Raw genomic sequence first — 54616 nt, forward strand, 5'->3', positions numbered from 1 at the left:
AGTGAGGATTTTTTTCAGCTGGATGATGTAAAGGAGAGGAGAATCCATTTCCCCCAATTAATAAGCTAGAAAGAAACCAGTTTTGAGCAGGTCACCATTTGGAACTTTGGGTTTTGAAAGTCTTGAGGAAGTCTTTCAGGAGAAAAGGTACAAGAACACTCAAGTATTTCAGCGGTGCTCTCTTCAGCGACCCTACCTAATATGTCTATTAAGTACAAGCATGCAAATATAGGGCAATCCACAGGCACATAGGATCCAGGTTAAAAACAGTTAAGATAGCTGTGATGAGTGGCACCAACGACTTTTGGATGACTTAACACTCAAAAATGTTTGCTTTCCGAATTACCTAATCAAAATCCTGAAGCAAGTTCCTGCTAGTCTTCGTCACACTGCTAAACACTAAAAGTAGGCATATTTCCCCCCCATTATTTTAGCTGAGCTCAAAGAAGTTTGTTGTGTTGTTTTGTTGGGTATTTTTTTACAGTATTTAGTAAGAAAAAAAAATTAAAGTATTTCCCCTTTTTAAATTTACACAGACGTTTAATTAGCTTTATTTACAGAGCATGTTGGGGTTTTTTGTTGGTTTGTGGTTTGTTTTGTTTTTTTTTTTTTTTGTTTGCCTTTTTCTTTTTTTTCAGTCTCCAATAGTGCCTAGATAGCATCATCAGGCAACAGTGCCAGTTTTAAAAGAGAATCTATAGAGAATCCTAGAAACAACAGATGGTGATGCTCCTCCAGAAGGGACAAGCTGGACTATTGAAGCAGCTCTCTCTACATGGCTCAGTTACTCAGGAGTAATTCTGTTGCAGTCTCTACATCCCATGATTTCGAAGACAAGGCCACTATTACTGCATTCTGCAACGAGAAAACAAAGGCAACAGTATTGTTAGTGTGTGAAGCTGCAGCTCCAGGATGTGGAGGGTTCACAAGTTAATCAGAACACATTAGTTTACCATTTGTTAAATCCCAACTCATCATTGATAGGAAGCTCTTCACAATGAGGGTGGTAAAATACTGGAACAGGTTGCCCAGGGGTGTGGTTGAGGCCCCATCCCTGGAGACATTCCAGACCAGACTTGATGTGCCCCTGGGCAGCCTGATCTAGTTGGAGGTATCCATGCTGACTGCAGAGGGGTTGGGACAAGGTGACCTTTGAGGGTCCCTTCCAACCCAAAGCAATCTATGAGAAATTGTTTCCAAAAAAGCAGGGGTAGCTCACAAGGTATTTTAAAACTCCAATTCTTAAAAATAATATTCAAACCAGAGTGATTGGAGCAAAACTAGAAGTGGGTAGATTCAGACTGGATGTTAGGAAGAAGTTCTTCACCATGAGAGTGGTGAGACACTGGAACAGGTTGCACAGGGAGGTGGTGGAAGCCTCATCCCTGGGAGTTTTTAAGGCCAGGCTGGATGGAACTGGGTGATCCTTGGGGTCCCTTCCAACCCTGAGACCTACCACAGGTCACACGGAAGCAGTGAGTCTACTTCAGTATACTGACGACTCCCTGTATTTATACACACAGGAATGTGCCCCTGCTGTCAAATAGATTGAAGTTATAAATACTTACCCTATCAAAGCCCATAGCACAAAGGTTTTCTATTTTTTTGGTGTATTCTGGACTAGAAACTGGTGCTCCAGCATACACATGTGCCCAAAGCCGAGCTGTCTGTTTAAACATTTCTGGATTTTGTTTGTACTACACAAAAGAGAGAGGAGGGGGGAGAAGGGGAAAGTTAAATCAACTCAGCAAATCAACTGCAAAGCAACATGATATGGCAGGTTCCAAGTCTTCATTCTTTCTACAATATCTTAACAGCATTTCACACTGACCCTGCTGCTGGTTTTGAAGTGAAATTTGGAGGTGAGGATTACACAAAGAGCAAACTTGAACAAGCAGCTGCTTTAATGCATTTGCCTTTAGTCTGAATCCTGCCTTTTAGGTATTTTGTGTGGACCATCAGGTGCTGCTTCCCACTGCACTGATAAGAGTAAAGCTATATTTAGCACAGCTACAGAACATTTCTATTCAGTGTGTCAGAGCACAGCTGATCCCCACGTTAACATCTCCTGAGTGTACATACTGAATCTCACTCTAATCTAGTTCTCTAATCACTTAAAAATACGCCTGCTTTTATACACTGCAAGCTTTTCAGTCAGGGCTGACATTTCACTACCAGGCTTCCTCCTGAGAATAAAAGATATTGATAGCTTTTGTGACAAAAGAGGGGCTGAAAAAATGGGTGAGCATGTGCCAAACCCAGGAAACTGCACATCTTTTCATGCAAGCTATTAGCTAACAGAAAAAAAAAAACAAAAAAAAAACAAACCAACCCACAAATACTATTCTGCCCCAATCTCACCATTAACAAGCTTTCTAATAAACAAACAGAGTGGGCCTTATCACAGAGAGTTCTCAGCTTGCACCAAGAACTCCAAAGCTGGGAAAGTGGGTCAGCTGTCAGACACTGTAGTCAGAAAAGCCAAGATGAGTTTCCTGCAATACCAAGTTTAAGATTTCTGTACTTAACAAAAAAACACTTTCCCTTAACCATTACACTTTCAAGAAGTGTAGGTATTCCCATCTTTTAGAGAGATATAATAAATTTTAGTACAAAATAACACAACAGGATATTGGGAAATATATTAATCAAACACTTAGATGCATTTTAAGGACAGAAAGATGGCTGATTGTCATTCTAAGCGTTTTCTTCATCCCTGGAAGCAATCATTAAGCCTATAAAGCACTGTCAGAGTGAACACAATACCCTTCACTGCTGTACATTTCATTTTAGTTGCTCTCCTACAGCAACACACACCCACTGCACTGCATTGTGTGCTTTGTACAACTCCCACTCTGCTTCACGTGAAGCCATTTGTATATTTACTAGCTGATCATTAAGGGCATTAAAACAAATCTGGGAGAGAATCTAGTGCTGGAAATAACTCACTGTTATAAATACAGTGGTCTGTAACAAATTTCTTTGGTTGTAATGACTAGAAACAGGAAGGATTAAATCAAGCATGAGCAGCATCTTGAATTACTATATTCTTTTGCTCTTAAGAGATCTTTTCCCAATTTCTTTTTTTTACCTTTTTTACTATTTTTGAGTAAGCCAAGCCTAGAAAGCAACTAGCTAAGTGTGAAGGGTTAAGTCATAACTGCTTTTTATTCAGAACTAGTTTTCAGTGTTCTATAAATAAAATTTCTTTACTTAGATCACCATAACTAATCTCACTTCTCACTGAATTGAGAAAAGCCTGAAGGCACCTTTTACTGAATCCTCTGTATCAGAAATCTCAGGCAGTTAATGTTGCTTAAAAAACCCCCAGCAACTAGATGAAACAGTTTTTTGACACCAGACAGCTGGTGTTTGCAAACACTGCCAAACAGTCCTCCCTGTGATTCAGCTCAGGAGCTTGTAGAACACTGCCATGTACCTGGATAGCTCAGCAGTCTCTCTCACATAGTTCAAGAAATTAACGTAATGAGCATGAAGAATAACCAATTCCTTGTGAATCTGTGTGTTGGAGAAAAACCAACTCAAACCAAGAAAGACCCCACTACCAAATACACCACTTGAAGGAACTGGGTTGTTTGCTACCATATCTCTCAAAGAGGTTATAATCACTTTGTCCTTCCATACACATGGCTTGAAAGCCAAGGCCAAACCCCGTGCAATTTTCATGGAGGTATTTGCAGGGAACAGAAGAAACGAATCTTCCTTGCATCAGCCATGCCACAGTCCTGGACACAATCCCACAAACACCTGAAAAGCAGCTTGAAAAACTGCTCTTCAGAATCTAGGAAGTTCCATGCAGTGTTTGTGCATGAGGAAAGGAAAAAAAAGGAAAAAAAAAAAAAGGAAAAAAAAAGAAGAAGGAAACAAACACAACCCCAAAATGCAAACAACTGAGTCCAGCTCAAGTGCAGCTTTGAGGCTGCTATGATTCCCACACAAAATCCTACCACTGAAGTCAGAAAGGGGAACACCATCCTTGCTCTCTGTAAAAAGGAAGAGGTGGTGTTTATTAAAGAGAGAGGGTGACAGCAAGGGCATGCATCCAGCAAGAAAAGCCAGCACAGGGACATGCCTGGTGGCCTTGCTGGCTTTTGCAATTCTCCTTGGATGAAGCAATCCAGTCTGACAGAACTGTTGAGGAGCATTTGCTCAGAGCAGCTTTACAGCACTGCAGAACCACAAGCAAGCCTTCTGCACTTAGTAAAGCAGTAGCCAACAGCTCTCCCCGACCCAGCAGTGCAATGGGCTACTTCTCAGCTCCCTGCTTCCCTCCAAATCCTGACAGATTTGATAAGACTCCTAATCTATCATCCTGCACAGATTTCAAAGGGAAGGAAGGCACACTGTCCCCCTGTCCTGGAGGGTCCTGACTTACAGGAGATATAGATGATATTGATGATGGCAGAACTTTCTGTTTGCTTTGTTCTTTTGTCACTGAAATACACTCTTACTGTCAGTCACTGGGGAAGCCAGGCCATGTCTCTGTGTGTGTGTGTGTCTCTCTCTCCCCCCACCCACCCCAAGTGAAAAAAGAAACCAACACACAGATACTGCTAAGTTATAGAATGACTGTTCCTATCCTTCCTCAACACTTTAAGCAGAGCTATGTCAGCCTTGGTATGGCCTAAGATCCAACTGACATTTTAGTGCTACTGCTTTTTATAAGCTATTGCTACTGTCTGAAAAAGAGCAGACCTTGTTGATTACAGAATTCTACTGATAGTAATTTAACTGGTGACTGAAATAGTTATCCCAAGGTCCTCCAAGAGTAAAATATATTGGCTGCTTCACCCAGATAAATTGCTCCTCGGGATTAAATGCAACAGGAATTCATCTATTCATAAAATGTTGACATTAAATGAAGAAAACACTCAACAATATTCATATTAATCTAGAAGAGGAGGTAGATACCAAGCCAAATCCAATGAACAACATCAAGCAAAAACTCATTTTAAACATTACTTTCCTTAGAATTTAAAAAGGCAAGTTACATGGGAATTCATTTACCTATGCTGTTACCTCCTGGTATTTCTGACAAGCTAAATAAAGAACAAAACTAACAAAATAAATCTCCTGACACTGTAAAGTAATTGCTGCTTACTCTGGAACCCAAAGTGAAAAGAGCACAAAACTTTGAAGTACCTCACATTTATTGGCAGTTTTCCAATAAATTCTTTAATCTTTATCTCCCCCAAAAGCCTGGGGCCTAATCTGAGTTAGCAAAGGGTACAAAATTGTTACAAATGCAGTCAACTGAGTATCTTACCTGGTTTGCCACTACTGCATCCTGTGGATCATCTGGTTCTGCAGCTGCCAACAACGCTTGCAGTGATAACAACACTGTTCTTAGAGTCATTGCTGCTGCCCTAAAAGGAAACATTGGAAAATTACTTTTCCAGGTCCCATGCCTGTACTCACTTTTGCTGCTGCACTGGTGTCAGAGAAGATGTAAGAGTACAGGCACAGATCCTAAGGCCAAAAACTGTGATATTCAACTGCTGCAGCTCAGAGGTATGAGAAGACCATTCTATACATGCATTCAAAATGGGGCTTTAAACATGGGCTTTCTTATTAACAATGCTTCCTTAAGCTTCTGGAAAATACAGTCCTTCACCTACATGTTTGACCATGCCCACTTAAAAGAATTAATGGAGAAAAAGCCTATTTGAGGTTTGTCTTGTCCTTCCTTCCCACCAGGCAACAGCACCTTGTGCGAGGGTACTGAACTGACAGGCCCTGTGTGCTCCCTCTGCTGGCACTCTGCAGAGCCAAGGAGCACACACAGAACAGTGACCTGGATTGGAAATACTTCCAACAGGTAAGGAATCCTCTGCAGGAGGGATCTTTGGCATTGCATCAGCATTAATATGGCATTTTTCAATGGAGTTTAACAACTTACACAGTGAACTACTGCTGTAATCATAACAAAAAGTTTGGCTGTTACAGAATGGGAGAGGAGAAGGCTCTGGGAAGACCTTAGAGCTGCATTTCAATACCTGACAGGGCTCAACAGGAAAGCTGGGGAAGGACTGTTTAGAAAAACTTGTAGTGATAGGATGAGGGGCAGGGGTTTGAAACTAGAGCAGGGTGGATGATTTAAGCTGGACATCAGGAGAAAGTTCTTTACAATGAGAGTGGTAAAATACTGGAACAGGTTGCCTTGAGATGTGGTTGAGGCCCCATCCCTGGAGACATTCAAGTTCAGACTTGATGTGGCCCTGGGCAGCCTGATCTAGTTGGAGGTGTCCCTGCTGACTGCAGAGGGGTTGGACAAGGTGACCTTTGAGGGTCCCTTCCAACCCAATGCAATCTGTGCATCTGCTTCAATCTCAGCTTCCTCTCATTTCAACCTGACAACTGCTGGAAGCAGGAAAACTTTCTGGAGTCAGGATGTACTGTAAAGTCACTCTTTTGCCCCTGTTGCAGGTAGCATAGGTCTAGAGTCAGAACTTCAAAGGTCCTACGTTCTCAGCATTTATCTTGACCTCAAAGTATATTGAAGTCTCTGCTTCTAAATAATTTAGTAAGGGAAAACCAATTGTCTTCAGAAATATCAATAAACAAAAGTAGAACGAAGAAATTGTTACACGTTTTAAATCTGTCACATTTAAAACACAGTTTAATTAGATTTTGATCATGAATATCATCTCTGCTCTAGCATTTCAGCTCACAGCCTGGAAAACATGTAAGGACCCCACAGAACCTGCTTAAGTTCAGTATTTCAGCTGATTTGAAGAGTTTAAGCAGACTCTTAATTGTTGCGGTGAAGGCACAGGCAGATGTTCAAGCCAATACACAAATCTGCTTACTGTCCTTAAGTACTAGTAGGAAGGTAAGTAGATCTTAGATTTGAGCAAAATGGTTATGGCACATGAAATGCCAGAGGGAAGCTGTGAAACACAGGCATCTGATGTCTTACAGCAAACTGTTCAGTTTTCAATCATCAAAAAAGAATTTCTTCTGTTCACAAGACTGAAAGTCAGTGCAGAGAGTCTGTTAGAGTGGGTGGAAAGACTTTTGCCCTGATGGTCCAGATACAAAGGGAAGTTAAAATCTATTTCTGGTCTCAGATTCCAGACATTTCTTAGTTCTGAGGCACTGTCTTGAGGTACCCTAGCAGAGTATACCCTGAACACAGAAGTGGTGCTGGTAAAACACTGGGGATACATCTGTGACACCAAATACTATGCTCATGTAGAGCTGATGTTTCCTGCTGTCACTATCCATTCAAACGTGGCATTCCTCTTCCCTAACTCTTTCTACTTTTCAATGATTTTTTTTTCCTAGAAAATTCCTTTTTTTTTTAGCTTGATAATCAGCACTGAGCTTTCACAGTGCAGTGTTCTATATGGAAACTCAAGTGAGAAGCATCTCAAGTGACAGAGATTTTAATTAGCACATATTGTCTCATTCCAACTGCCACATAAGCTTGAAGTCCCTCGAGCTGAAGTTAGCAGATTTAAATCTTAAAAAGAATCTCATGCTTTTACATCTGAATTCTGACAAATCACAAAACCTTCACACCATACAACTCTGCTTTTCCAAACCTATTCCTTCGTTAACTTATTTCCCCCCACAATTTCAGATTCTCTTCCAGTTTTTAAGTATTTTGGGTTCCAAGCTGAATGCTTCATCCAAGACAAAGAATGTTCCTTTAAAGTGCAAAGAAAGCTAAGGATTAACTAGTAAGATTATATTTAATCAGATAATAGTTACTGCAACACATTCAGTTGAGTGAGGAGAGCCACTGAACAAACTCAAGAGCATAAAGAATCTTGATTTTTCCACACCTAAATCACACATACAAAGCTTCAGTGAAAGAATATAGAAATATTTTTGCTTGTGTACCTATGTTATTTTGTTCATTTCCTGTTCTTTGTGCTCTCTACTCATTTATACTGTCTTGAAAGGCATTTCATGTACACAACAATGAGGTAATTCATAGAATGGCTTAGGTTGGAAGGGACCTTAGAGAGCATCTACCCCAACCTCCCTGCCATGGGCAGGGATGCCTCTAAACTAGATTCAGCTACTCAAGGCCTCATCCAGCCTGGCTTGAACACCTCCAGGGAAGTATCCACAACCTCCCTGGGCAGCCTATTGCAGAGTCTCACCATCCTTGTACTGAAGGATTTCTTCTCAAGATCCAGTCTAAACCTACTCTCCCTCAGTGTCAAACCACTCCCCCTTGTCCTGTCACTAGACACCCTTAGGAAAAGTCTCTCTCCTTCCCTTCAGGTACTAGAAGGCAGCCATAAGGTCCCCCCAGAGTCTTCTCCAGGCTGAACAACCCCAGCTCCCACAGCCTATCCTCACAGTAGAGGTGCTCCAGCCCTTGGATCATCTTTGTGGCCCCACTCACAGTGATCTCTGCCTGAATTAAACCAGTGTAATGCAACATGTTTACTATCCTAGTGTCACAGAATCTCAAGTGTTCTAGGCCTTACCATGCTTGAATGGAATTAACCAGTTTGATTTTTATGCAGTAAATTTCAGGAACTGCCACATCCACCACACATGCTCTAAAGCCTAAAATTTATTTCCCCAGGGAAGTTATTGTATCATGCCATTTAGTGTCCTTTTCAAGACAGACTCAACGTCAAGTATCTATCAGCTGTAACTGACAGTAGTTATTTCACCAAATAAAAGCTGTTCTGCACTTTACAGAAATCTTTCTACTTTAGAGCCACCTGAAAGCACTGCCATTATTTAAAAGTAGAGAAGATGACATGAAAGGGGTCATGGCCTTTTCTGCCACTTTTATATGCAATTTGCTTCCATTTACACTGCACCTTCCAGGAATGGAACATAATTTGGGGAGCAGGGGACATTACCAAGGACCAGAGGTGCTATGGACTCCTAGAGCACAAGTTCTGTGCTGGCTCCAGCTGTCTCTGGCTTTCGAGACTGCCAGGCCCCTTCTATCCCTGCTCCTCTATGATGTTTGTAGATTTTTATATAAAGCATACTGGGACTTGAACTTCTGTTGTGATATTCCCATTTCAAAATGAGTAATAAAAATAAACACCTCATCTATTTGGATACACAGATGGATGCATGCTCAGAGAACTCAAGCTCTAAAATACTAAGTCTACAGACAAAACTAGTTTAGCTACATATGTAGAAAAGGTTTAAAAATGTAGTTTGAAACTTATTTTCAAATCTCATGACTTGAAATGGCTTTCATATCTCATGCCTAAGATGGTGAAGTCTTTACTGGATGCAAATATCTAAAGAAGTATCTTTGAATCACAGAAGAAAACCTTTAGAACTTCAGCTGCTGTTTGGATTTTAAAAAAGGAAAGTGGAGTTTGTGATGAAAGCTAAAGAAAATCTGGTGCATTGTGTGTAACTATTGTATACTCAGGTAACATTTTCTACCTTTAGGACACCAACTAACTTTCCTGATCAAAGAAATTGGCAAAGTCTTTTTTTTTTTTATTTTCTACATAGCTTCATCTTAACTTTTCAGACATAAATTAAGATTCCCAGAAGAAACTGGAAGGACAGCTAAAAATAGCTTTTCATTTCCCAAGTACCCTAAAAAGCTCTTCTTCCTTCCCATTACCTTCTCTTGGGAAGATTAAAGTAAATTAAGATGACTGCTGAGAACTACGTTTACAGACACTATTAAGGTGGGACCTGCTCCTTATCAGCAGAGAAAAAAAACAATTCTCATCATCAGCTCTGGAGGCAAATCTATGCTGATAGTGGCACAATACCACAAAAACCAAACCAATGCACACCCCCCACACAACAGCTCCAGAAGACAGAGAAGCACATGCTGCAAAATAATTGTGTTTTTTCTTAAAACAAACTTCCACTGGAAAGATATATTTCATCTGCATTTTCCAGTGCCCTTCAAGGATTTTTTTTTTCCAGAATAGGATCCTGAAAAAAAAAAAAATTACTTCCAACTCTCCTTACATTGTAAGTTTATTTCCAGGTGAGGAATTACGCATCTCCTGGAGTTCAGGCAATTCCCTTTAGTGACTCGGCCAGCTGCATGCTTGGGGTTTAGGTTTTTTCTCTCCTCCTTCCCAAAGGCAAGGTTTTGTGTCACTCCTGACAGACTTCTGTCTAATCTGCTCTTATCTAGAACCTCCAAGTCTCCTGGAAAAATCTATTTCAATGCTTAACCTTGCTTGCTATTCTGCAGGCTTCAAATGGCTTTCCAGTCTTTCATGGTAGGTTGTATTTGCTCAGACCATCATGTTTGTTACTTTACTTTGGATTTTTCCATCCCATCTTCCTTGGAATACAATGCTCAAAGTGGGTACACTACTCCAACAGAAGCCTGATCAATCATTAATAAAAGCCAGGCAGAATTAAAACTTTCTACCATCCCAGTATTGTATTCACCCTGCACATGACATCACATTGCCTCTGGCTCATGACACCATGGGCTCTGTTTTCTCCTAACCTTTACAAGGACCCTTCACTCCTATCCTCATCACAAAATGCTGCTTAGCCACTATGCAGCCTTGCAAGTTTGACAGCTACAAAATGGGAGGGAAGGCCAATAACATCCACCAGTGAGCTGCAGAGAGCTCCCTACAGGGAAGCATTGTCCCTCTGAGAACTTCCAACTAAGAGCTTCCACCACGTACACCCTAACCAAAACCCAGGATTTCTATTGGCACTGTGGCTGTTAAACAGGAAGGGAAAGCTGGGATGAATCAGAACAAAGACAGCTGATACTTCACTCACACTTTTTTTAGAGGTACTATCTTAGGACATATCCATTTAAAAAAAAAACAACAAAACAAACAAACAAAAAAACCCCAGCATCCCCCAGTTTGGATGAATGCTGTGGTGATACTAAAAAAGCAGGGCAAACCAGCTGTGCCCAGCATGCCTGAGGGAAGAAACCTCTTACCTTTCCATCAGCTGAAACAGTCCTAAGAGGATTATGAAACACTGCCAGATCTTTTTTACTTTTTCATTTTTTTAAAAGCTAAGTAATTTTCCATTTAGGAAGTTTTTAGTTATGTTCTGTACATTCCTCTCTGGAAACAATCTCTAGTTACTCTGAGATGTAACCCAGCAGAACAACAGCAACAGCTGCAGCCAGCAGATTGCTGCTCCACTCTGTCAACCAAACATGGCTACTGGGAACAACTCTTAAATTTTTTTTTAAATAATCTGCAATATTTATTCCATTTGTGAAATAATTAAGCTTGTTAATCAAGGAGAAAAGCTCTGGGAACTTTTATCAAAGGCTTATGGAATCTGGAAGGAGGGAGAAAATTAATAAGGCCTTTGAGTGGAAGCTTGTTGGGCAATCACTATTTACAAGAGAAATACAAGACTGGATACCCATTAGGGGAAGGAAAAAAAAAAAAGAGACTAAAATAGTTATGACATAGTGCAGGGGGCAGGAGGGGGAGTACAGCCTGCTCACTGAAGAGTTCCCTCCATCAATGTTCATATTCCCTGCATTTTCCTCAAGAGTTTAAAGAGGCTCAGCGCTCCTCAAACACTGAACAAAACTCAGCACTTCTAGGTGATTACTACAAGCTGCCTGTTGCTTACCTATCTATTAAAATGGTATTATCTCTTGTAATAGTGATTTCTGCACCTCAACTAAAACTCAAGTGTGAATCCTTCACTTAAAGTCACTATGAAAAAATAAGTAAGTTATTATTCATTTTTATTTTGACTGTCAAAATCACAACAGCCAAGAGAGTTGTTTGTAGCCATACGCACAGCCACAACATTCTCTTGATAATCACTGCTCAAGGGATTTATGCAGAACAGCTTCCAAGTAATTTACTTCTCAGGTTTCAATGAACAGTATTAGATACATTTTATATTTAAGAAGAAAATTTTGACTCAGAATACTAGCCTGGAAGATAAACACAGGCTCAAATAAGTGAAACCACATAACAGAAGCCAGATCAGATCAGCATAAACAGTATTCCTTCTACAAAATCATATCCCTATCTTAATTCTACCAGCAAACAGTTGCTGTTTTGCAAACAAACTGGCATAACAGGTATTTACAAATCAAACATGATGAAATTCCACAGCTGCAAACAATTTCAGCATCGAGCATATACTGTGGAGAAAGAATTTCATTAAACTCATTAAAAAATCATTTCAAGACATTGCATTGCAAACTGATTAAACCTCCTGCCAATATGCACAACAATATCTCAAATATGCTCATTAGAATAGAAAATCATTATCATGGGATGGCTGAGTAGGGAAGAGAATTATTTTTTTTTCTTTAGCTATGCAAACACATTAAAATCTTTGTGCTTGTATTCATCATATGTAAGCATGCTATCAGTTTATTAACTCTTTAGTCTAAGTCCCACGGGCCCAAATTCCGTCCTTCAACTCCTAGTGACCTCACTGAAAAACTGAGACAGGCACTGGAATTTGAGATTTAACATTTAAACACAGCAACAAGAAAGAGCATTATTCAGCTAAGAGCATTACAAGTCAATGAAGTGGCACTTCAGTAACAGAGCTTGTTACTAAAAGGTGTGACAAGAGAGACTGTGGAACTAAATGTATTTTCTAGAATATAGCCTTTACAGTATTTCAGAACTGAATTTGTCCCATTTACCTTTGGATACCTGGTGAAATCAATTGCATATTAAATTATCAAGGTTGGGGACTGTTGCTTGGGGGTTTTTTGTTTGTTGCCTTTCTAATGAAGCTCTTGTTTTATGTAGAGCATTCTTCAAACCAAACTAAACATGGTGATGCAGGCATTTCTCAGTTTAAACAGCTAAAACAGTACATAATGAAGGGCAGTAAATAACTTATTTAAACAGTAGTAACCATTCATTTGGGTTAGGAAGATATTCAGACAAAAAAAAAAAAAAAAGAGGCTTTTCTATCATAACACTGAAATCCTTCAAACAAGAAAGGCTGGAGGTAGCCACAAGCCTCCTCTTCTCCAAAGGATCAGAGGCTTTGACAAGCACTTCAACAATGCTCATGTGATTTTTGTTTTAAGATTATATGATGAAAAACCCAAAACTTCCAAAGAGCATGACTAGAATCTAATTAATTTTTACAAATATATAAAGAGTGAGTGCCAAGAGGATGGAGCCAGGCTCTGCTCGGTGATGCCCAATGACAGAGCAAGGGGCAATGGGATGGAAGCTGAGGCACAGGAAGTTCCATGGACACACGAGGAAACATTTTTTCACTGTGAGGGTGAAGGAACACTAGAACAGGCTGCCCAGCGGGGCTGTGGAGTCTCCCCCTCCAGAGAGATTCAAACCCCCCCTTGATGCAACCCTGTGTGATCTGGTATAGGTGAGCCTGCTCTGACAGGGGGGTTGGACTGGATGATCTTTTGAGGTCCCTTCCAGCCCCTAACATTCTGTGAAGGTAAGCACTTGGCTTTTTTTCTGCTTGCAGCTCAGGAGGCTGAAAGGACGAAATTCGTGAGGTAATAGGTAGTGTTTCTTAAAAGAAGTAACTAAAAAAAAAAAAACCCCAAACAACTAACTCCTACAAAAACACCCAGAATTTCAACAACAATGAACTGTTTGCCTTAACCCTAGTGTAAAAGTTTTTGGAACCTACTCTATGTAGCATCTGCTTAGCATTTTCCAAAATTAGCACCTAATCATTTCATTTGCATCTTTTCAACTCAAAATACTACACTAAAATATTGTATGCTTTAAGGACGCTTTGGATTACAAATGCAAAGTGAAAAGCAATATGAGCTGTTGGCTCCCATCCAGGACAGTGATGTATTTGATTCTATACATTTAAAACCACATGAAATCTTACCATTGATCTTTCAGAATATCCAAACAAATGGCCCCAGTGACTGAGCTAATATTAGGATGCCATATTTTGGTGATAAACCGCACCTAGAAGACAAAACAGTGTTTAAAAACAAAAGGGTTTACAAAATGCAGTATATTAAAGACTTGAAATGCACCATGTCTAATAATATTACAAGGAAGCACTAATTTAGCAAATATCCAGCTAAAAAACAGAACTAAAAAAAAAAAATCAGAATAAGTGATATCACTTATTTCAGGAGGCTTCCAGGCCTTCATGAGGTTTCCAAAGCCATTTATTAAACAGATTACTGTCCATTTGAGGACCCCAAACTGATCCCTAACTGCTTTCTCACACACTGTCATGTGTGTACTTTACTGCATCACACCAAGCCCTCTAGAAACATCTTTCAGCAGTACGAGTTGATGTAAGCAGATGGTCAAACACGGACTGAAAACTTCCAACACTGTAAATGCTGTAAAATCTGCTTTTAATGAAGGGAAATAAGTCCTCTGAAGGAGGAGGAACAATGCCTCTTACCATAGGTATTAAATCTCACTGTTCAGCTAAATTGTTGGTAGCTACAGGAGTATTTATAAACATTTCCTTGGTGAATGCTACTACTTCTGCACCATCCAGTCTCATCACCCACATTCAGAAAGCTCTTCAACAAACAAACAAAAACCTAACTAGATTATAATTACTTTCCTTTACTGTTGAAAGGATGTAGTCCCAGCATTCATTCATTGATCAAGTCCAGATTTGTACACTCAAGTTTATTCATGCATCGAGAGCGTTGAAACAATCATTTCAGTTTTGGTTTTGGAGGGCTTTATGTTTTGTTGTTGGGGTTTGTTTTGTTTTGTTTTCAATTTGTATTTAAAGACACTGACAAACTTAAAAGCAGCATAAGAGGTCTCAAAACCCAAAGCTGTCCTCTGAAAGGAATATATACACACACCTTTAGAAACTTCTCCCTTTTCCTCAAGCTGCTTCTTTCTGGTTGAATGTTCCACTTTCATTGACTTTGCCCTGCCCCTCTGTTTTCTCACCGTCTACTTCTTCACCCCAGGTTCCTGAGAAACATTTTACATACAGCACAGATCTTTCAATTTGTCTCTCTGATCTGCAGAGAGCACATTATCTGCCAGGCACTACAGCAAAAGGCTGTACACAATGGGCCGTAATAAAATCAGTGCAATCATGCTGTATAAATAGACAAGACCATAACAGTTCTGCTTTCCAGGACAGAAAACAAGAGATCATGTCAGCTGAGCCACTTATTAAACTAGCTCAATTCTCTCAGTCACTTTGAATATACAAAAAGCCATGTAAATACTAGGCAATTTCTCACAGTGAGTGATGGCTAACAATGGCTGTCAAAGCACATACTGAACAGGATAAAGCAAGAAAGGCAGGGCTACACACAAACAAAAAGGCCTGCAATTCAAGACTACAGACTCCAGCATAAGCAGGGCTATGCTAGAGTGCAGCAAGCTTCTAACAGCTGTCTATAAGCTTTGGAAATGGAAACCATCAAGCCCTAAAGCAGCAATTAAACCATGGTCCATAGACCCATCTTTCAGTCTCTATGACCTGTTTCAGCTCTCCTTATTATGCTCTCAGAATCACAGCATCAACCAGGTTGGAAAAGACCTCAGAGATCATTAAGTCCAACCTATTACCTAATATCTAACACCACCTGACAACTAAACCATGGCTCCAAGTGCCACATTCCAATCTTTCTTTGAACACCTCCAGGGACGTTGACTCCACCACCTCCCTGGGCAGCACATTCCACTGGCCAGTTACTCTTTCTGTGAAGAACTTTCTCCTCACCTCAAGCCTAAACTTCCCCTGGCATAGCTTGAGACTGTGTCCTCCTGCCAGAACACATGCAGATGAAAGAACTGAAACCAACAGACATTTCATTCAGACTTTGTGTGTTTCAGTCCAGCCTTAAGGAAGTCAAATGACAAGACCCACGGAGCTACGAGCTACTGGCACCTCTCCCTTCTTCCTCTTTCCTAGTTCCTTCTAGTGGTATTACATACCACTGTGAAAATAATCAGGATCTAGGACATGTTCTTAGTTCAAAGACAGCTTTTAGACAGAGAACACCCATCAAGACGCTGAATCAGACATTTCAGAAGTCTGCTGATTGATCAGAAGCCACTGGAGAAGGGACTAAATCAGGGCACAGGAACACACAGTTGCAGATGCATGTGGCTGGTAAGAGCACTATTCAGACTGATCCGTTTAGGAAGGAGGTGGAATCACAAATGTAAAGTTCTAGAAAGATAGAGTGAAGCTGAAAGGGTGGTTAAGTTGTGAGAACTGTTTGAATGACTTCACCACAGCCATTTCTCTTCTCTGTCATTCAGATGTACGTTTTAAGCACTCCTTCAACTGAGCTGCAATAAGATCACTGTGTTTCTCTGTTGGCTCTTCAAGTCACACAACTGTATATATCACTACTTAATTATTACAAGAAAGTCAGTAGGTTAGACTCAAGACTCCACTAAATATAACTCATGGAGCCCAGGAAATTGAGTAATTCATTTCAATAATTACCCACTACAGCATTTTTATAATGATAATGAGGAGAGAAGAGAGCCATGCTCTCTACATCAAGTAAAACTAGCCAAACATTGTATTATCTTGCCAAGAAAACAATACACAAGGGTCAATAAAGCACAAACTCCTCTCAATAAAGCACAAACTCCTCCCCAGAATTTGTCAGTTTGTACTTTAAGGAATAATCCTTCTGCTTCTGACACCACTCAGCTATACATCATGCATTACTTCTAAAGATGACAGCTCCAATGTTTGTCTAGAAGAGAATAATTAATAAATAAGGTAGTTTAAGAGACTACACCCACAAGAAAATAACTAAGAACACTCAAACTTTACTCGTTTAGCCAAATAATTTTATAAAAAAAATTGAAAGTGTTTACAATACCTTAGGAGGATTGAATGGATATGTTTCTGGAATTTTTATCTCTAGTTGATACCTTCCACCTTCAAAAGACAAGAATAAGTTAGAAATCAGAACAAAAGAACATTACTCAAGTGTAGTCTTTCATGACAGTAAAGCTTACATTTTTAGATGGACAGATTTTTAAGTCATTCAGGTCTACTCAAAAGTATTAGCTAGAAGATACTTCTAAATGACAGGAAATTTTACAAATAAAGGTACATAAGGTAAGTCTAATAAAGTCATACTCGCTTATGCAAATCAGCATCTGTATTTCTTAAGTATATCAAAGGTGTACATTCTCCTACAGTTTCTCATTTCCAATGCTGTAATTTCCATGCTCTATTTTAGAAAAATAGACCAAAATATGAACCAAATACCCCCCCAAAGAGATGAGACAATATGCCACAGGAATGCTCAGGATATTATTGTTTTGACTCATCTCTCATGCCGCTAAGTTTTCTTTAAATTAACTTTGACAGAATTTTTAACTTTCTGGAACTGAAGAGCCTAAGTAATTGAAGAAAAGCTCCTACACTCTGGGGAAAAAATAATGAAGGGGCTTCAATGTTCCTTCCATTATGTTCTGTATTGCTGTCTGAATGATTTACTTCTATTCAAATTCTGTAAACACTTTGACAAACTTGGTGTCTTTCTACGATGGAGTCACAGCGATAGTCGATAAGGAAAGAGCAACTGACAATCTTCCTACACTTGTGCAAAGCATTCAACATGGTCCTGAACAACACCCCGGTCTCTAAGTTAGAAAGACACAGATTTGATGGATGGATCACTTGGTGGATAAGGAATTGGCTAGATCGCTGCTCTCAAGGAGTTGTGATCAATGGCTCAATGTTCAATGGCTCCACCGGTGACGAGCGAGTCCCTCAGGGATCAGCACAGTGCTGTTTAACATCTTTGCTGGTGACATGGACAGTGGGATCTAGGCACTCTCAGCAAGATTGTGGGTGACACCAAGCTGTGTGGCCTGGCTGACAGACTGCAGGGAAGCAATGGCATCCAGAGGGCCTTTGACAGCCTCAAGCAGTGGGCCCAAGCCAACCTCATGAAGTTCAAGAAGGACAAGTGCAAGGTCTTACACATGGGTCAGGGCAATCCCAAGCACAAACACAGGCTGGCAAGGAGTGGACTGAAAGCAGAACTGCAGAGAAGGACTTGGGGGTGCTGGCTGATGAGGCACTTGACATGGGTCAGCAATGTACAACGGCAGCCCAAAAGTGCCCTGTGTTGGGCTGCATCAAGATGCGTGGCCAGCAGGTCAAGGGAGGTGATTCTGCCCCTCTACTCTGCTCTTCTGAGAGCCCACCTGGAGTACTGCATCCAGCTCTTGAGCCCACAACACAGAAGGAGGACATGAATCTCCTGGAGAGGGTTCAGAGGAGGGTCACAAAGATGATCAGAGGGTTGGAGCACCTTTCCCATGAGGACAGGCTGTGAGAGTTCGGTCTGTTCAGGCTGAGGAAGGGAAGGCTTCAGGGAGACCTTATAGCAACCTTCCAGTACCTGAAGGGGGCTACAGGAAAGCTGGAGAAGGACTTTCTATAATGGCCCATGGTGACAGGACAAGGGGCAATGGCTTTAAACTCAAGCAGGGCAAATTTAGATTGGGCATTTGGAAGAAATTCTTTACAATGAAGATGGTGAGACACTGGAACAGAGTGCCCAGAGAAGCTGTAGACACCCCATCCCTGGAATTGTTTAAGCCTGGGCTGGATGAGGATGAACAGCCTGGCCCAGTGGAAAGTGTCCCTGCCCATGGCAGGGGTTTGGAACTGGATGATCTTTAAGGTCCCTTCCAACTCAAGCCATTCTATGATGCTTCTATAAATATAGTTTTCAGTACTACAGTAGGCAATAAAGGAGAGTAGGAGCTCAATCGACAGAACCACCTGCTACTGCCCTTTTCTAACCAGTTCTCATTTTTCTCTCCTGATTACAGCACCACTATCTATGTCTATTTCAGCTACAGTATTGTTAACATCCAAGTTTACTATCAATACTTCTGGAGCAATCTCAAACCATCTCTGCTTGCCCACAGAAGATCGTTTGCCAGGCAGCAGTTCAATGACAAGAAGAACAGAGTATAGCAAATCACACACACCAATTTAGAAACTGAAAGCATTTCTCTTCACTTGATTTTTTTTTCCTCATCCTACTGCTGTTCTTTCAGAAATAAGCCTTTTCTGTTCCTCACTATACTTTGTTACAATACAGAAATTTCCTTGAATTAAAACTGAAGTATCTGCAATCTACCTCCTTTGGGATTTCAGGAGTGATTTTCTCTGTTGCAAATCACTCCACACAAAACCAATTCTCAAGTAGTCTCAATACAGGCAGCAAGATTCACAGGAAGAAAACCTCAAAGGAATTCTTTGAACAGTTATATAGTCTGTGGCACCTTTTTATTTGTGCCAAAATGCATGTTAGCAGCTACTAACACCTCTCACTTTTAAAATGTCATTCAGTCTAATACACTACACCTGAAACTAGTTAGTATCAATTTGTTATTTTACCCTGTGTTCTACAGCTGTTTTTTCCTCAATACTACAGTAACTTGAGAAGATTTAACAACAAATACAATGGAAGAAAGCTCGATACATTCAAAATTCTAATAGGTGATGTCTGAGTTGATCATTTGTCTGATCACAGGACAGTAAAGGCACAGTATTTTTGAAGACATACATCAACAACTTAATGGTAAGTTTGCTTTTGAAACCACAGAATTATTTTGGTTGGAAAAGACCTTTAAGATCATTGAGTCCAACCACTATCTAACTCTACCAAGTCTGGTGCTAAGCCATGTCCCTCAGCATGGGATTCAACCACCTTTCTAGGAGTCCTGTTTCAGTGTTTGAGAACCCATTCAGACACGAAATTTCTTCTCATATCCAAGCTAAACCTCTCCTGGTGCAACTTTTTCTTTTGTTTGAATTGAGGCATAATTCAGTGGCAGTTTTTTCTAAGAAACAGAACAATTGCACTGTTCCTGGACTGCAAAAATTCATGAGCCCCTGTATGATTTTACTGCCACTCTATTTCACAAGGTAATACAAAAACTTTCCTTAGGTATTACCATTTCTTCTGCTTGCCCTTAAAAGGCAAGCTGTTAGAGCCTTCTGCGTAACAAGCTATTCACACACCAATTTTTCCACCTGGAATGTACAAGTCCAAAATATTTTAAAACTGCAGGGAGTAATGAGTTGCTGCTCATTATTTATACAGTCTTGTTGTCATCCATGGAAGTTTACAGTGTAAAATATAGGCTTGAAGACTTGAAACTGAACAAATATGGCAAATGATTCATACTAACTTCTGCATGACAGTATTTCTGTGGAATGTTTTTTAAAAGGAGTATGCATATGCAAGCCTTTTTCATAGCCATTCAATGCTTGAGATTGAATGAAACATTAATGGCCGAGGATTCCTTCTGTACTACTGCAGCAAGTGCCTCACAACAGACTTAGAGTAAGTTTTCCTACTTTCCTTGAAGAAATGGACTGGAATTGTGCCAGGGAGGTTTAGACGAGATATTAGGAAACATTTCTTTACAGAAAGAGCAGCTGGGCATTGGAACAGGTTGCCCAGGGAGGTAGTGGAGTTACTATCCCTGGAGGTGTTCAAGAAACATGTGGACACTGCTCTTTGGAACATGGTTTATTGACCATGGTGGTGTTAGGCTGAAGGCTGGATTTGATGATGTTAAAGGTCTCTTCCAACCAAAATAATTGTATGATTCTATGAAATATCCTATTATAAATTTTGCAGTTACTAGGCCTCACGTGTGAGCTTGAAATTAATACCATGACTACACAGGGTTTAAAATAAAACAAATGGAAGAAAAAAAAAAACACACAACAAAAAAATCCCACCCCAACCACACAACAAAAACCAAAACCAATCTATCTGTTGATAAACTCTTGAGTCAGGTAAAAGCCAGCAGCCATTAATCTGGACTTTCAAAAGGTCCTCTCTCCAAACAGACACATTTCAATATGGGATGCAAACATGTCTGTGGGAAGTTGTGTCCTGCAATATTCTGATAATTGATCAATGTGAGCTGAAACTGAAACAAAAATAAAAGCTGTAAACTTGGTCAACAACAAATGGCATTCTTCCTCTCAGTAATACTTAAACCAATGCCTTCACATCACCTTTAAAAGAATTTTGCAGTAACAGTTTGTTTTCACATGCCTCCCAACCGCGGTCAACAATAAATATCACTGTTCTTTCACTTCACAATGGTCCTAGAATTCCCTCCTGTATCATGGAATTGTCTGACCTCAACTACGGCATTAACTTGCTTTTCCTCATAGACCATTTCTTGCCATGATATTGTTCAGACTTTAGATGACAGCAGATCAGTCAGTAACTGTGCAGCATGCATTACTGCCCTGGTCATAAAATGTAAGCTACACACACTGGCATGCCCTTCATCACTGCACAAGGGAATAAATGCATAAAGCTATGTTACAGGAATATTAAAGTAAATTACTCAAGTGCCAGGAAATTGGGCTGCCAGTAAATTTGGGATTTTTTTGCTCCTTGGCCATATGCCTCCTAGGTTAAAGTAAATAATCACATTACTTACTAGATCCTCATCATTAAATGTAGTCATACATAGGTAAGTGTGCCATGCATTTCACATCAACAAGTTCTGCACTGAACAAACACTGCTCATTTTCATTAGCAGTCAGTGCTGAACATGTGAATGCACAGTGCTCAGCTTTTGAAGCTTTGCTCTAGCTGAACTATCCAGCATTACACAGAACCCAGGTCTGCAGACAGGCATTCACTTTATTTTTTTACCCTCTTCATGAACTGCTATGCAGGTTTTAACTTTTGTGATGCATGAATACATCTTTCATTTCAAATAACTCTCACTATATTCTCAAAAAAAAAAAAAGGTTGGGTTTATAAGCAGAGATAATGCTGAGCTGGGGGGGGGGGGGCAGGGGAAAGCGACTTACCAGAGGAGGATTAATTCTGTTTGAATGGAAAAAAAAATCCCCAACACCAAATCCAACACCCTCCCCACCATTCAGATGTTTCCCAGTATACAATTACTTAATTTTGCAATATGTGAAACCCTTTTTCTACGCAGATGTGAAAATGACCAAATATATTTGCTCAAGAACAAAACAGAATTACCCACTTCCAAATAGGTCACCAGCATGACCACATATTTAGGTCCACAGCACGTTCTCCCTCACATTGAAGGCATCAGGAAGGGAGGGAGGGAACTGCCCCTATTTGCTGGGCAGCAGAGGAATCCTGCGACCCAGGTTCTGGAGGGGAGCATCTTTACCCATTACAGATGCTGCTACTTTTCTACTCCATTCTTTCCAGACTCATTTCCTTTCTCCTCACCTTCTGACATCTTTCTAGCCCTGCCCAATATTCTCCTAATCTTAACCCGTGCCAGGCTTTTTCCTCATCCTTTATCTGCCCTGGATAGTCAGAATTATACAAATCACACTGCACACCTTATACCTGTAAACGAACTTTTAACATGGGACAATCTATCCCACCAGAGCAGATCAGGCAAAACAGAAGTTCAGCTCAAATATTTTTCAAGCTTAGAATTTGTATTTTGTTTTAAAAAACAGGCTATTTTAAAATAGCTCTATGTTTTCATGCTGTAAATTAATCTGACAAACAGAGCATCTCAAGAAACATCATTAGAAGTGTACAAAGATTGCATCCACAAAAACATTACTTGCCTTCATATGGTGTGTCCGGAGGTCCTGCTATTTCTCCTCTTAATTCTGTAAAATTCTCATCTACAAGATCTACTTTAATTTGATTTTTGCTCGTCTTAAAAATAAACAGAGAAACAAAGAATCATAAGTAAGCATTTTACATACAGGTTTCCCCCAAAATACGGCATTTTAATTAGACTAGTAATTTTAACAACTCTAATTAAAAAATGAAAAATAGAGTAACCTAAACTAATTAGCAATCTTCCAGCTGGAAACAGACTTCATTAAAAACAGATTATTTGTAAAGCATCAGAAAGTTCAATAATATGATTTATATTACCACTAAAATAAGCAAAGCAACCCAGTGATAAAATATCTAAAGTTGTATTTTTAAGTTGATTACATTTTAAAAGATCTTCTGAATCAGTTATTCATTCTACATATCTTAAGGTACAAAATTACATCGACCTAGGGGTTACTTTTCTTTTCCCCCTTGTTTAGAGCAATTTAACTTATAATAGGTAATTGTTCTGGTGTCCACAGCATAAGAAGGACACAGAACTGTTGGAGTGAGTCCAGAGGAGGGCAACAAAAATGATCCAAGGGCTGGAACACCTCTGCTATGAGATTAGGCTCAGAGAGCTGTGGTGGTTCCGCCTGGAGAGAAGACTCCAGGGGGACTTTAGAGCTGCCTTCCAATATCTGAAAGGAGCTTAATGGAAGGCTGGAGAGGGACTTTTCCTAAGGGTGTCTAGCAACGGAACAAGGGAGAATGGTTTTAAGCTGTGGGAGAGTAGGCTGAGGCTTGATCTTAGGAAGACCTTCAGTATGAGGGTGCAAGACACTGGAACAGGTTGCCCAGAGGAGCTGAGATGCCATCGCCCTGGCGGTGTTCAAGGCCTTGAGCAACCAAGTATGGTTAAGAGGCATCCCCACCCACGGTGGGATCTCTAATGTCCCTTCCAACCTAAGCCATTCTATGATTGTAGCTTTCACCAAAACACAGAAAGACTCCCCCAAATGTTGTGCTCACTATTTTAAAACAGTATGATAATCTAAACACAATACTGTAGTTTTAAGATTATGTTTATCTTTAGAATTATGTCTTAAGGTAGAATTTATTTATAGGCTTGAATTTCATTGTCACCTCCTCAACGTTTTCACACCCCATATCAACTTGCCTACAAAATAAAAACACTGATACTGCAAAAAAACATACGTTTTCCAGAAACTGATTCTCAGCAGTGTTTAACCATAGCTACTCATTCCACTGAATTAGTTTTCCAGGTCCTGTGTTAGTGAAATTCATACAATTGTTCTAGTCAGTGACTTTCTTTGGGGGATACAAAGCAGGGGTTTTTTTTAGGAAGATACACCATGAAGTTTTCAGAGCAAAGCTATTACAGACAGGTCTGTCCATTCTACTTCTGTACACCACGCTCAGTGACCACAGTATGGATTTCTTTAATCCTGTGGTTTGGGCGTTGGTTTTTTTTTTCCCCCCACAAGATGCCCTGGTTTGAGATAGAACAGAACCAATTCTGTTCAGTGATTTTACTTTTCAGGTCAATCTTTCCTCAGTAGCTGCACTTTTCTGAAGTTAACAGCATATTTTTGCAGACAGCATCTGCTTCTAGCAGTGATAACATTCCATGTTTACAGTCACTGCTAAGGACTGGTATGCAGAAAGGCTCTGGCTTGTACTTGCTGCTATAGACACCAATATCATTGCTAAATTATGTGTACCACGCTGAGGGTGCTGTAAGCAAGACATGACATCTGCAGGGAGAAGCAGACAAGACAGGTGACCCTGAACTGACCAACACAGGCCATTCCACAGCCATCATGTTCAGTACAAAGCTGAGGCTTAAGCTCCCTTTTACCCATTCTGCCTTCAATCCCAATACATTTATTCCTGACCCCAGTTCCAGAATCTAGTTCCTGAATGTGGTTCCCATCTGCTGTTGAGTCCAGACTGGGACTTGCCCAACGTCTGCCCAGAGCATCAGCAGTGAAGGTGACATAACTGCCATCAGCAAGGTTGGGTTCCATATTGGTTTTGTATGTATTTGTATATATTGTTTTATTGTCAATATTTTCATTAAGGTAGTTTAAGTTTTCTTTTCCAGTTCCTAAGTCGCCCTTATTCCCTTTCTCTTCTCCTTTGGGAATGGAAAGAGACTGTCAGAAAGCATCTGTCATTCATCTGGTGGATGGCCCAGCCCTAACCCTTGACACAAGGACTGGTATCATCTCCTCAGATCCTTTGAAATTTTTCCAACTAGTTGCACATCAAAACGCCCAGTGCAGCTGCACTCTTTTTCTTCCTCAGAGTAAACTTGGTTGCTGCCAGCTATGAGAGAAGGCTTAAGTCAGATAAAGCTGATGGTTGCCATCAACTGGTTCTTGGATCTACCAAAGATGTGAGCTGTTAAGGATGCAGAACTCACAGAACCACAGCTGTGACATTACTTCCTTCCTTGCAAAGGTGCTACAAATTCAGTTGCCTCCAACAAAGAGGGCATTCTTCTGACCAGAGATGCTCACAAATAAAGAAAAAATGAAGTTTAAAGTAAAAGTTGCACCATGTGAAAGATCCTAATTTGAAGTGTCACTTAATTAATCCACATTTGTCTTTAAAACTTGGGTAGAAACCCTTTGACCCCCACAAATGAGGCAGCAACTGCATCTACACAGTTGAGGCCAAGTACTACACTTCAAAAAAAACAAAGCTTTGACCATGCTACAAATTCAGAACACATCATGCATGTTGTAAAATCCAGTTAAATATGAAATCCAGTTAAATATGAAATGTAATGATTCTGCTTTATTAATTTAAATGTGTGAAATAGCTTTTTGTTTTCATCTTAGCATCATGTCTTGCATTCTAAGGCATCAGAGAAAGTTAGTTCTTAATAGAACTGATGAAATTATGTTTCAAAACACATTTTACATTTCTTTTCTTTCCTGCTCCTGTTGATGTAAAGTTGCCTGACCAGGGAGCAAGTGAAACAGTTTTCTTCCAAATCTTTGCTTCCATAATACTGAGCAGCAGCAGGACAGACTGTCCAGAGTGACAGCCCTCCCCCAACATCCAAGAACTCTAAGAAACTCCCTCTCTGAATCCAAACTCAGAGGCAACACATTCCTCTTGAAAGCTTTTCAATCCCCCTTTTAAGTTTTATGCTCTCACTATTTCAACTGGCAGCTTATTCCAAAACCTCACAACATAGATAACACTATAATCCATATACGCCCACCTGCGACAACATTGTTTCCCAGATTCATCAAAATTCTTTTTATCTCTGCTATTTATTCTCCTCGCAAAATATATGATATTTATACTTTTTTCCCTTTCCAGCCTTAATTTTGCTGTAAATAAGATGACTTGTCATACTGATTTTTTTTAATTTCTCCACTCCACACTCCATGATCACCTAACTAGCCCTACATAAAAGATTTTAGATGGTCTCAGAATCAGTGCCATGAACACACTGTTACTGAAAAAGCATCACAACCAACATAGCCTAAGATCAGATCTGCCTTGGTAGCAGCGCAACACAAGGCCCAGATCAAGTGACAGAGTCCCAGCAAGGTTTTCCATGGAGGTTTGTGCCCTTTTCGATCACTGTACTGTGCTTTCTCAGAGTTGCTGCCCCAGTCAGTGCATGACCTCTTAGCTCACAAAGCAGCACATTGGTATAAATTGCTAATACAGTTTACAAGTCATCAAAACTCTCTCCCCAGGAAATCCAGGCATTCTAAAGTCTGTTCAAGGTTCTGCTGCTCTCCCTGTCCATTTCACCTGGTAAGCTCCAAGCTGACAGCAGAAGTTCTTGCTCTTTGCAAGTAAACCCATAACTGTCCATCTTGAGCACTGAAGTGACAGCAAAAAGGGACAAATGTCAGTGATATAATCTATGGTTAACCCATGCTGCACTTTGCTTTTCTTGTTTAGCGCTTTACTTTTCTTCGGTACCCTGCACACTGTTGTAGCAGCACCTTCATATTCAACTTCATGTGGTACCACACCAGCTGTTTTTCAGAACAAATTCTTCCTGACTCTATAAATTTGGTTTAAAAAACCCAACCAACCAAAACCACTATTGCTAAGCACAGAGTCAGTGATCCTGGTTCTCCCATTTGAGATGACCACTTTTATTATCCTCAGTTCTAGCTATCTTCATACCCTTATTTTCTTGTACAGAACCTGGAGGAAAAACAGCAGGTACACTGCTTCAGTGTAAGGATTCATTGAATTTCAGGCTCCACTTTAAATTCTAACACACCCATCATGTAACAAATGCAATTTTTTATTTATATAACCGAAGAACTTTTTTTCATGCTATTCTGATAGACTTTTCAGGAGGCAGCTCAGTTTGACCTTGCCAATTCTTGCTTTTTTCCTTCATCCCTAGAGCAATACCTAATATTTAACTGTACTGAAGAGATTATTCATCCAATTAAACCTGGAGTGTTTCCCTACAACATTTCCCTTTAATGAGGATCACATAGAATAAAAATAGTTCATTTTAGCAGCTCTAACAGAACAAATCCCTGGTCTCCACCAGCATCATTTGAGCCGTCTCTATAAGGCTACCAACAGCAGAGCTCCCCAAAAGCATGCCTCCGACACCAATGATCTTAGCACAGAATTTATGAATCGATTTGTGATCTCACAAGACAAGCTGATATTCCAGAAGCAGTTCTTCTACAACGACCTCCTTACACTCCCATACCAAGTCTAAAATAGCATTGCCTCCTGTTGATTCAGTGACAACTTGGTGACTAAATCACTGGGCTAGCAATTCCTGCAACATGAGCCATGCCATCACTAGCAGCAGCTATCACTATGATCTCCAAGAAGTTAAATTCTGTAACAAGACAATTCCCACCAGCATTTCTTGCCAACACAAAAACACTCTTAACCAACTCCAAAATCCTTTTCTAGGCATCTGCAAGTCCAACACTACACCAGCAGAACTTCCCAGCATCACACCTGAAAATGATTTTGATCAAGACTATTACACAATGCCATTCTTTTTTGTTCTTCACATTCTACTTGGATTATGCACAGCTTTTTTTGCCTCCTGAAATGCATCCTTTTTACTAGAGCACTAGTGAAAAGGTTTGTCCATCCCAATTGCTGAGACTATTTAAGCACTGCTGTAGTCACAATGACCCAATTTTATTCTGCCTTGTGGAGATTAAACCCAAGCATGGAGATTAAGAGAGTGAGGCGGAAAAATTGGGAAAGATTCATACAGGGCACTTCCATGCATTACAAACACTTATCTCTATGAAGAGACTCAAAGAAATCAATGCTTCATGATGAGTCATTTCCAAAGATTGGACATTCAATCACATTTATACCAGTAGCTAAGGATCGATAATATTTTGACTTGTCTTTGCTGCCTCCTCTTTAAAAGAAATAATTCAAAATTACATTGTCTTGATTTCGATCTTCCTTGTACAGAACACACAGTCCACTCCAGAATAAACTATGAAGAGTGAATTCTGCCACTACAAAGATTTTTTTCACACACATATTCTCCACTTCTACTAAAATCCTTTCAGAGAGCAGCTCTGGACCTTGTAATGTTACTCTCAGCAGACAACAAGCTCTTCTATTATTAGTGTTCACCACAATCTTAACTCCTTAACCAGGAGTCCCTCCACAGAGGGCTCTGCCTTCTTTCTGCAACTAATCCACCCTTTTCCCTGAGCTTCCCATGCCATCTCCTTATCTCTTCAATATGCCTTTAAAAAACATGTATTGTTCTTGTATTATCCCCTTCTCTAGTTCTGCACCTTCACTCTTAAAAAGTTTTTCTTTTTGCGTTTTTATCTTCTGTGAAGTAAGCCAAGACAAACCGCAACATATCAACACCACAGGAGCACATTAAGAGAAGATAAAAACCTGCACTGTTGTTATAATACCTCTCCAATATACAATTTACTACTTTAAAAATAAAAAAAAACAAAACCTAAGTTTGATATCGAGGTAAGTCTGCTATTGCCTGAAGATTGAAAGCAGAGGAAGTTACTTTTTTTTTTAGAAGCAAGAACTGCAAGTGCATCAGAATTTTTTGTGCTTTCTAAGAAGCCTTCAAATTCTATGGTTATTTTGACATGCAAGCTATTAGAAAACAAAAAATAACTTCAAGTACTTAGTATAAAAATGCCTGTTAGCAGAGCTGGCAATGTGTGGATAGATACAAAACAAAAATGAAGGAATAGGATGAGTTTAAATATATATTCAATTACAAGGCTGGCAGTTTTTGCCATTTATGTTGAACCCTCCTGGGTGGAAGGAAAAAAACCCACAACTAACAACAAACCCCCAAAACCCCTCACACTTTCATACCAACCATGGCTATAAAATACATTAAAAATGGGATGATGATGTCATACTGAAAGGAATGGCGTGAGGCTATTCTAGAACCAACCAGCTCTGCTTACCTTCTCCTTAACATTACCTAAGCATCAGACCTTTGATTCCGGCATAACAAAATTAGTCTAAAGGTACTTAATAGGCCAAATTCTCCGTCAGCATACATTTGAAACTGCTGTGATCAAAATAAAAAAGGCAACATTATATTTGTTAGCAATATTAAGAAACTAAGGTTCTGAATTGAAGCTATTAAAAAGAATAAAGTAGTGTCAAAATTAATTATTACTTGTGTGCTCTCTCTGTCTCACCTTACATATTCAGACACTGTGCAAAATTCCTATCAAATCTCTTCGGGTATAAATTGTGAGATGGTAAGTAAGGATTTGTGAAAATAAAAAACACCACACACAAATAAGGTTTTTTTTCTTTTAAAAATCTGCTTTAAACAGAATTAGATTTGGAATTTTAAAACCCAATGGTTGCTTCTGAAGAACTGTATATTAACCAAAAAAAAAAAAAAAAAATCCCCCAAACCACAAACTCCTGCTATTCCATACAGCAATTCACTACATGCAGTCTGTGATTTTATAGGTCCTAGAACATGATTTTTCCTCCATCTATGGGAACATACTTTATGCCAGATAAAGTACGAGTATTTTCTGTTAATCTGGTTTTATAGAAAATAACTCATAGAACACTGTAGAAACATGTATATATTAAAAAAAAAAAAAAAATCAACCAGAGAAACCCTAACCTGAGAAGACACATACATAAATGATAAATTACATTTATAAACTAGTCTAGTTGCAATAAAACCAGCTAACTATTAAAACTCTGTAACCATTTAGTGCTTTAAGGCATACACCTGACACAGTAAGTTTGAAGAAGTGACAGAAATATTAAAGAATGAACAGAACTTTCTCCACCAAGGCCAAAGTCCACTACCTTGTGAGGGAGGGTGTGCATTTAAAACAAAATGTTTTCTATTACTAATTATTTCCCCCTCACACCAATGAAAATATCTTTCAGACAGAATTTTTAAGCTATTGTTTTATTCTACTACCAGGTAAATTTGCAATAAACTTTTTTTTTTTAGCCTATCTAAAAATCTAACAAAATTGAGTTACTTCTCTAATACAGCTACGATTTATAAATGTAAAGTAGATACTTCTGAACATCCAAATATTTTATGCTGAAACTCTAGGGATCAGTATTGAATAGGCCAAATTAAGTAAGCAATACTTTAGTGAGGCACCAGCACAGGTTGCTCAGAGAAGTCATGGAGACCCCAAGTGTGGAAGTGTTGAAAGCCAGGTTGGATGGGGCCTTGAGCAAGCTCGTCTAGTAGGAGATGTCCCTGTCCATGGCAGAGGGGTTGAAATGAGATGATCTTTAAGGTCCCTTCCAACCTAAACTGCTCCAGGATTCTATGATTCCACTTCACTCTAATTTGAAGCCATGCTAGTAACATTAATCTATCCTACTACGAAGTTACTAGTGTCTCATAAAACTCTTCCTACCCTCTCTCTCCGTTTAATGTACCTCAACAGTCCTACTCAATGCCAAAAACTGATATGAACATATCTCAGGAGTTACAAAAATAGATCATCACAATGAAATCCATGTATTGCTAGCTTTGCAAAAGGCCAGTAATACTCTGAGTCAACCCAGGAGTTGAGCAGGAAATGCCAGCCTTTCAGTAGCAGTTTACTCTATTAAACAATTATTTGAATTAATAGCTTACAAAACCAAAATCAAGTTAATTCTTATGCTATTTACCAATCTCTTGCAAATCTGTGGATAAATATTCAAAGTTTGTTGGTTTTGTGTTGTTTTGGGGTTTTCCTAGAACTGCTTTGTTTTCTTCTACTCTTTTGCTACAATACCAATACATCTCTCACCTTACACCTTCCCTAGTAAGTCAAGAAGATCCTAACAAAAGCTCACCTCTTAGGCTGCTAAGAACTCGACTACCAGCCTCTCCTCTCATTTCCCTCACCTTACTACTTCTTCTCAAACCAATACTCTATCTTCTTAACCTATTGCCATCCCAGAGTAGCTCCAGACCAGTACACTACACCTGCACAGCTCACTCTTATACAAGAAATGTGAAAATAACAAAAAAGGCAGGATCTCCCACTCTACTAGACTGCAAAGTGCAGGACACCATCCTGCAGCAAGATAGCAAATTCAAGTTCAAAAAATGTCAAGTTCTGTAAAACTGTTGTTTTGGGGTTTTTTCCTCAGTCACAAAGACATACCAAAGCAAGAAGGTCAATACTCTGTAAGTATTCCTTCAGATTTGTTGGAATCAAGTGCACCTCCAGAACCCAAGCTTGTTATTATAAAGAAGCAGAAATGTCACATAATTATCACAGTCACAGCTATGAAGTATATGCACTGCACTATCAGTTGAGATCAGCAGATTACATTTGAATTCTCAGAAAGAGCTCCTGCTGACCTTCAAGTATAGAGCACTGCTCATCTGTGAAACAATCCAATGTCTGGGGCAGAGGGAGAAAAGAGGAAAGAAAGCCTGTCTGAAGCACACTGAAGAGCAGTTCTCCTAGATAAGAAAAGGTCAATACAAAGAAATGCATTTTCTTAGAACATTCCCACATTTTTTGACCCTACTTAAAGCCTTGAAGTTCTTTTTGCATCTCACATTCTATTTCACCTCACTGCATTCACATATAATTTACAGACTTATGCCCATTTTAGTAAAAATGTGAGACTACTGTTACACTTTTTTTAATTTACTGATCAACATGCAATGTTACTAACACATAACTCACATTTTAAGAAGCTACAAATATGAACCCTGTCTGAATTCTGTAGTATTGGTAATAGACTAGAATTTTTATATTTATCACAGTTTTATTCACAAAATGCATCTCAACTAAGATTCCTCAATAAAATATCTTAATGAGAGATTTAACCTGTTTCAGCCTTAAATTTCCATATTACATATGTTTACATACAACAATACTGAAGGGGACATTTTTTTCCCCTGTCAGAATACATAGTATCTCAAAATACTAGTCTTCATTTTGCAAGATAGACCTGGAACATCCTTAACTTTTAGCAAAACTATTTAAGGTATCTAAATGCCAGCTCTTGCTAACATTCATTTGTTAAAATATCTCTCTGCCAAACACTGTAGGAGATTCTACTTACACAGCAATTTAAACCAGTGTTTTCCCAGTTTCTCTTGAGAAAACTAATGTAAATGAGGAGGCAGAATTGCATGCAAGTGTTCATACAACTGCGCAGCAAAGAATCTGAATTAAGATTACCCTAGTAAGAAAGCTCTGTCATTTTAATCCAACTCCCTGATTTGATTCACCACAAGCACTGCAAGTAAGAGGGGAGCACAAAGTGGGAAGAGACCAGGCTGCAGGAGGAATGTGAGACTGCTCCTTGGCACTGCCTTAGGACAACATAAAAGAATTTTGAGACTTCAGCTCTTGTGTCTATTTCTGACAAAATCCTTACCTCAGTCACCAACACACTGAGGTGTAACTGACACAGCTATGTTGGCATAAGCCCTGAGTGCAGTTATGCAATCATTGCTTCTCTCACTGAAGGATAGTGTGGCTAACTGGTAAAGCTATGCCATGAAAGTCATGGAAGAAACAACATACTCCTATGACATACTCTCCCATGCTGGCAGAAAAGCCGCTAAATAGCTACAGGCTGTGCCTAACTATGTAAGACATTTACAATACCTAGAGGCAGAAATTATGTGCAGAAGCTGCCTGAACCTAATCTGAGTGCCACTGAGAGACTCAGCATCAGCATTGGCACAGTGCAAGGGAATCCCATTCTGGGCAGCCCAGTTCAGGAAATCCTGCACGAGCAAGCAATTCTGCAGGAACACAAGACATATTTTCCTTATCTTTTTATGCACAGTTTTGTCTTTGATAAAAAGCAACTAAAAAATGCAGAAAAAGTACACTTTAATAATCAGTTTGAACCAAAATTTGAATTAGTCATTCTGTAACCAACCAAAACCATTTGATACAGATTTCACAGTCAATTCTGCAAATCTGCCTTACTTAGGTTACTAGTAGTTCAACATATAAAGGAATCAAAGGATTCAGCTTATTTTAAATCAATTATGCTAAAATCACTCACAGTCCCAGAGATTCAGTATTTGCAGAAAACAGCTCAGAACAGTTTTTCTGTACTAGCTTCCCATATGGACACCCTTGTTCCAACTTGGAGTTATACCCCATGAGTGACTGGGTTTTATGGTGTTGCCTAAAGCATCGGTGCTGAACAAAGCTTCTGCAGCCAGAGATATTCACACCACTGCTCTCCTGTGAGCACACTTGGAAGACTAGGGAGGAGCAGTCCATGGCCTTAGTACGATTCTATTACAACAGATTAGAGTAACAGACACAGATCTGGCCCTCAAGGTAATTTTGCCGCCCACAGAGGTATTTTATTTATTATGCGGATACCATTTTATGAAATACTCATGGCAAGCATATTCACATGCTCCCAATATAAATATCACAAGTATTAATACAGATATAATCTGAAGGGAAAATGATAGATAAATCAGGAGTACAAAAGTGGACTATATCCCTGGAGTGCCTCATACAATACTCTATCTCAAAACTCACAATCCCTGCCATGAAAGAACTAAATTGCTAATTTTCCTTATCAAAATTGCAGCAAAGTTTCACATAGTTTTTCAGAGACAAAGAGATAGTCTGCATACTAATGACAAAGCTTCACCAAAAGCATTTCCTCAATTTAAAACCTGCAGCAATTATTAGCATAAAAGTAATGAAATACAGTAATGACAACAGTCCTTACTGGGATTATGACATAAACTGGAAACCATTTAACAGATGAATAATTTAAGAACTACACTAAGTACTTGTACTAGTTTAACAAGTTTAATGCAACTGGAAGACCATCAGACAACTCAGGACTGGACTGTTAACCACCACTTTCTTGCAGTTTATAGTTACACAAGTTTACAACAAAAATGTTAATTTATTTAAATTTCATACTGAGTAAAATGAACTAACCTTAGGACTTGTACACTTCTTTCCTATTAAAGCCAAACTCCTGGAAACAAGCACAGAAGAATGAATGGGAGAGTGGGAAGTTTAAAGGATTAGCTAATTCCTACCATCCCTTAGGTCCACAAGTAGTTGTGGTTGGTGGGCATCATCTGGTAACTGTGGCCTAACCCCTATTCCCTAACTAACCCAGTCCTAGAACCAATAACTGCTCTCTTTCCTCAGGCATTTAAGAGATAACCAAAGACAACCAACTGAGCATGTCTCCAATGGAGATCAAGTATTTTTTCCCCTCATTTTCCACTTACTCCCAAAATCTTTATGATTCTGCCAATTGATATGTAGACCATTCACTAGAAATCTGGACTCTACTGGGTATGAGTTAACATGAAAAAATGCCACTAACTGAGCACAGGACTGAGCAATGATCTTGCCTTCCCTTCACAAATATTCCCATTACCTGTATGTGCTGAACTCAGGTCTGGTCAAACGATCACTGATAATCTGTTAAGTATTTTGAATCATATATTTAAATAATAGTTACAATGCTAGTGCTTATTAGTATCTATGTAATGCTGACCTTACAACTGCAATGGTATTATATTCATAGAACTTGAAAAACAGCTATGTGGTTCAGGTAAAAACTACAAGGGAACTAGTAATTCAGAGGTATCACCTTGGAAGCAAGAATACGCAGCAGTCCTTTGAAAACTTCCTAGTAAAAACATTTTCGTTTGAGCCAACTATTCTTCAGTTACCAAGACAATGACCTGGGGACAAAGTTGTATGAAGGCAAAGATCTACAGACCCATGCTGCATTATTTTCCAGTACAAGCTGGAAGATCCAGCCAAACACACCACAGGCAGAATTAAGAAAGCCTAGTAATTGTGCTGCAGTATCCCTTTAACCTATTTACAGGAACAAGGTCTAAACCTGCTCTTGCCTAAAATCATAGGCATGGGTTGAAATACACAGTAGACAAAATTATTTTCTGCAATGGACAAAGGACCTCACAAACTATTTTAAAGTTAAGGTATCTTCACATTTCAGGAAAACACAACTTGAAGAAGTGTATGTTGTACATATCTGTTCTACCTTCAGGGTTCCAACCCAGAACTTCTTCAACCTAAAAAAACTGACAGCTTTGCATCTACCAGAGAAACTCAGCTTCTGATTTGAAGAGGGTTCATTGTGGTCTTCTTGAAACTTCTAAACTGAAATAGCAAAGACTACTTATATTTGTTTACAGGGAAACGTTTTACCAGGTGTGGCAGCAGAGCTGAAGCCTCTCTCTGCTTTTTCTTTCACAAACATAAAAACCCCACAGTAATTAAAAACCAAACATACTAGAAATACAGAATCATGTAGGAGGAGACATTTCAGTGGCCTCCAGTCCCAGCTCCTGCTCAAAGCAGGTCGATCAAGAAATTGTGTTTTGAACATCTCCAAAAACAGAGTCTGCAATCTCACTGCTCAATCTGGTTAAATGTTTAACTACTATAATGGTAATTTTCTTCCCAGCGTCTAGTCAGAATTTCCCATGTTCCAGCCTCTGACTGTTGCCTCTCATCCTGTTCCTGTGCATTTCTGAGACAAGTCTGGCTCTTCTCCAGAGCCTCTCATTAGGTATTTGTGGATGACACGAAGATCTCCTCTGACCAGTTCCCTCCCCTTCTCCTCACACACTATGTGCTCCAGCCCCGTAACTATCTTGAAAAGTGCTCTGCAGGGCTCACTGCATTGCACTTATCAGTGTCCTACACTGGAAAGCCCACAACTGGGCCAGTACACCAGATGCAGTCTCATAAGCACAGAACAGAGGTGAAGAATCACTTCTTGGAACCCAGTGCTTAATGGTTCTTGCTAATGTAACCCAGTATGGGGTTGGTCTTCTTTGCTATAAGAGCACTGGTGAACCGTGTTCAGCTTGCTCTCCATTAGGTCAGGCAGGTCTTTTTCTGCCAGCCTGCTTTGTTTCCAGTTTCCAGTCTGTGTGTACCGACGGATGGCTTTTTTCCTCTCAGATGCAGGACTCAATACATACTTTAATTTCAGAAGGTTCCTGTCCATTCATTTCTCCAGCCTACTAAGATCCCTTTGCATAGCAGCCCTTCACTCCAAGGAACTGATGCCACCCCCATCCTCACTGCTTTATCGTGTGCAAGCCTTCCAAGAAGCTGAACAGAGATGGGTACCAACCTAATAATGTCAGATTAACAGTTCTCATCTTTACACCTTCTGTAACTTTATACCTTTAACTCATTGTGTTTTAGTTTTATTCACATGAACAGTCTCACTAGACTCACTAAACCTCAGCTGACTTCACTCAGACTGTTTCAATCAAAAGTCAAACATATGTATTAGCAGAAAATGGACACTGCTTAGAAAGATCTGTTCCTGAGTAAGGAACCATAATAGTTGAGTGGTTGAGGTCTTGTCCCCAAACGCATTCAAGACCAGACTTGGCTTGGCCCTGTGCAGCCTGATTTAGTTGGAGGTGTCCCTGCTCACTGCAGGGGGGTTGGACAAGTCGACCTTTGAGAGTCCCTTTCAACCTGATGCAACATGTGTGTGAATCTGTGAATAGAAGACACCTTGTTCCTCTCCATCTGCACTGGTTCTGCATAATAAATGGAAAGGAAAAAAAAGCATTGACAATTTCCAACAGGCCCTTCTAGAAACATTGAAGAACAATTACTACTAAAAGTGAATTCAGCTTCTAGCACCCAAGACCACCCAAACACAAACAAACCAAAGTCACAAAGGTTTTCTGAGCCTGCTTATAGCTTTTCCAAACAGCAAGGAAACTTCAGAGATGTCACTTAGCACCCTACTATGAACTGGCACAAATCACAAAACCACTACAGGCACTGATTAAAGGAAACACCACAGCTACTCACTAGAACTCTAAATGCCTAAGAAGGTACTTGGTATGGTAGACAACTGTTACTTTTCCCTTCTCCCTTTCTCCTGTAAATCACAAGACCACTGTGGACTCTAGAACGTCCACTTCCCTCTTGGAAATGAAGTACTTAAAGTTTTGCCATTGTTCTACTGTCTCCACTTGAACACTATTTTGGATTCAAGCAGGCTACAAATTTTAACTGCTACTTCTGCTATCTGCTCATGCAGATATTCATACTCCACAACTGCAGCTGAGTTTAATTTATTCTCAGCTCTATCTGGGTTTGCCTCCCATGCATATAAACCCCTGCCTCTTCATATTCATATGAGAAGAACATTTTGTGCTAGAGATATCCTCAACTCTTTTCTTGCTATGAGGAAGTTATGTTTCTCCATGTGTTACCACCCTCAACACCTGAATAGTAGTTTCACTGTAAGGTGTCCAATAGCCTCTGACTTACAGATGACCAGAAAACACCTTACATTTCTACATGATGAAAGAAACTGGGTGAACAATTAAACACTGAATCCTTCAACACTGGCATAAAATAATTTCTTCTTTCATCATGTTGCTATTCATTGTTACAATGGCATTCAGATTCTTCCTCTCCTAAGACAGCTGCTTATAAAAAAAAAAAAAGCAGGCAAGGATTTGGCTACCCACTGCATTTCAGTAACTCTATTCAGTAGTAGTACCATCTAACCTTCACTAAAGCCTTCTCCCACTTACCACTATTCTCTCTCCACCCATTTAGTGGCCTCTCCATCACGCTGAAGCCTCGTACTTTTGTTCAAAACGGATTTTGTGGCTTTACATAATTCCAGCCCATAAAACCAACAAGGTAACAGATGAACGAAATGACAAGAACAAGAGAAACAATAAATTTGAGCAACTGATGTCTTCCTTAAACTAGGCTTTGGAGTAGGATCTGATTTAATGTCCTGCTTACTCATTTCAGAATTTTATTGCAAGCATAGTACAGTGTCCTCAACACATTTAACCAGCCAAGTTACTACCCAGACTAATTTAACAGCTTCATCTTCATTGAGGATGCTGAACCTCATCTACTTCAGAATTTAATATCATACTTTGAGAAACACTTCTGACAAAGGGATTTTTTTTAATCTATTTAATTCAAATATCAAAAATATTTTAAAAGTTACAAAGATGTCTCTTAAATATAATATCTCACTCCTTAACTTAATGGGTAAGGTTTATAATAAAGCAAGAATAATAAAGCAAGCAGAGCAAAAATGCTTCTGTTGCTCAATTGTGAAAATACTTTAAATGCTTTTTTCAAAATACACAAGCCCCAGACTCAACTTTAAAAAAAAAATGAAAAATCCTTCATCTCTTATCTGTAAACCAGAGAGTAAAATAGTCTAAAATCCACATTTTAGTCATTTCCCAGAAATGCCATTTAGGTCAAGAAAACAGCAGTAAGTGGTATGAGAAAATATACATTTAGTCATATGAACAGCAAAGATTCATAGATTTTTATCTACAGCAAGGATAAACAGGCTTTTCAGAACTCTTTCTTCACTGATATTTACAAGTGAAACCTGGTGCTTCCAATATATGCCTCAAATGCAGAAGGAATCATCCCCCTTTCCCAAACATTTCTGGTTCTACCATTTTATCTCAGCCCAAAGGTGAGTACTAGAAGAAAGGAGACTAAATATACTGTGTATTTTTTATAAGTGTGCTTTCCCCCCCCCCCCCCAGGCATTTCTGTTCATATTGCATCTGTAAGGAAACAGGAGGACTGGTCTTCATGGTCAGGTGTAGCTCAAAGCATCAAAGAAAAATTTAGGTGCAGATAATGTGAGCCACTTTGCCTTCCAAGATGAACTTAAAACTTCTAAATAATAAATTTAGCACCACTATTCATTAAAAAGTTTTGGTTTGCACAAATCACACAGGACAAATAAAGCATTTCTTCTGTGATCTGTCGTATTTAGCTATACCTCCATTCACCATCTCATTCCATATGTTTTCATGCTGAGTGGTGCTGACACCATAGTTTGACCACCTTCGAATGCACAAGCATCCACAAAAAAAACTCTGCTTGCAACTTGGGCAATCACTGAGTAACGCTGAAATTTTGCATTCCAGACTAGGGAGTTTGTATATTCTGTAATTGCAACTTTATACATACTGCTGTATCAGTGTAACATTCATATGTAGCTTGCTACTGGCAGGGAAAAAAAAAAAAAAAAATCAAACTCTATTGTAATTTCAACATTCCCTCATGTTTCATAAGAATTGCGGTCTTATTGCTGGGGAGCCTTGGGCAGCATAAAAGCTATTTCATAATATTATTTATGTCCAACATTCTGTACTGAGCCCTTCAATGCATACACTAAGCAAAGAGCAAGAGTGAAAAATATGCTTACTAGAGCCAACCTTGATGGTAAGAAAATTTAGCATGGCCCTATCTCCCCAAAAAGCCTTATGTAAGTCAAGGTGTTTTGGTTTTTTTCCCCTACATAAAAAAAAGGGACTTGAAGCCTATAGATAGCACTTGCAAATAAAGACTTCTTTGTTCCCACAATATCAGCTGGTTACATGGGGTAGAAGGTTTAGATTTTCTAGCTTTGGTGTAGAGGTAACCACCTAGAAATTTCTCTTGGTTTACATGAAATTCTGTATTCGCTGTGCAGTATCTTTGTGAGATCAGTCTGGGCACTGAAGGCAGCTGTAAAACAAGGCCCTTACCTTTTTCTAGGGGCTACTTCAAGCTGCATAGCAACAATGCTGTCAGCACACAAGCTAAAAGCACGTCAACTACTGCTACCCTAAACACCTTTTCCTTCAGTCAATAGTATCACTCAAAAAAATATTATCCTCCCGATTTTCCCTCTGCGAATAAGGCTAGATTTCTAAAACACAATCTTCTTTAAGAGTTACATATTCAGATTAATATTGCACAAGCATCTAACCTGCAACAACATCCCAAGTAGGACGACAGTGACGACACAACCATTAAAACCTATCTGGCTGACGTCCACCAACTCACATACCGACACAGCAAAAGCAATACTGATGCAACCCTGCACAGGCTGCTGTGTATTCCCCCGAACTCATCAGAACTTCTCCAGCGTCCCCCCCCCAAAGTAGTCAGCTGCTCTCACTGACCACCACATACCTCAGAACATACTGTTCAGGAAACGAGGTAACGTGATTGCAGTGAGTGAGGGTTTAAAAGCATGTACCTGAAGGTGAGTAAGCCTGCAGTTGGGAAAAAGGAAGTTCTATATTAAAGTAACCTGAATAAACAAGGGATTTTTTTTTTCCTCAACCCATTGAAAAAAGAAATACATTAAACCCTGAGGCACTGCTGACCAGAGGGGTGAGTAAAATGGGGACACGTAAAAGCACGTACCCCCCGCCTCGCCCTCAACGAGCCGCCTCATCCTCTCCCCACCTCTCCCATCCCCGAGAGGCGCCTGGGCCCGGCAGCGCGCGGGCGGCGGCATTCACGTGCGTGCGGGGGGACGCGGCACGGCGCGAGCCAGGGGCCGCGGGTTGCCCCCGCGCCGGGCAGGCCCCAGCCCCGCCCCGCAGCCTCTGGCCTGGCACCGCGATAGCGGCCAGCGGGGACCAACGTTGAGGACCCTCGACGGAGGGCCTAGTGGCCCTCATCCTCAGGCCGCGGCCCCCGCCGCCGCACTTCCTGGGCCGGGCCCGGCCCGCCGGCCTAACTCCCTCCTCGAGCCGTCGGCGGCTCCCGCTGCCCACTGGGGGAGGGGCTCCGTGGCCCCCTCATCCTCCTCCTCCAGGCGACTGCCGGGCCCCGTCTCCCCGGGAATCACCATTCCCCTCCCTGAGGCCATGAGACGGGCCCACCCCCAGCGCGGGGAGGTGGGGCCGAGGGGGAAGCGGGGTCCCCGAGCAGGCCGTCGGGGCGCCCGCACCGTCCCCCGCTGCTCATACTCCCAAACACACACACACACAGGGGGAAGGGTGGCGGCGGCATGCAAACGGAACAGGGAGACGGCCTCACCTCCTCGCTCTTCAACACCTCCTTGAACTCCCGCTTGATCCTCTGCACCGCGATGTTTGCCATCTCCGCAGCGGGCACCCACTCGCCGCTGCCTCCGAGCCAGGCCCAGCGAGCTTCGCCGCCGTTGCCGCCGCTCTCGCTGTGTAACTCCCGGTCCCACCAAAATGGCGCCCACGCCGAGCATGCGCGTTAAAGTAGCCGGCTCTGCCGCCGCCGCCGCCACTCAGGAGGGGCCGCCGTGTGCGCGGAGCGGGTATAGGGGCCCTCCGATGGTGGGAGGTGAGCGCTAGCCGGTCAGGGTAGCGGCAACAGCAGTGTACGCTTCTGGGCCTCCTTCTCTTTGCTGCCCCCGAGGGAAGGAAGCTGCTGTCTCCTGAGGTGACGAGGGAGTTTCGCCCCCAGAGATACCTGTCTGCCTCTCTCTGCTTCCCGGCCGCCGCTCGCCGTGTCGTAGGCCGGGTGGGTTCCCAGAGGCGGCTGGCGAGAGCGTAAAGAGGATCTGCGGGCACAACCCTACCACCGGTGTTGGCGGGCGCCGGGGCAGATGAAGGCGATTCGTATTATGACGGTTCCCGCCCGGGCAGCGCGGCCTTTCCGACTTCCCACGCCCAGCTGTGTTGCCGGGGGTAGCCCTGAAGCGCCAGGCTGGGAAGGGTTGGAGAAGGAATGCTCTCGGCAGGGCTGAGTGGCAGCTGGGCTGGGCCAGAGGTGGTTCGAGGTAGCAGAGGAAGGGTTTGAGGAGTACCGGAGTAAATAGCTGGCTCAGGGAGCAGCTGACTCGTCTTATAGTCAAGACCCTGTACAAAATAACCAGAGAGGTTTTTACTTGCCTTGAGAATGTTCCCGACCAGCCCATACAGCAATTCCTATCTATTTTTTTCCCGTTACACACACCGGAGAAAACCAGTTCCTTACACATGTCTCCTGTGTTCTTTGCCCGCTTCCCACCCTCGCTCTTCCCTTGAAGACGCTGCAGCACTCAGTACAGGGGAGAACTTGCAGGCCCGGCAGGGCCCAGAAGCAGGCAACTCTGAGGAGGCAGTGTAAGCAACTCTTTGTTTTTATGGTTTCTGATTTTAAAAGTAGACTAAAAAGTGAACGTCGGTCCTATCTAATGGACTGTTACATTTTATTGCAGCAGCAAACAGCAAGCCACAGATGTTGCTCTGTCTAGAAAACTGTAACAGGATTCCAGTAATCTTCGCTGCTGAGGTGTGCAAAATACAGTATGGCATGAAAAAGCATAAATAGATTTTCTGGGAGGAACATGAGAATGCATTAAAAACTGTTGTCTATTCACAAACTAGAGGCTTTTGAGACCTTAAGGTCTATTGAAAGGTTTTATAGTGCCTCGTCTTAATAGAACTTAACAAATGTCTGCTTCTGGTGTGGCTGTCATCTGGAAGTGCTGTTTATTTATCTCCATTAGTATACACATCATGTTTACTATTGTAAACACAGCAAAGAAAGTATAGGCCCAGCTGATAAAAAATCTAGCAGCTATATACAGATGCACATAGTCCTTTTACGCTTCCTCTGTGGTTTGCCTGGAAAAAGGCCATTTTCCTGCAAGAATGCTGTGCCATGTGCATCTGTTCATCACATTAGGTCTTCAGACCAAAACCTGTTTTGGATGCAATACACAGTGCAAGTTTCTCAGCTGAGGTTTTCAGTTCATTTTGAGAAGGACCATTTTGCATTAGGCCTGATTTCTTTTTAATGACTTCTAGTGTGACTTGGGCCCTCATCTTCAGAATAATTTAGATATCTAAGTCCCACCGATGTATCTTAAGTTCCTTTTGAGGAGGTAGGCCATGGCTTCTCTGTGCCTTAGGCTCTCACTTGTAAAATAAGGGTAATACCTTTTCTCTGCCTCTCAGAGCCCATAGATTAAAGTTAGGTTTATGGTGTGCTGAGTTCCTATTGAGTGCTACAGACACAAATTATAAAGGTAGTATATAAAATCTCCAGGTTAAGGTCCTCAGGTTTTTCCAGGTAGTTCATAGGAAAAAGCTGAGTTTCTAATATTCAGATATTACTCTGAACAGAGTGGAAAACATGACCTTTATCAAGTGTCAGAATTCTTTGTGTTCCTTTGAGTATACTTGTGTGTTATACATAGTAGATATCCAGAAGCAGCCACAGTAAAGGGCAATGATTTTGCCTGATTTGTATCTAGGTTCATTTTCATGTGCTCATTTGGATTACAATTGTCAGAGTCTGTTACTGCAAAAATCAAATTAATACGAATTACGGTATCTCTTTTTCTTAGTAAACGCCACGCCTTTCCCTTGTCCTTAAATCAGCATCTTCCATTTATCTCTCAACTGTTTCATATTCACCATATACTGTGTTATTTTTCTCTTTTTGGTAAAAGAAAGATATAGAAAGGATTTTGAAGGGATAGAACAGAGTTGTGGCAAGTTTTACCAGGATTCAAATACTGCATAAAAATCAGTAGCTTATGTAATCAGCATGCTGGGGTTATCATTGTATAACTGCTATAGTGTTTTATGCCTTACAGTAGTTTACTGTTTTAAAAAAGGAGTCTGCAGTGTTTGGGGTCAGAACAGGATCATAGGCTAGCAGTTGTTGAATATGTGATTTGCATTGTGGGTTTTGGTTTGGTTTAGAGTTTATTTGGAGGGTTGTTTTGTTTTTTGTGATATAAGAAAATGCTTAGAAAAAAAATGAGAACATAGCCTCGTTGGGTGATTTCAGTGACTTCCATGTCTGGCTTCATAATATATTGTACCATATGTTGATAATATAGTCCTGTGTTTATCATCGTAATAAAGTTATCCTTAGTCTTTCACCCTTAGAAAAATCCATACACAAAAATAGAAAACTAGAGTCCACTAAACATAGCTCACTTTTTGAATTAAAAAGTTTGCAGTACATCTGATTTCAGGAGATAGTTCTTTTATTGATGTTATCATCAATTTAGCCTTGTACCAGTTCTCTCAGTAGCAGCTTTCGCAAACTGTCTGAAAGTTGGTTTATGGTTTTGTCAGTTGGTGTTGATCGTAACTAACAGTGGGTGACACAATTCTGAGTATCCACAGATAGTTTAGTATGTTTGGGATTGTGCTTTGAAACACTTCTGGAAGTGTATTAAATGAAGTTCAAACTATTCCTGCAGTAAGATATACTGCAGGAAGAAGGTTTATAGGATCAGTGCCTATAAAGTAAGATCAGTTGTTGTAAGACCTCATCCCAGGCTCTCACTCTGGAAAGGCTGACAGTATTCACTAGCTGATGCTAAGACAACCAAACATCCTAAAGATGATACAATTGTCCATGGAATATGGGATATATTAGCTATCCTGCAAACTATATTTAGGAAACAGTTCCCCACGTTTTCCTGGAAAAGTGGCTGTTGTTCATGCACAAATTGCACATGTTGGACTCACGGACTCAGTTGCTGTACTTACAGGATAGTCACGGTGTATATGTCTGTCTAGAGGAGTTGGAGGCTCCAAACCTGGAAGCATTCAAAGCTAGGTTGAATGGGGCTTTGAGCAACCTGGTCTAGTAAGAGATGTCCCTGCCCATGGCAGTTGCTGGAACTACATGATCCTTAAGATCCCTCAAACCAAAACATTCTGTGTTTCACCTGTCAGAGACTATGGGTGCCTCCCAACCCCAGCATACTGCCTGGAGACCCCAAGATGCTTATAACAGCACTAAGTATGATTAAATTCCTGTTCTTCAAATTAAGATTCTTGGTCATGTTTTCCTTATTTCCATATTTTCCTAATTTTATTTTGTTTATATCAATAGGGTATTTTTCTAATAGCATTATTCCAAGATAATTTGAAATTCTTGTGGTTGTTCCTTGTGATATGAAGAAAATGACATTTTTCAAATTATAAATTTCCAGCATGCAATATTCTGTTCCCCTTTTGCTGCTTTGTGTCTTGCATAACAAGACTTCCCCCACCTCATCTTGGCCTCTTTAGTTCAGGAAAAAAAAAAAGTCAGGCATGATCTTCTCCCATTGTTGCTGGAGGATTTCTTATGGGACAGTAAAGCTGTCTTAAGAGGTCTGTATATTGATTTCAAACACTTTAGAAACAGGAGTTGAACCTGTAACATGTTTTTAATTATTATTTTGTTTATTTCCTGAGGCATCCATACAAGGATTAACTTTACAGGCTGTGTCAGTATTAGCTGGTGTGCACTTTGCATTTAGATGTTCATAACAATGCTTTATTAAAATAAAGCTAGAAATAATATTCATTAAAAAATAGGTTATTTTTAAATTTAACCCCCATTTTCCACCCAATTTACACCTACAGCTCGGTGTCTGTCATGCCAGCTTCCAACAGAGAGGCCTACATGCCAGGAGTTGTCTTCTTTATCTGCATCTCATTTAGTACATTTTGGAGACTATGAATCCATCTAAGCCTGCACATTTATTGTCTGTTAACTTGTGTTCCTGTTGTGGCAGCGTCTGGATGACTCAATTCATTCCGAAGATTAGCTTTATCATAAAAATAACTGGTTGTACGGGTTGACCGAGTTTTAAGTTGTCATCTCAACTTTCCTGTTCCTCCTCCTAGTCGTGTCCCGGTCGGGTTGTGCGGGCAGGGGTAAGAGTGCCCTCTCCTGGGTGGAACAGGGCAGACCGGCTTCCTCGGGCTTGTTCGTCTGAGCCGGATTCCGCAGCTGGAGAGCTCTTTGCCGGGCAGAGAGCTCATGGCACGGCTACCACCTTTTCCTGGTAAAGGTGTTGAGGAAGTCCCTAAAGCAGCAGAACAGCAATTGTTAGGTGTTCCTGGTAGGGAGAGCAAACATTCACTCACGATCTCTGTACCTTCATTGAATTGCTTTGGTTGGAAAAGACCTTTAAGATCATTGAGTCCAACCATTAATTTTATTTTTCATGTCATTTAGCAGCTTAAATATATACGCTTAGAAAGGCAGTAAGTGTAGGAACTAAACATTGGAGCTGTCTGAAGTAATTCGGTTTGAATTCATGATGCAATTTTCCTGACTTAGTGGAGTTAGACGAGAAATTACATCAGCTATTGATTTTACATCAATCAATCCATGGCTTAAACAAGATTTACCAGAGTTTTTATTAAATAATGCATAAAATCATAGAATCATTTAGGCTGGAAGAGACCTTTAAAATCATCAAGTCCAACCATTCTCTAACTACCAAAGTCTGCTGCCAGACCATATCCCTCAGGACCACATTGAAGCATCACATCATGTGCAAACATTTTTGGTAGTTTAATAATAATACCTTATTGTTCTTCATTTGTTAAGGGCTTTTATTAGAAACTGACAGGATACCCTGGACTTCTCATTAATTTGGTGACCTGGCAGTATCTTCTAAATTAATGTTACATCTGAAGCTGATGGTTTTGGCAGGAAAACCTAGGTATAAACAGCCCTGATGCTTTTAAGTCTGTTAGCAAAGTTATTAGGTTTTTAAGCTTCCACTGCTTTGTGGAGAAGTGATTATCACCTGCTGGTGCTCACACCTCTTAGAGTTTTTTCAAAGTGAAAGTAAGATGGGAATACAGAAATAGATTTCACAGCCTACCTGGATATTATTAGTAGCAGTTTTATGAATATTAAAGTTGTAAGGAAAGAGACAATTTGGTCACTAATATAAAGCATAGAGCTACCATGTTACAGTGCTTTTTAAAGCATCTTGTGTTACCAGCTACTCTTCTAATAATTTATTGTACATTATCAAAGCTCTGTAATTTGAATTAAATGTGGCAGTCTTCCTTTCATAGATGGGTTCAAAAGGGACTTAGAACTGCCTTAAAAGACCAACTGGGCAGCTTTTCCTGGCCAGCTGGGTATCATCTTGTCCTCATGTCCTTGGGATTTGTGACTGAAAAACGATCCCTGATATTTTAATGACTATAGGGACTGGGATGAGATTCAGACTGATGCTCAGAAAACCTCCATTTCATAAATGTCATCAAGAGTGAAGTATACATGGGATCCACCCACAAATGCTGAGAGAGCTGGCTGATGTTGCCCTACCACTCTCATAATTTTTGAAAGATCATGGAGAAAGGGAGAGGTGCCTGAGGACTGTAGGAAAGGCAATGTCACTCCAGTCTTCAAAAAGGGCAAGAAGGAAGACCCAGGAAACTACAGACCAGTGAGCCTCACTACCCTCCCTGGAAAGATGATGAAGCAGCTCATTCTGGAGGTCATCTGTAAGCACATGGAAGAAAAAAAGGTTATCAGCAGTAGTCAGCATGGATTTACTAAGGGGAAATCATGTTTGACTAATCTAATATAGGACCCTGAAGATGGAAGTTTAAATTTGTCATTGAGTTTAGTGGTAGCCAGGGAAGTACCTAAATGCAGCACATAGGTAAGAGAGCAGATAAACCAGAATTCATATTTTGTATTGATTGCTTGGGGGTGGAGTTAGAGTCTTCCATTAGGAGAGCTGAGTTTAGAATTAGAACTGGAATAGCAAAGTATTGTGAAGCTTTAACTGAATTAATATGGAACCCAGAATAAATGAAAAAATAAACCCACTTTCTGTTAGGGGGGAAGTAAATGCAGTCATAACCTAATTGCACCATTACCATACCTAATTGGTAATGATCTTTAGACAAGCTAACTGCTGGAAAGCTTACTGTGTACAAACTGACAAAATACAGATCAAATTTGGGGCTCCAGGATGCTTCTACCTGGATCCTGCTTTTTCCTTCAACACTTAAGAGAGTGTATGTTGTAAACACATAGACTTAGAGAGTGTATGTTGTAAACTGTCCTCCTACATCACTGTCACATCTTCTTGGGAGAAAAAGATGAAACTGGACATCTTTTCCATGTATGTAACCTAAGACATAGAACCATTAATACAGGGTGCAGACAGTTCCTGTAGGCAGTAGTGTTGTACAGTACATGTGGTCCCAAGTCAGAAAAGGTTTCCAGCTGTATGAGAATATGGATTAAAGATGTCTAAATAACCACAGGATGAAACAAGAATATATGCAGTAAGATCAGAACTCTACTAGAATCCAAACCACAAAGAGAACATACTCCAGTATGTTCCAGTATACTTTGCACCATCAGTTGTTAGGAATCCCTTCAATAGTGTCTCTGTTTTGTAAAGCACAAGACTTCTGAGGGATCCTGAAAGGTAGGAAAAGATCATTCCTTTTAATAAAAAAGAAACTTGGAGCTCTTAAATTCAGCTATTATTGCTTGATCTAGCAATTCCAAGCTAGATCAATTCCTCACTCTGAAATGAGGCTTCTTAAAAGTTCTCCCTAGAATTTGAATTTCTTTGTAATGATGGCCATCTTGCTAAATCACAGTATAATCCATCATGACAGGCACCAAATCCACAACTGATAGAAGTCTTTTGGAACTGTCTGCAATAAAAATTTACAAAATAGTGAAGTTTGTCAGAGATCATCCAGAAACAGCTCAAGCATGACAGATGGGCAGTTTACCAAGTCTATTGCTGTTGATACCATCTTAAAATATCTGCATTTTGGAGACTGAAACCATTTTGTATTAGGGGGAACAAAAAAGTTTCAATTGCTCTCACTGCAGCAGAATAACAATTTAGAGATAAATCATTAAGTCTAAGTCATTAGTCACTGGTTAGACCACAGTCATGTAAAAAGTTAATTGAACTGCGATTGAAGTCATAGAAACCAGAAAGGAAGAATTCAAGAATACAAATTAAGACAAGCTGATTTTGATGTGTTTCCTAACCCGATTGTTTGGCCATGTGGTGAGCAAGAATATTGGATCTGGCAAGTTATTAGAGGAGATCGTTAGGGATAAAGTCAGGTTAAACAAACAAGGTTCAAACAGTGTTCTGTTAATGTATTGAGTAATGTACAGTTTCCCTGAACATAGCAGAAGTAAACTATTTCTCTGGGATTTGAATCTCTGTCAGGCACACAAAGTTGCAGAGAACAGCATCTAGAAAATCCCTGCTGTTCTTTCTTTTTAGTCGTAGCACATGCCTTGGTTTTAGGTGGAGGATCTAGTTTAGATGTAAGGAGCTTCTTGTCTTGTAGACTTTTTCTCAAATGAGGGGTAGCAATTATAGCAGTTTCAGTGAAGTATAACCCATCTCATAAAATTCCCTGTTACAGCTTCCCCATCTTCCTGACAGAGTGCAGAAAGATCACACTGTAAATTGGAAGTTGTCACCTTTTAAAAGGCATTATTCTAGACTATCTTTCCCCCATTAGAGGTTAGTCATGCTGGCAGATATTAAATTGTGCTGTATGATTATCTGCCAGGATTTTGCAGATCCTAACTCTTAAACCTAAGAATGTTGTAACACTGCCCTGTTGGTCGCTTCTCCAAACATACCACAGACATAAAAGATACTAACACTGAAAATTGTCTTCCTACACAAATATTTCTGTGTCTTACTATCCCTTTATTTTAATATCACACATCTCAGATAATTTTACTCCCACTGATATTGGGTTCCCTTGAGTGGCACAGCATCACAGAACTACAGCATGGGTGAGGTTGGAAGGGACCTGTTGAGAGCTTCTAGTCCACCTGCCTGTTAAAGTGGGGTCAGCCAGAGCAGGCTGCCCAGCAGGATTGTGCCTATTTGGATTTTGGATCTCTCCGGTAGAGACACCACAACCTCTGCCATTCTTCAGCCACCAGAGTAAAGTTCTCTTATGTTCAGCTGGAATATGTTTTAGTTTGTGCCCAGTGCTCTTGCCCTGTCACTGGGTACCCCTGAGGAGAGTCTGGCTCCCTCAGTAGTTTCTCTACAGAGGAGTTGGACTTCTGCTTTAATATGGCACTGGCTTCAAATCTTTCTGTCTTGTTTTCAGTAGTTAACCCCAAACCCCAGTTTTAGAGACTACATCTATGTCCAGTTTTGACCTTAGTATCTTAATGGAAAGTAACCTCAAGAACCCATTAAACACTGGAAATGTAAATTCATGCTCTGGAACACTGAAATTGTTTCCCTTAATCTGAGCAGTGCTTTTGCATAATATGTAAACTGTGAAGCATGAGCTGAATGCTACAGAATTCTTTTTTTCCTGACCTGACACTGTTATCAAGTTCAGTAAACCCTACTTTTTTTTCTCTTGTACCAACTATTTGAAGAGTTTACAGCTCCTGTTCAAGAAGTTTGATGTACTGCAGCAAACATCCAGCTGCATCATGCCAAATCCTCAAACAGCAAATGTGCACTAGTTAAGACCTTTACATTATGTTTGCCCCGATTCTAGACAGCTGAGAAAGCACTCATTTCTAGTTCACTTGTCCATCCTCATGTTCTAAGGTCAAACATGAAGAGCATGGTTGAATGTGTTACAGAAACCAGAGCATCACTTACAATGATAACAGATCAGATTCTTTTCCAGCAATTTATTTGTTTCTCTGTGGTTCATAAAGAGATACTGCCACATTTTATGTGACAGAATACTGACCATCGAATTATAGAATCTTTTTGGTTGGAAAAGACCTTTAATATTATTGACTCCAACTATTATTTAACTCTACCGAGACTGGCGCTAAACAATGTTCCTCAGCACCACATCTGTGCAGCTTTTAAACACCTCCAGGCATGGGGATTCAATCACCTTCCTGGGAAGTCTATTCCAGACTTTCAGGAGCCTTTCAGTCAAGAAGTTTCTTCTGATATCCAATCTAAACCTCCCCTGGTGCAACTTGAGGCCATTTCTTCTTGTATCACTTGCTACTAGGGAGAAGAGACAAACACTCACCTGGCTCCAGCCTCCTTTTAGGTAGCTGTAGAGAATGAAAAAGTCTCCTCTCAGCCTCCTCTTCTCTAGACTAAACAACTCCGATTCCCTCAGCTGCTCCTCACCAGACCTGTTCTCTAGTCCCTTCACCAGCTTTGCTGCCCTTCTCTGGACCCACTCCAGCAGCAAGCCTCCAAAAGCTAGCTGGCAGAGTTATGTAGTTTGATACAACTCCTCAGTGATGCATGAAATGTCTTCCCTCTTCGTTCTCTCCTTTTTTTTTTTCTTTTGTTCTTTTTTTTTTTTTTTTTTGGTAAATAATGCCATGGCATCCTAATAGATAGTTACTCTTAATTTTCAGTCATCTACTGAGTGCTTAATATCAGCTGCAAAATTGCATTATCAGAATAATTCCCAGTTCCTGACCAGAAAAGTTTAACTCTTTGCTGCTGCTTAGTTAGATGTACTAAAGTGTTAAAAAAATAAATCCTTTGGCACCTTATTTTCGTTTCCTTGTCTCACATAAAATCTACTGGCTTGCATTTTGTGCCTGTCGTTCATCTATTAGAAATGGCTTCTCCTATTAGATGTTCACTTGGAAAATGAACAGGGATTCATTTTATTTCAAGTCTGAGAATTGTCAGCAGTTGAAGACTCTGACTCATGTTCAGAGGCAGTTTCAGATTGAACACTGAAATGGCTCTGAACATAGAAGGTGACATGAGATGTGTTTTTCCCCAGTGGCAGCAATTTTCAGATGACTATCACAACATTAACTGATGGTAAGCTTATGGCTGCAGATACCTTATAGCTGTGAACTGCAATTGCTTAAGAAGCAGTTCACACTATTTCTCATCTTTTCTTTGCAGGAAAGCCACCACAATCGTGCAGCTGCTATTATGGTTTCTGTCCCAAAGGGAAAACAATTTGTTACAGTTATGCCAGTCTTGGTTTACTTAGACTGCATGTATAGAGAGGATTCTTCAAAATATTTGCAAAATATGTTCCTGATGACATAATTATCAATCACAATGAAATTTAGTGGACCTTTGCCTCATTAACTTGTGTGGTTACTGAGAACTTACTGTTCTAATTCTACAGAGCCATTTCAGCCTAGTTCAGATGGTTTATCTTTACCAATGAATGTTATCATTAACAATTCAGTGGTTCAGATCTTAATCTTCTACTTTTAAGTTTTGGGGTTTTTTTTGCAAGTCTTGTAAGTGTCCCAGTTTGCCTGCTTGCATTTCATAGTTAAGTTATTAGTCATTATTCTAGTTAAGAGTAAATTAATCCTTGTCATCTCCTCAACTTCAGATTTCCTTCCTCCATTTCTTATTTTGGAAAACTCATTGGGCAGCTGTGATCTGGCAGCATTGAAGCAGTCCTTCGTAATCATTTCCCCTTGATTGTGGGTAGTTTATCTCAAAGTCTGTGTTGGTGTGTTGATGCTTCCAGGAGCACAAAAGACCCCTGCAGATCCCCTGGAAATTCCAGTGGAGTTTCTTCTTTTCACCAAGATGTAATTTTTTCTGTTTAGGTTCTGGTTGGATGTTCATTAAGTTTGTATCTTTACATAGGCAGTATAAATTTGGTTGAGTTCTGATCACGTGTCTAGATTTCTGTTAAATTCACCTAAGTACACAATGGAGTCTTTGTGCCAGCTAGTTCACAGGCTTGCTGCCTAGTACCCCAAAATGCTTTGCAGTTCTCCAGCGTTTTGTGAGATGCCAGCGCAGCTGAATTCTAGGAACATTTGTGAGCAACTTTTCTAAGGACTTGGCTTCTTTCTCCATAGTTGGATCCTTCTTTCCAAAAGCCCAGTGATGCTGCCAAAAGGCCACTCCTTGGTAGATACTTTATAAGCTTTTCTTTTCCACTTCCTAGATGCCACTTCCAGACCATGCTGCAAATATCTTCCAAGTGTCTCTTCAATATTAAAATTTGCAGTAGATTTTCATGTAGATTCCCTCTGGGAATAGTATTACTCATTATGGGCTGCATGCAAGAAAAGAGGGGGCAGACAGAAAAGCGTGTTAAGACATTAAGAGGATTTGTTCCATTTCTAGGTCATTTTTCAGGTCTGATGAAATTGCAGTGAGCAATACAATACGAAGTGGTATGAGTTATACAGCAAAGATGAGAACTCAGAATGGAAAGGGATTGTTCCTGGGTGGCTGTGAAAAAGCTTATCCATTTTTTGGCAAGTTGGCTCACCAACATGACTTCTGCTTTTCCATTGGCTGTAAGAGTTGAAAAGTTGCAAGCTAGCGCTGTGATGTGGAGTATGACATCTGCCTGTTGCTTTGCAAAATGCCCAACGCACCCTGCTTCCAGATAACAGATGTAGAGAATGTCATCATAAGTTTTGCTCCACTCCAACCCTCCACCATTGTACAGGGTAGCAACCTGTACACTACCATCTTCTGCCCTTCAAGCAGAGTTGTTTTCGTAGTTTTAGCTTGGCAGTAGGCAGCACAATTCTTCCTAGTATGCCAAAAGCAATGGATTTATTATTCTGTCCTTGTTACTAGATGGTCTTGAATGCATCTCATGACTTTGTTCATAAAGTCATCACTGTTTTCATCATAGTTTGACTGCCTGAAAGGAGACTTACAGAGTGAGTCTGAAAACAGCCTCCACATCAGGATCTTTACTGCTGTATCATGCACTATGTTCGTGGGTGTAAGGGGGAGCAGATGGCTGAAGCCTGGGTGTAGGAAGCTGAGATAGCATCAGTGCCTGCTACGGCTTGTTCATTTGCCTGTGGCAACCAGGAGGGCCAAATTCTGAGGGATGCTCTGGCAGAATGCTTTATGCATAATACCTAGCCATGTTCTGCTTACACATACGTAGTTGCTGATTTGAAAGCAATAAGCTTACATAGTGTTCCTCGTGGTCCTGGTTTCTGCTTTCTGTACCTCTATTGCTACAGAATAGCACATACTCTAAAGTTTGATCCGTGAGGATCACTCTTTCATGAATCCGTCCTTCATTAGGCCCATCAGCTTCCCAGCTGTTTCCTGAGACCAGTCACGTAAAACTATTTACAGACGTGCAAAACTTTGCAGTAACAACATGGGGGAAAGGAGTAAGAACGGGTTGCTGCTCAGTGTGCTTGTTTGCACCTGACCCAGAGGGCTGGCTGGCCAGCCAGATCGTGCTGCTTGCACACCTCATCTAGGGCCAATTTCAAGAGATTATCAGACACAATTGAATTCCTGGATGGGGTAATGTCAGAGGCTCCTGCCTCTCCTTTACAGACTCTTTACAGGTTCGTATTATTGCTGACAAGGCATCTGAGACTGCCTGTCCAGTTCACTTAGACTTGCCTGTCCAGTTCTTGTATTGTTCAAATCCAGTCCTCCAAGAATCAGTCACTATGAGACTGTCTTCTCAATTCCAGCTGTTGCCCTGAGTATGCTTGCCACCCTTTTAGCAAAAGCAGGCTCTTTGGCTTTACCCACAGGCAAGAAAGTAGAAGTGGCCAGTGTTCCTGACTTAGCTTGACAGGAGGAACCTTCCTCTCCACTGTTGTGGAGAGCCATTGTTCTCCTCTCTTGTTGGAGCCAGGACTAGTGGTAAGCTGTGTCTAGCTTGGGGATTTGAGGATCTGAGGTCCATTTTCTACAACGACTAGCTCTGTGTGTTAGATGTGGGAGACCGATGGGCAAGGCTGCTTAGCATTGTCGTGAAGCCATCTATGCTTTCTTCCGGGATGGTTTGTTCCTTGAGGAAGGGTTAGGAGGATGGCTGAGGGAGAGGTGGGAGAGGGAATGCAGCTAAGAGTTGATCATTCTGCTTCTGATCACCCTCTGACACCATTGTCTTAGGTAGCTTTATGTTTGGCCAGGACAGGAGAAGTATACTTCAGGTGTACCTTGATGTTGCTGGTGTTCATGGTTCCTGTTGCACTCTAAACTTCTGGACAGTCTGTCAAGAAACCTGTTCTCCCAGGAACATTGTAGGGATGTAGTTTCATATTTCCAAATTAAAGATAAAATTCAGCATCCTTAGTGCCTTACCAGTTCCTTGGACTTGGGAAAACAAGAAGACACAAGCTCTGCATAGTTCAGCTTTTCTGTGTGATGGCCTGGCTT

The 54616-nt window shown here is 40.4% G+C and overlaps 1 protein-coding gene across 4 annotated transcripts; it reads right to left on the minus strand.

The window, feature by feature from the left end:
• Positions 1 to 495: 495 nt before the first annotated feature.
• Positions 496 to 40914, minus strand: UBE2K (ubiquitin conjugating enzyme E2 K). 4 transcript variants are annotated; one of them, XM_054382901.1, is made up of 7 exons: positions 40822 to 40914; positions 22498 to 22591; positions 16742 to 16800; positions 13783 to 13865; positions 5288 to 5387; positions 1569 to 1697; positions 496 to 855 (listed from the first exon to the last, which is right to left on the minus strand). In XM_054382901.1, exons 1-7 carry the CDS (start codon positions 40882 to 40884, stop codon positions 781 to 783), a joined length of 603 nt encoding a protein of 200 aa, XP_054238876.1. In that variant the 5' UTR covers positions 40885 to 40914; the 3' UTR covers positions 496 to 780. The 4 variants fall into 4 exon arrangements, with proteins under 4 accessions (XP_054238876.1, XP_054238877.1, XP_054238878.1 ...); XM_054382902.1 differs by lacking the exon at positions 1569 to 1697; XM_054382903.1 differs by lacking the exons at positions 16742 to 16800; positions 22498 to 22591.
• Between the last annotated feature and the right edge of the window lie 13702 nt (positions 40915 to 54616).

The sequence above is a fragment of the Indicator indicator genome, chromosome 8, assembly GCF_027791375.1.
Source record: "Indicator indicator isolate 239-I01 chromosome 8, UM_Iind_1.1, whole genome shotgun sequence".
Taxonomy (NCBI): domain Eukaryota; kingdom Metazoa; phylum Chordata; class Aves; order Piciformes; family Indicatoridae; genus Indicator; species Indicator indicator.

Bases quoted from the DNA above. Each gene is read 5' to 3' on its own strand.
- UBE2K (XM_054382901.1), bottom strand. From the start codon at position 40,884: ATGGCAAACATCGCGGTGCAGAGGATCAAGCGGGAGTTCAAGGAGGTG. The intron at 5,388-13,782 runs GTAAGATTTCAT...GTTTCCTTTTAG, and splicing joins GATATTCTGAAAGATCAATG to GGCAGCAGCAATGACTCTAA. The intron at 856-1,568 runs GTAAGTATTTAT...TTCTCGTTGCAG, and splicing joins GTGCTATGGGCTTTGATAGG to AATGCAGTAATAGTGGCCTT.